This window comes from Gossypium hirsutum, chromosome A03 (assembly GCF_007990345.1).
Source record: "Gossypium hirsutum isolate 1008001.06 chromosome A03, Gossypium_hirsutum_v2.1, whole genome shotgun sequence".
NCBI lineage: Eukaryota > Viridiplantae > Streptophyta > Magnoliopsida > Malvales > Malvaceae > Gossypium > Gossypium hirsutum.
The window spans coordinates 95,622,422-95,694,510 of record NC_053426.1 but is presented as its reverse complement, the minus strand read 5'-3'; the positions used below and the strand labels follow the sequence as shown (position 1 = coordinate 95,694,510).

At 35.0% G+C, this 72,089-nt stretch overlaps 1 protein-coding gene and 1 pseudogene across 1 annotated transcript; one reads left to right on the top strand and one right to left on the bottom strand.

Moving 5' to 3' along the window:
• Nucleotides 1-16,495: 16,495 nt before the first annotated feature.
• On the bottom strand, nt 16,496-18,441 carry LOC107888205 (cytochrome P450 86B1). Its single transcript, XM_016812317.2, has one exon. The coding sequence runs from the start codon at nt 18,247-18,249 to the stop codon at nt 16,675-16,677; it is 1,575 nt and encodes a 524-aa protein (XP_016667806.1). The 5' UTR covers nt 18,250-18,441; the 3' UTR covers nt 16,496-16,674.
• A 10,991-nt stretch (nt 18,442-29,432) lies between these two features.
• LOC121218297 (uncharacterized) lies at nt 29,433-33,354 on the top strand (annotated as a pseudogene).
• Nucleotides 33,355-72,089: the final 38,735 nt, after the last annotated feature.

Genomic DNA, 72,089 nt, shown 5'->3' with positions numbered 1-72,089 from the left:
CATAAATGGTTATACCCGCACGTTTAGTGCCGAGATCAACAACTCAGTACATCTTACCTCTTTTCTTTTCATTCAACAATTTCATCATCACATACGTACATGCATATATATATATGTATATTTATTCATTCCATTCAGCATCAATACATAAACATTATGACCATTTGAAATAATACCAACTACATGCTTAATGACTTACCTTGTGTTGGATAAGACGGTTCCAACTCGACTACTCAGTGATCTTTTCTTTGCCTTTATCGGATCTAGTTCCCTTTTGCTCTTGAGCTTAAGTTCAACAAAATTTAAAATAGTCATTAATCGACTATTCAAGTATTACTTTCAGAATAATATATATATTGATTTGACCTTCACACACATAGATTATAGTAAGCTTTATAATAGTCAATAAATAACTCATTGGCAAATTTTCATTAATGTTTACAACAAAATCACATATTCACTACGAGCTGTTTTCCTGAGCAGTAGTCGCTAAATTGTTTATAACTGGAGCTACAAAACTCCAAATCACTAGCCGTTAATTTTCCCTGAATATAGACTCGTATATCTTCCATCCATAAAATTTTCAGAATTTTTGGCTTGGCCAATCAATACCATATTTTTCTTAAAGTTTCCCCTGTTTCACTGTTTGACTATTCTGACCACTCTTCACTACGAATCAAATTTCTCATTTTACAGAATTCAAAATGTGTTGTATTTGATCTCATTTGAAACTAGACTCATTAAGGAGTCTAAGCATATAAATTTTATCTTATAATCATTTTTGTACAATTTATAATGATTTCCTAAAAACAGAACAGGGAATCTAGTAGTCATTTTGACTCAGCCCCACAATACTTCAAATATCTCAAGATCGGTAACTCTTTTGTTTTTATAGTTTCTTTTGTAAGAAAATAGACTCTTCAAGCTTTAATGGCATAATTCACTCAGCTTCTAATTCAACTCCTACAAATTATGGCGATTTTCCAAAATCACCTTACTGCTGCTGTCCCCAAACAGATTATTACCAAATCAAATACTAACATTAGCATTTCACCTTAATAGCTAGGTTACCAAGCCTTAATTTAACATATTAATCTTTAACATATCTTTCACTTTTCATCAACAACTATCAAAAAGCTCAAGCACTCATCAATGGCAAAACACAAAATCATCATCAATCCACAAAATTGAACCATGGGTTTTTAGAACTCAAGTCAACTACTAAAACATGCATGCATCTCAAGAACAACATCAAACATACCTTAGTCTAGCAAACCACCATAGCCGATTTTCTCAAGCTCTTCCCCTTCCTTTCTTTCCTCTATTCGGCCAAAGGTGTTCAAGAATGAACACATTTTTTTTTGTTTTCTTTCCTCAACTCACGGCAACAAGGAGGGGTATGGATGAGACCATTTTTTTTTCATCACCCTTCCTTTTCATTGTTTAATTACCATGCTCTTTATTTTATTTTTCTTAGCATACATCACTAGCATAACATGTTGGTGACATGTTTCCACCCATAGCATGGCCAGCCACTATGCTTTAATTTGGCTAATTTGACATGCAAGGACAAACACTTTCCCACATATATTAATGGGCCACTTGAACACTTGCCTAGCATATTTCTAAATTGTCTCACATAAGTCCCTACTAATAAATTCCACATACACTGACCAAATTAAAGTATGGAACTATCACACAAGCATTTACGCACATCATAAACACAGAATATAATCTTTAATTATTTATAAGACTCGGTTTTGTGGTCCCGAAACCACTTCCCGACTAGGGTCAATTTTGGGCTGTCACAAGAAGTTCAGGGAAGATACTAATAAATCGAAGACGACTGCAGGAATTTCTATTAGAGAGCGACCATCAAAGGACTCTCGAGCTACTTCGGTTGCTAGTGTGGGTAACAATCGCCAAGAAAAACCTGAATGTCCACAATGTGGAAGACGACACGTAGGTGAATGTTGGGGTAAGTCTACTAACAAGGCCTGTTACAGATGCGGTTCGAAGGATCACTTCATTAGAGATTGCACGGAACTTGATGAGAAAAATAAGATGCAAGGTGCAAGACCTAGTGGAACAACGACCAGAGGTAGACCACCGAGAATTTCAGGAGGTAGGGGTGGTAGTCAGAGAGGGACTTCTGATACGGCTGTTCGATCTGAGACTCTTGCTCCTGTCAGAGCTTATGCCATCCGCACACGAGAGGAGGCATCCTCTCCTGATGTTATCACTGGTACTTTCACTCTCTTTGATACTGATGTGATTGCATTGATTGACCCTGGCTCTACTCATTCATATGTATATGAGACTTTAGCATCCAGTAAGACTCTACCTGTTGAGTCTACTGAGTTCGTAATTCGAGTGTCAAATCCTTTGGGTCGATATGTACTTGTTGACAAAGTGTGTAAGAAATGCCCTCTAATAATCTGAGATTTCTGTTTTCTGGCCGATTTGATGCTTTTACCATTTGATGAATTTGATGTTATTCTTGGTATGGATTGGTTGACCGTACATGATGCAGTGGTAAAAGAAAGACCATTGATTTGAGGTGTGCAAATAATGAGATAGTCCGAGTTGAGTCTACTGACTTAAAGGGAGTGTCAGCAATAATATCCTCGATGATCGTTCAGAGATATGTGAGAAAGGGGTGTGAAGCATATCTTGCATACGTATTTGATAGCAAAGAGGCGGAAAGGAAACTTGAATCAGTACCAGTGGTTTGTGAGTATTCGGATGTTTTTCCTGAGGAGTTACCGGGATTACCACCTGTTCGAGAGATAGAATTTGGCATCGAACTTGTACCTGGTACCACACCAATCTCGATAGCTCCGTATCGTATGGCACCAACAGAATTGAAAGAATTGAAAATGCAGTTACAAGAGTTGATGGATAGAGGCTTTGCTCGACCGAGTTTCTCACCTTGGGGTGCACCAGTATTATTCGTGAAAAAGAAAGATGGAACCATGAGAATGTGCATCGACTATCGTCAATTGAACCAAGCAACAATAAAGAATAAATATCCATTACCACGTATTGATGATTTGTTTGACCAGCTAAAGGGAGCATCAGTATTTTCAAAGATAGATTTGAGATCGGGTTATTATCAATTGTGAGTTCGAGACTCGGACATACCTAAAACTGCTTTTAAAATAAGATACGGTCACTACGAGTTCTTGGTGATGCCGTTTGGATTCACTAACGCCCCTGCGGTATTTATGGACTTAATGAATCAAATTTTCAGACAATATCTGGATTGGTTTGTAGTTGTGTTTATAGATGACATCTTGATTTATTCACGAGATGAAACTGAACATGCTGAGCATTTGAGATTGGTATTACAAATGTTACGAGACAAGCAGTTATACGCAAAATTCAGTAAATGCGAATTTTGGTTGAGAGAGGTTAGCTTTTTGGGGCACGTGGTATTCCCATCGGGTATTAGAGTTGATCCGAACAAAATTTCAGCCATACTCAATTGGAAGCCTCCAAGGAATGTTACTGAAGTTAGGAGCTTTTTGGGACTTGCTGGTTATTACCGATGGTTTGTAAAGGGTTTTCCGATAATAGCTACACCGCTGACAAAACTACTTCAAAAAGATGTTGAGTTTGAATGGTCAGAAAAATGTTAGGAAAGTTTCGATCGATTAAAAACCTGTTTAACTGAAGCTCCAGTGCTAGTACAGCCGGAATCCGGTAAAGAGTTTGTTATTTACAGTGATGCATCCTTGCTTGGGCTAGGTTGTGTGTTGATGCAAGAAGGTCGAGTTGTGGCTTACGCGTCAAGACAATTAAAGTCGCATGAGAAAAACTATCCGACCCATGATCTTGAATTAGCGGCCATAGTATTCGCCTTGAAAATATGGCAACACTACTTGTTTGGAGAGATGTGTCATATTTATTCGGACCAAAAAAGTCTTAAATATTTGATGACTCAAAGAGATTTGAATCTGCGACAAAGACGTTGGCTTGAGTTGTTGAAAGATTATGAACTCGTCATTGATTATCACCCGGGAAAGGCTAACGTGGTTGCCGATGCTTTAAGTCGTAAAGCGCTGTTTGCTTTGAGAGTGATGAATGTTCACCTGTCCATTTCATCCGATAATGTGCTAGTAGCAGAATTAAAGGCCAAACCATTATTAATTTATCAAATACTTGAATCCCAGAAAGTTGACGCTGAATTGGCTGCTAAACGAGTTGAATGTGCTTCAAATGTGGACTCAGAGTTTCAGATTGACGATAATGATTGTTTGATGTTCAAAAGTCGATTATGTGTTCCAAGAAATTCAGAACTTATTTCAATGATTTTGAGCGAGGCTCATAGTAGTCGAATGTCAGTTCACCCGGGGAGTACAAAAATGTACAACGATCTGAAACGTCAATTTTGGTGGCCTGGCATGAAACGAGACATTTTTGACTTTGTTTCAAGGTGTTTGATATGTCAACAAGTGAAAGCAGAACATCAAGTGCCGTCAGGATTTCTTTAGCCGATCATGATACCTGAATGGAAATGGGATCGAGTAACGATAGACTTTGTAACTGGCTTACCGTTGACATAGAGTAAGAAAGACTCAATCTGGGTTATTGTTGATAGATTGACGAAGACTGCTCATTTTATCCCTGTTCGTACGAATTTCTCGCTCGATAAATTGGCAGAATTATATGTCTCCCAAATTGTCCGATTGCATGGAGTACCTATTTCTATTGTGTCGGATAGAGATCCGATATTTACATCGTGATTTTGGAAGAAATTGCAAGAAGCATTGGGTACCAAGTTGCATTTTAGCACCGCTTTTCATCCCCAAACTGATGGTCAATCTGAGCGGGTAATTCAGATACTCGAAGATATGTTGAGATGTTGTATCTTAGAGTTTTGTGGTTCATGGGAAAGGTATTTGCCTTTGATTGAATTCGCTTACAACAATAGTTTTCAATCAAGCATTAAGACGGCACCTTACGAGGCTTTGTATGGTCGTAAATGCCGTACACCCTTGTTTTGGACTGAACTTAGTGAAAGTAAAATTTTTGGGGTTAATTTAATTAAAGATGCTGAGCAGAAAGTAAAAGTAATCCGTGAAAGTCTGAAAGCAGCATTGGATCGTCAGAAGTCATATGCGGATTTAAAAAGAAAAGACATTGAATATCAGGTTGGAGACAAAGTGTTTCTTAAAGTGTCACCTTGGAAAAAGGTGCTCAGATTTGGCCGTAAGGGCAAATTGAGTCCGAGATTCATCGGGCCGTATGAAATATCCGAATGAGTTGGACCAGTCGCATACCGATTAATTTTACCCCCTGAACTTGAAAAGATTCACAACGTCTTTCATGTCTCGATGCTTCGACGATATAGGTCCGACCCATCGCACATAATTACTTCATCTTAGATCAAGATTCAATCTGATTTGAGTTACGAAGAAGAACCGGTTCACATTTTAACACGTGAAGTAAAAGAATTGCGAAATAAGAAAATCCCATTAGTGAAGGTATTGTGGCATAAACACAAGGTCGAAGAAGCTACTTGGGAACTTGAGGACTCTATGAAGGATCGATATCCTAATTTGTTTGCTGGTAAGTTTTTCGGGGACGAAAATGCCTTATGTGGGGGAGAGTTGTGACAGTCCTAATTAGACCCTAGTTGGAAAGTGGTTTTGGGACCACAAAAACCGAGTTTTATAAATAATTAAAAGTTATATTCTATGTTCATGATGTGAGTAAATGCATGTGTGAAAGTTTCAAGCATTAATTTGGTCATTTTTAAGTGAATTTATTAAAATGGACTTATATGAAACATTTTAGAAATGTGATAGGTTAATTTTTATAATGGTCTATTAGTTCATGTATTAAAAAGAGTGGTTTTGCATGTCAATTTACCCATAATATATATAGTGGCCGGCCAAGAGATGATGATGCTCCACAAATTCTAATTTAATATAATTTTTAAGTTAACAAATGATTTAAATAATTCTAATAAAATGAAAAAAAGAAGAAGAAATGATAGGGATGAATAATAGAAGAAAGAGAAGAGAGAGAGGGTGTTCATCTTCTTCTTCTTCTCTCAAAGCCGAAACAAAGATGAAGGAATAAGGGGAAATTTACCCCAAAGCAATTCGGCATTTTTCTTTAGCTAGTAAGAGGTAAGTTTTGAATTGTTGATTTGGTTTTATGATATGTTAAGTTAATAATTGGATGCACTCTTGGTAATGTCAAGAAAGTTGAAACTTTTATGGTGGTTTAGGCATCATGCCGTGAATCTAAGTGTTAGAATTAGAGGTTATTTTCATGTTGTATGGAATAAAAGGGGGATGATAGTATGGAATGAAGATTTTTGAATAAGAAGTTTAGTAGCACCTTGTACACTCGGTTATATTGAGTCTAATTGGAATGTTAATTTCTTTCTCTATGATTATTTTCCTTGTATGTTAAATGGTTTTTTGATAGGGCCGAATGAATTATGAAGGTCATAATTAGAATGTATGAAGTTTAAGGTGCGAATTTTAGTCTTGGTGATATGGATAATTCGGTTGAAATATCGAGTATGGGAGTTTCCATTTTAGGTTAAGATAAAAAAACGATTAATAGGCATTAAAAGGTTAAATGTATGAAATTTGAAGTATAAGAACTTATAGGTAATTACATAGGTAATGTTAAATTTAATTTGGTATATTCGGCCATATAGGTGTATATGTTTGTGATATTATTTTTAACTCTCTATAATCGATTAAAGGAGTAATATTGGCTTATAAGGTTGAGTTGATTCATGATTTTGTATATTAGAATTAAATTAACCGAGATTAAGTTATCTTAGTAGTGGTAGTACATTCGGCCTTGAAGCACTAATCAAACATTAGTTAAGGTTTTAATGTTTTGAACAAGGATAGTTGTGAAATGAAGTGAAAATCATTAAATTATACATAAGTATCCAGCAAGGTAATTAAACTACTAAATGTATTTATTCTAGATCGAGAAATCAAAGTGGGAGAATCAAACAAGGGCAAAGCAAAGACAATTGAGTAGTCGATTGGGAATCATTTTCATCCAATATAAGGTAAGTCCTTAAGCATTTTTGTAAGGTTGATTAGTTTGTATATAAATAATACTAGTGAATCATAAAAGAATTCCTTTTTATAAGTATTCTTTTGGAGTGATTTTACTATTTATTTATGTGACCATATGCGCTATTTGAATTAAGTAAATTGCCTTATCATAATGAGTTAACATATGGCACTATGTGTGCAGAATTAAATGGCACTATGTGTGCCGATTTGGATGTTGAAACATGAGAGGAAATCCAATGCACTGAGTGTGCGGTTTACTATGGCACTATGTGTGCGAGTGTGACGAGCACTATGTGTGCAAATTCGGTTGATAATATAAAATGTGCATGAAAGAACGAAGTGGTAGAACTAGTAACTAAAATATCGAACTTGAGACATGTGCTGAGTAGGTATAAATTTATCTAGTGCATCATGGTTCCATGCTTTGAGGAATCGGGTCTAAATCAATTGGGTTGTTTTGGTATTTGATTTGATTGTAGGACTTGGCATGAGATTGAACCGAAATTCTATGAAATTATAGCATAGTTCGGTATGGTTGGAGTAATTGATCTTGCATTATTTGTTTTCTCTTATGATCTTTTATTAATTGACGGTAGTGTAATGCTTATGACTTATTGAGTTATATACTCATTTGGTGTGTTTACTTGTTACTTATTTAGGTTTCTTTGACCCATTTTGTGTGCTCGGGACCATCGTCGAAGTCATCACACCAGCTTGCAACTCTTTGGTACCTTCTTCTTAGTTGGTCTAAGAGAACATTTCGGCATGTATAGGCTATTATGTTTTGTTTGAACTTTGATATGTATACTTTTAGCCATGCGAATATGGCTTAAATGTTAAGTTTGGATTTGGTGTTATGTATGTCAAATTACTAGTTAATCCATGGAAACCATGAAATAGGTAAAATTTACCATAAAATAGATTCAGACAGTAGTAGTGATGTGAATTTTAAAAATCACTAAAAATAGTAAAAATGGAATTAAATAATTAATAAATTATGTAATCGAAGTTTGATGAGTTTGTTTTCATATGGAAGAAGCGAAACAACTATATGAGCTATATTGTTTGAGATGTTTAAATTTTTGTGAAATAGGGCCAGAGCGATATCTGGATCCCCTGTTCTGACTTTGAAAATTCACCATAAATTTTACAAAGATAATTAGAAGTCATTATTTATGTGTACAGATTCTTTATTGAGTCTAGTTTTATTAGAGACAAACGGCATAGGCATTGAAGCCCTGTACAGGGAGATATCTGATTTGTAATGCACAGAGGTCAGAGTAGTCGAACCCTGAAACAAGGGAGAATTTAACTAATAAACTGTACAACTTGGACCAACCAAAAATTTAAAAAAAATTTTACTAGATAGATATGTGAGTCTAGTTTCAGGAAAAATTTACGGAATTTGATTTCGAGTTTCGGAACTCAAGTTATGATTTTTAAAGCAACTGCGACGCAGTTAGCCAGCTTGTCTAGAAAATTTAAAATGAATTGTATGAGCTGTTTAAGTAATGAATTAAGCCCGTTAACACCTCGTGTTCGACTCCGGCAACGGTCTCGGGTACGGGGTGTTACAGGAACAATTAAAGTTAAGATGTTTGATGGAGTTGTCAGAACATTTAGTGACGTACGACATGTTCCAGAATTGAAAAGAAATTTAATTTATTTGAGTACTCTTGATTCAAAATGGTATAGAAACATAGCTGAAGATAGAGTTTTAAATATTTCCAAAGGTTCCCTTGTTGTGATGAAAAGGCAAAGAAAGACTATCAAGTTATATGTTTTGCAGAGTTCTACTATTACTGGTGATGCAGCTGTCGCGCCTTTTTCCTTTTCAGATGATGATATTTCTAAACTTTGGCATATGCACCTAGGGCATATGAGTGAGAATGGCATGTCAGAATTGAGCAAAAGAGGACTTCTTGATGGGCAAGGAATTTAAAAATTGAAGTTATATGAGCACTGTGTTTTTGGGAAGCAAAAGAGAGTTCGATTCACCAGAGGAATCCATAACACGAAAGGAACGTTGGAGTATATTCATTCTGATCTGTGGGGGGCATCCAGAGTGCCTTCGAGAGGTGGAGCTAATTATATACTAACTTTTATTGATGATTTTTCCAGAAAAGTTTACGTGTTCTTCCTAAAGCAGAAAAGTGATGTGTTTTCCGCATTTAAGACTTGGAAAATTGTAATTGAAAAATAGACAGGAAAATAAATAAAATACCTCCACACAGACAATGGCTTAGAGTTCTGTTCTAATGAGTTTAATAGACTGTGCAAGCTAGAAGGGATCATGAGACACTTGATAGTTCGTCATACTCCATAGCAAAACGATGTTGCAGAACGAATAAATAGAACGATCATAGAGAAGGTTCGATGTATTTTGTCAAATGCCAACTTACTAAAGTCGTTTTGGGCAGAAGCAGCCTCTACTGCATGTTTTTTGATCAACCGATCTCCATCTGTTGCCATTGAGAAAAAGACTCCACAAGAGGTATGATCTGGTAATCCTGCTAATTATTCTAACTTAAAGATCTTTGGGTGTCCTATGTATGCTCATGTTGATAATGGAAAATTCGAATCGAGATCCATTAAATGTTTTTTTCTTGGTTATAAAGTCGGTGTAAAAGGGTATAAGTTATGGTGTCCTGAAAATAGAAAAGTTGTGACTAGCAGAGATGCCGTTTTTGATGAAACTGCTATGCTACCTAACTTATCTCATAAAGACTCTTCCAATAAAGAAAATCAAAAGTAGGTGGAGCATCAGATTAATACAGAGTCGACTTCTCAAGCTAGTACAAAAACTGAGAATAGAGTTACTTCTTCACCATAATACTTTATTGCCAAAAATAGAACTAGAAGAGAAATTAAACCTCCAAAGAAGTATGCCGAGTGTAACAGCCTTAACCCGTATTTGTCACCGGCCTAGGGTTACGAGACATTACCAATCATACAAATTACTTATACGAATATTTATTAATATAAATGTCTATACCGACTTCATTAATAAATCGGGAACATTTCATACGATAGTATAAACTTTACACACAATTATCCCTATCAAAGTTCGAAACATTTTGAACAACTAAAATAAATGAGGCAAGATAAATTGTACTTAAACTGGTAAATTACCTAAATTATGTTCGATCATTTTATGTATCCATATTAAATAATTGGTGCGGCTTTTATTCCTAAATTTTTATCAACTTTGCATGTATTTTATAATTACACAAACTAAAGTCAAACATTTAGGAATATACAAAGAAAATCCGTTCCATTCTATAGCTATTCGGCTATCACAAGCTAAATTGCATAATTTCGTAGCTTTACAAAAAAAAATTCAACGAATCAATATAATCATGCATGTTTGCAACCCAATCATAATACAAACATCTATAAATATATATAACAAGACATACAAGGATCCATCCGTATGTCATGATCAAATACTCAGTCACATATATCCATTTATAATATCCAACTAACTTAAATTTTTAACTACCTAATACTAAAGTTGATTTAACCCATACGACAACCTTATAAATACACATAATATGCATGCAAACATATTAATTTATCTAAATGACATTCTCATATATATATAATCCCACACAAAATATCAAAACCAAACCAATAAAATAAGGTACACATAAAATATATGTGTCTTACCCGCAGTAGAGACCTTACTTAACATAAGGTATATAACTTTTAAACACATCAATTGTCCACAAAATATCTATACACTAGTTATCATCAATCAAACTTAGTGAACATTCAATCCCATTTGCATAAACCGAATAGGAACATGGCAATATCCATATTTCAGCACACGCGATACCTAACACAAGTTCATGCAAACATGTCACAAATTATAAGGCAGAGTGGGCAAAGATCGAGCTTAACAAAGATAATTTTTAAGGATAATTGCTTAGTCATTTTCGCATGGCTTTATATACAACCCCCAAATTAACATTTCCAAAACATACTTTAGCTTATACATGCCATAATTTTTAATTCAACTTATAAAAGTACCCAAAGTAGTGGATAGTGAGATGAACCTCGTAGACGATCCTCAAGCTTGTAACTTGATTTTCCAAAATCTATAAAATAGAAACAAATATTCACATGATAAGCTATTTCAGTTTAATAAGTTATAAGCGAATAAATAACTCAATGATATTAACAAAATTAGCAAAACTAATCAAAATATTTTATCATTATACATTTAAATTCAATCATTTATAGGTACATTCATATGCAGTATTTTTAAGCATATATAATTATTTCCTTTTATAATTCCATTTAACCGAATGTATAAATAGTCAAAACCAACATAGTATCATTTAACCACCAAAGCTGAATATTCCTATTACACTTAGTTCCCCTACACAAAATGCAAAACTCTTATATTTAATAAAATTTTACTAGATAAGTTAACCATATATCTGCATATATACATTATCACTCATACATATATACACAAGAGCTATTCATAGTATATTTACTACTCATTCACAAGTCAACTATACACATTTATATAAGCTCAAAGATCCGGTTATATGATCATGTACATAATTTACTTTCATAGCCGAATATTCATAGGCACATATAAATGCAATTAAAGAATCATTTCCATAATAAATACACCATTCGTTCAAGGCCGAAAACACATATTTGAACCAAGGAAGTTTATCCTTTATATCATACATAACGCATTTTATCAATAAGTCACATACTTACCTTATCATTAATAACCAATAAACTAAATCATACCTGTCCCTTTTTGCTCATCCAACACATCCGATTATGTTTACCTTTGCCTATTGAACCACTCGGAATTGGGTAGGACACTCGGATAATTCACACATATATCATACAATGCTAATGTCCCAGACGTGGTCTTACATGTAGCCACATATCGGTGCCACTATCCCAAACAGGGTCTTACTCGTAAACATATCGAAATCACAAATTGATTCCATAGACTTACTCACACTCATATATCGGAATCCTATGTCATGACATATGTATCCTAGCTATTCCTAAGGTTCATTTGGGGATTTCAGACGCCGTAACTCGGTCGAATCGAACTCGGAAGTGTAATAGCCACATTCAATCACATTAGGCCATAATATATTTAGTTTCTAACATTTCAAAACAGCAAGTAAATATAACATTAAGTTACCAATAAACATGTCTATTTTCTTATAAACTTACCTCGGACGTCGTAAAACGGGACAAGGCTGCTAGTCGACAACTTTCGTTTTTCCCCAATCCAAATCTGATTTCTTTGGTTCTTGATCTAAACATATTCAAATTAAGCTCATTCAAACATATTTTCATTCAATTTAGTCCAAAAACATATAAATTGGGAAATTACCATTTTACCCCTAACATTTTCAATTTTTTACAATTTAGTCCCTATTACACAAAACACAAAATACATCAAATTTCTCCACACCCAAGCTAGGCCGAATATTACCGATGTCTATACAAGCCCTTATAATTCATTAATTTCACATTTTAGTCCCCCAAATTATTATTTTTGCAATTAAGTCCTAATTACTCAAAATCATCAAAAACTCCAATACAAAATATGTTAATCTAAAACACATCTTTCATTTTTCATCATCAAACAGTAAAAATCACAAATTATCAACAATGGCACAACTCAAAATATCCATCGAAATAAAAAATTCAAGTATGGGTTTTGTAGTACTTGAAGCAACGATCTCAAAAACGTAAAAATTATCAAAAACTGACAAAGAACGAACCTTGATTTTTGCTTGGAAGATGGCCGAACCTAGTCTTGTGTTCTTTCTTTTTCTTTTTGTTTATAATCGGTGCAAGAGAGAATGAAAAACATAGTTTATTTTATGATATTATATCATATATATGCTTTAATAATTAACTTACTTTTATAACCTTAATAATTTAATATTAAAAACCACATATTATAAGTCTTTAACTGTCCCACTAATATCTTTATAGGTTATTTACAACATAAATCCCTCATCCTTAAAAGCCATTAACAATTCGGCCCTTTATAAATTAAACTACCAAATTTTCAATTTACGTGATTTAAGTCCTTTTATTTAATCGGACACCTAAATGACGAAATTAATTCACGAAAATTTTACAGATATAAATTCACACAAAATAAACACAAAATAATTTTAAAATATTTTTTAGCTCGGATTCGTGGTCCTGAAACCGCCGTTCCAGTTAGGATCTAAATCGGGTTGTTACACCGAGGCTGATCTAGTTGCTTATGCTTTAAATGTGGTTGAAGATATAGATGAAAACCGAGAGCCATCTAATTATTCTGAGGCAATTAGATGTGAAGACTCAGAAAAGTGGATGTTTGCTATGCAAGAAGAGATGGAATCACTCTACAAAAACAAAACATGGGATCTTGTAAAACTTCCTAAAGGTAAAAAGGCTGTTCGTTGTAAATGAGTGTTTAAAAAGAAAAAAGGGACTCCAAGAGTTGAAGAACCTAGATATAAAGCAAGGCTTGCTACAAAGGGTTATAGTCAAATTCCAGGAGTGGACTTCACAGATGTGTTCTCCCCAGTTGTGAAGCATAGTTTGATTCGAGCTTTGCTTGGTATTGTGGCCATGCTTGATTTGGAGCTTGAGCAGTTAGATGTAAAAACTATAATTTTTCATGGAGAACTTAAGGAGGACATTTACATGTAGCAACCAGAGGGTTTTGCAATCTCAAAAAAAGAGGACTATGTTTGCTTGCTGAAAAAGTCTCTTTACGGTTTGAAACAGTCACCAAGACAGTGGTACAAGAGGTTTGATTCCTTTATGACTTCTCATGATTTCAAAAGAAATTGTTTTGACAGTTGTGTTTACTTTAAGAAAAACAGTAATGGTTCTTTCGTGTATCTACTTCTTTATGTTGATGACATGTTGATAGCAGCAAAAGATAAATGAGAGATAAGAAAGGTCAAAGCCCAACCAAGTGAAGAATTTGAGATGAAAGATTTGGGACCATCAAAGAAGATACTTGGTATGGAGATTCTCAGAGATAGAAAAGTAAGTAAATTGTACCTAAGTCAGAAGGGGTACATTGAGAAAGTTCTTTGTAGGTTTGATATGCAGAGTGCTAAGCCTGTTAGTACTCCTTTAGCAGCCTATTTCAGACTTTCATCAGCTTTGTCTCCACAATCAGATGATGAGATTGAGGACATGTCACATGTTCCATAATCTAGTGCAATGGGATCTTTCATGTATGCTATGATTTGTTCATGTCCAGATTTATCATATGCAGCCAGTGCAGTTAGCAGATACATTGGCGAATCCCAGTAAAGAACACTGGAAAGCAGTTCAGTGGATTTTAAGATACTTACGAGGTACTACTGATGTCTGCTTATAGTTTGGAAGAACTAGAGATGGAGCCATTGGGTATGTTGATGCTGATTTTGCTGGAGACCATGATAGAAGAAGATCTCTCACAGGTTATGTCTTTATAATCAGAGGTTGTGCAATCAGTTGCAAAACCACTTTGCAAACTACAGTCGCTTTGTCTAAAACTGAAGCTAAGTACATGGCGATTATTGGGGCTTGTAAAGAAGCTATTTGGTTGAAAGGACTCTTTAGTGAACTCAATGAAGACCTTCAAATCAGTATAGTATTTTGTGACAGTCAGAGTGCAATCTTCCTTACAAAAGATCAAATGTTTCATGAGAGAACAAAACACATTGATGTTCGGTATCATTTTGTTTGTGATATTATTGCTCATGGTGATATTGTTGTGAGCAAAATTAGTACTCATGAAAATCCTGCGGATATGATGACTAAGTCACTTCCTATAACCAAGTTTGAGCATTGTTTAGACTTGGTTGGTGTTCATTGTTGAAGTTAAACCCTTAAGGGGTTTTATGGAAGAGGTGGAGAACTTGTTCGTTGAGAGTTCGTGATGAAGAACTTGTTCATTAAGAATTCGTGTCAAGGTGGAGACTGTTAGAATTAAATGACCCAAATCCTTATTTAAATATAATACAGTGGTAAAATAAAATAAAAGTAAAATCCATATAGAGCTACACTTCTTTTATTTTATTTTAGAATAAGGTTTTTTAAACCTTATTAAACTCTATCTATTTTTATATTGATTAAAATAAGGTGTTTCAATCTTACTAGAATATGACTTTACAAGCCTATAAATCGACGTAGTCTATTCCTCTTGTAATAATTCAAATTCGACAAAGTGAATTCCCTTCTCCTCTACCCGTGATTTTTCCCAAAAGGGTTTCCACTTAAAATCTGTGTATTCTTTATTTTATTTTATTTTTATTTTCACATATATTATAACATATTATGTATTTATAGAAAAATATTAGGTATGGAGATTATATCTGCAGGCTTGAACTTTAGCCATTAGAGTGCTAAATAAAGAGTTTAACCATGCTGTATTATGCTATTAGTGTTTCTTTTTAACTATTAGTGCTAAACAAATATTCATTTGAATACGTATCAATGTATATATATACATGAAATTCTAATTGTTTTATATATTTAAATAAATCATATCTCATACTCACATTCAAAATCTAGTATATAAGTATTAGGTTCGAATACTTTATCAAAATAAAAGTATCAGGTAATGCGGACCACTTGGTATTACCTATATATTGTTGTCATGATGATTTATTTGGCCTTCCAATTTTATAAAAAAAAGAAGAAGTCATTTTAGTCATTCATTTAATGTTTAGTCCTTTTTTGTTTTTAAACTTGCGTTTTTTTGTCAAGTCACCCTAAACTGATTGGAAAAATTAATGCTTTTTAACTTTCTTGACATTGCATAAACATGAATTGTCATGTGGATGACACATTAGTATTTAATTAATTTTTTAAAATTAAAAAAATTAAATAAAAACTATAACAACTATTTTAAAAATTAAAAATCGTTAAAAAATATAAAAAATATATTTTTAAAAAAATTTAAAAAATTAATTAAATGATGATGTGTCATCTATATAAAAATTTATAATTGTTAACTTTTCCATCTATTTTGGACTGGATTAACAAAAAATATAAATTCAAAGAATAATAAAAGAGACAACAAATTAAATAGAGAGTTAAAATAATTTTTTTAATAAAGTTGGAAGGTAAAAGAAGTCATTATCCTTATATTGTTTTTTGGTATTGAATGGTAGTATCAACTATTAAGATCTTAAAGACTTGGCCTAAGCAGTACATTATGACACATAATATGGAGATATCCAGAGGGAGTTCTTCAGAGTCTGGGGTTTGTTAAGGTTTTGGTGGATTTATAGGATTGTGGATTCTTTTGATTTGATTAGGTTGTGTAGTTAGGTTTTTTTCCAAAAAGAAAACTATAATATAACTTTTAAAAATTACAATAGGAAAGGATATAACAAAGAACAATACTGTAAATCCAAAAACTGACCAAGGAGCTAAAAGATCCAAACAGTTAATCACATTAATAGAGGTTTATCGTTTAATTCAACCAAGCACACAAAAGGTAAAAATAAATACGAGAATGAGTAAACAAAAAACAAATCAAATCTGCATATTCCTCACATACCTCTCAATTATTCTGCGTTATATTTTCACTCCAACTTTTATAATATAGGCAGCACTAAGCATTGTTTACCAACCTAGGCTTTAGCGTCACCATTAAACCATTTTTCATGTAGAGTGTGGTGGTCAGCTTTGGTACAACACTGTGACCTTCAACAACCTTAACCGAATACCTTAATAGTACTGAAGCAGCCACCATTTTCATCTGAGTGTAAGAAAAATTCTTCCCAAGACATAGCATCGGACCGGCATTAAAAACGGGGTATTTGAATTGGTTTGCACTCACGAACTTCCCATCTTTGATCCACCTCTCTGGCTTGAACTCCAAGCAATCTTTGCCCCATATAGATTCCATACGAGCCATTGAGAATAGGAAGTTGAAGACTCGAGCACTCTTTTTTACCCTTGTTCCATCAGGGAGCACATCGTCTTCTAGAACTTGTTTCATTTCAATCGGCACTGATGGGTAGAGCCGTAGGGATTCAGATAATGCTGCTTGGAGATAAACCATCTTTTTCAATCCGTCTTCTGTGAAAACTGTGATGTTATCTTGTGTTCTACACTGGGGATGATATAAAATTTCGTAGATTTCGGCCAGGATTTTGTTTTCCACTTGTGGGTTTTTGTGTATAAGCCAGAAAAACCAGGCTAATGCAACTGAAGTTGTGTCTCGACCTGCTAAGATGAAACTTACACAGAAATCTCTCAAGAAATTACCTGGAAAATGCCTGTTTTGGCCTTGTTTATTTTCACTCTCAATAAGCCTCAACAAGAAATCAGATTGATTGCTTAAGTTCCCAAGTATGTTCCTTCGATCTCTCACTTTCTTATCTGCAAAATCGTGGACAACTTTTATTGCTTCCTTGAGCCGTCTCTCATTTCCAAGTCCGAAGAACTTCAACGCCTTCCATACAAAAGGTGGCATCAAGAATCTTAATAAGGTGAGTTCGGTGGCCTCTTCGAATGCTTTCGCAAAGGGAACTTCGGGCAAATCAAGGGCCAAACACCCAGGATTAACGCCAAGAGCTACTGTGCAAATGTTATCGAATGTAAGCCGAAGAAGCACTTCTTGTAGATCAAAACACTGCCCTGAAATACTAAGCTTTTGCAATAAAATCAATAGCTTTTTGTGCACTAAATCTTGCATGGTTTTAAAGGAGTGCTCCATAAAACGACTCGAATGCATCTCATGCTTCGCAAGTTGCCTTTTCTCCATCCATGATTCATTATCGGCGTTGAAAATCCCACCCCCCAGCAGGTCGCTAAATCTCTCTCTGTAGTAATTCCCTTTAGGGAAATTCTGGAAATTTGTCTTGAGCATATATTCAATGTTGGAAGGGTCAGTTGTGACGATCCCATACGCACCTCCCATCCACATTCCCCTGTAATGAAATGTTCCCCCAGCTTTTATCAAAACTCTGGTGCCCCAATTATGTGCGTCACTCAGGTGGAAGACAATTGATGGTATTATTCCAAACACTGTCCACATCATCGGACCCTTTCTTGTAAGTCTCTCATACAAACAACTGAAAATGAATAGCCCCAACAACGCAATCGACACGTCCCAAAATGTCAGACGAGAAATATCCCACTTAATTACTGAAAAGGAAACCATTTCCGCCATTGCTCTCATGTCCTAAGTTTAGAACAAGCTTTTGTAATTGTAAAGCCAGTTAAAAAGATGTGGACGAATTAATGTCAGTACCAGCTAACTTGACTTTGATGAGGTAGAGTTTAGGTAGGTATTGACGAATTGAAGACAAAATTACTCACAATGGAGTTGTCTGATTGGTTTCGTGTTCACTTAGTGTACTTCAAAAATGAAGTTGAGAATGATAGTGTGTTTTCCCTTAAAACAGAAAAGTTTTCCTCACACTAACAGTGTATGAATAAATAATTATAAAAGAAAAGAAAGTAAAGCGAAGAAAGAAATGTTAAACAAAAGAAACGATATATGCGCATTTTAGTTGGGAGAGAAATTATTATATAGACTATTCCTACCGTATCAACAATGATCCCATCTAATTATCTTAGGTTATATGAGCAATTTTTTCCACAGTAGTCAATCTACTCTCATGACACAAAATCTCCATTGTTTTAGAATATTTCTTGTTGGTGCATGGGATAAAAATAAATTTATGATAAATTAACTGAATGTTTCATGACGTGTAACCATGTCACTTTCTTTAAGATTCTATTGGTTCTTCGCCTATATTTTGAAGAGCAAAAAAGTTACTAGCAAATAAACATCGATGATGCAATGAAACCCAATTATTGTTGGCATTTTGCACTAACAATGGTGAAAATAGTCTATTGAACATTGAGCTGAGCATAGCAGGAGAATCAAATTTTATAATGAACTTTTGTACTGATTCTTTATAGAAAAATCTTTGAATATTAGAAGATTGAGGAGAATAGAGAAATTTCTGTTTATGAGTTTTTGGTATGTCTTTGTACTTCTTAGTATGTCATATAAATAAAATTCCTCTCCTATTTATAACAATTCTCATGTACCTTAATAGAAACACAAATATCCAAATGGATAGACACATCTTTTAACAATAAATATAATTATTTATGTCTACTTGAATAATCACGACTCTTTGTTAATGATCAAGTGACATAGCTTTTAGTAACAAACATAACTCATCACTATGTGTAGTGAAAACTTTTGGTTAACAACAAAGTGAAATAAATTTTGGATTACTTGTAACTTGTCAATTACAACTATTGAAACATTAGAAATATTTTGAAAATGTTTCAACAATCTCCTTGTTATTGTCAAAATATCTAGCTTTTGGTAATCTTGAAAATCAATTGCATAAATGAAGGTATCTTACGATTGAGCATTCATATAACGAAAATATGTTAAAGATAATTGAAATATCATGGTAGGCTATGCTTTGAACCAGCTATTCAATTTGTTTAATCAAATACTGACCATCGCCCAACATGCGAACGTTGGGGCTGAAAAATACTGCATCTAAAGATATGAAATAGGCGGTGTCTGCAAGTATACGGGTCAGGGTGTAATATAGTTTTACAATAGAATATGGGAGTACTCCGAGGATTGTACCCAAAGCAGGCTAAGTTAAATTAGTAGATAATCTCTACACTAACAATTCTAAATAGTACTCAATTAAAATTATGTTACGATAATTCATAAATAAAAATATGCCAAATGAAAATATGCAAAACTAGAAACTAAAAGAAACAATTGTAAATCACTAAAATAAGCAAATAGAAGATTAACTCTTTTCCATGTTTATAATTAACTTCCTATTTAGGGTTTTAATCATTTAGCTAGTAATTAACCTAGTTATTACCTTCTGGCCTCTAACTAAATTAACAAATCGACAAGAACTACTTATCTTCTGACCTCATAATTCAAACCAGGATAAGTTAAGAGATGCTCAATAGACAATTCTTCCGACCTCATAGTTCAAACTAGGACAAGTTGAGAGATGCTCAATAGACTATTCTTCTGACCTCATCTACTTAAATTACTTCTTAGACCTCATCTACTTAAATAACTTCTTAGGGTCGTCAAGCCTAGGGTTTAATTTCACTCAACCCAATCTAACTAATTCTAAAATAAACCCTAATCTTCAGTTAATTAATCCCAGATCCACTCGTTAATCTTAATAATGCAGAAATATCTAATTTAAATTCAGACAATAAAGTAAATATCAAAACACAAAAGAGAGAAAGGAAAAATTAGATCCAGAGATATCAATTGCACACATGAACAGAAAATCCCCTAACATATGTTGAGTGGTTTGCAATACAAAATAGAAGACACGAACAATTGAAGAAAATAAAATAAAACTAAAATTGAAATTAAAATTAATTCAATTTGAACAGAGAAATCCTTAAAGTAATACCATAATCTAAAAACTAAACTCAAACTAAGGAAAATATCCCTTTTATCAGGTCTTGAGCAATAGCATATAAGAGTTATGTTAGATGAATCATTTAAACCTAATACAATTGACTAATCATAGTTGATTGAAGCTATATGGATGAAAACACCCTTAGTAAATTAGGTGGCCTCGTCACAACGGTGTCGGGACATCCTTAGGTTGGTGTTGCGACATCAAGGGCAGAATACTCCTTTCCATGTCGAGGTTCGGTGTCGCAACATCGCGTGGTTGGTGTCGTGACATCAAAGGTGGAATGATCCTTAGGCGGTTTGGAGTTGGTGTTTTGACATCCAAGTTGGGTTTTGCAACACCGAGGGCTGTCTAATGACTTATTGGCACGACTTGATATCTTGCACTCTTAATCAACATGTTAGTATTCCCTTAAGCCTGGATTGGCCTAAAAAGTCATAAAACCATCAAAATTACTCATTTTATTAACTAAGTACTAAAACAGAAAATTAACTAAAATAACACTAACTTGCTAGAAAATAATCTCGCTAAGTGCTAAAAAGGATTTAATTTGCCGCAACAAATTGTGGCAGATCAAACACATCTCACACAACAATTTCAACACTAGTCAATACACAATATTCAGGGACACTATTATTGTCATGTGTCTCTAACCTCTTTTCACGTGTTGTTAGAGCCAAGCCTTGAACTTTTAGAAGTGACTACACTTCACTTACATAGGTGGATCCCATCAAGAGTGTTCCCGATGGACTCATTACATTTTCCTGAAAACTTGATTTAGTTTCACTAACTATCACATTTTACAATACCTTTTCATTTGAAACACTAATTGGATTCTTCCCACTTGAACCAATACAAATATAACATGCATCAAACTTCATCTATAATTTCCCTAATAAAGTATCAACCCCAACATCATCATTATTAAGTCTTCTATTGAATCTTGTCCCTAACAACCTCGGAAATAAAAAAAAAAGACGACTACTTACTCCCTAAAAGCTTCTTAGTCTTTTTTCCCAATCCAATTTTTGTTTTATTTTCGCATTACAAACCATTTTAGCCCCCTTATTCTTTGTTGGATCTGATGCCATGAATGTAGTATATTCATTTGTAAACATGTAATTTTGTAGATTTTATGGATTCCAACTAAGTATGGGAACTTGTAGACTTATTGGAAGAGATAAAACCCAGAAGGTGTAAGTGGATCTACAAGTGGAAAAGAAATGTGGATATTTTTGGAAAAATTACAATTTGAAAACGATTTTCTCGCATGACAGAAAACTAAAAATTTGAAAATTGACTTGGTTTGTGATATTTCTAGCAATAAAACCTAATCACACTCAAACCTATGTTTTTGGCTTAGCGGACCTTCTTTGTTCCCAACTTTCAACCAAATGATCTTCTCTGCTATTCTCGCACCACAACCTTCTTTGAATGCGGGCTCGATCGAAACACAAAACTAGAAAAAAATTCTCTCTTTTATTTCGGGAGAAAACAAAAATTTTCTCTTCTTAATAGAAATTGATAGAATTGTTATTCTAGAAAAATATATTTAATAGTTAAGAATAAATTCTCTCTATTTTTGGACAGAGTAATAATCTCTCAAAGTTTTGTTTTATGCCCTGACGGTGCTATTTGTTTATAAAAAGAGAAGGTAGAACCCTTGTTGAGTTGTAGCAGTTTATTTCAAATAGAAAAACAACTTCCTACTAGAAGTAGTGTGGATGACACACCCTAGTATTCCCAATAGATTTGTCGCCCCTTTCATGTTATATGAGGGGTTTTGAGCCTTTCTCACATCGGGTCCCATTACGAGTACGTGTTGGGTCTTTTGACCCAATACTTTGTAATGTGATCTAGCTCGATCCAAATTTTCTATTTCCAAAATAAACTTTAATATTCTATATTGAAAAAATTCATCCCTATTTTTCCCTCAATAAATTTTGAAAATTTTACTCCTGGTAAAATTTCAAGAAAATATGTTCTGTATTTCACAACTCAACATGTTGACCGTGACCAAATGGTTTATTTTCATTTCTGGGCTTCAAGGGACCTAAAAAACATAAACTTTTTCTTCTGATCATTTTTAAGTTATCCATACAGAATTGCAAATGAATCATTTCCATTTTGGAAACCTATATTCATTTCTAAATGATTCTATTTTTCTATTTTGGGAAAAACCATAACCATTCCTGAATGTTTCCCATTTATCATTTCATATCCATTTCGTTCATTTCTATTCAAACACACAATTCATTTATGGTTTTAATGACCTAGCGGAGGGATTAATTAGACATATGTACTTAGAGCTCAAATGATTTATAATTAAGTTTTGACTTTTCGTCTATTAATTATAAACTCATTTAGTCACGAAGTCATTTCACTATAGTATCGTGACTAAGCTCTTCCTAACGACATGCTATTACGAAATTAACTACTGAATACTTGTCCAATGACCTTGTTATAAGTGTGTTACCCTCATAGCCTATCCTTGATCTCTTTGGAATAATATCCGTTCTCCCAATATGATCCTATTTTGTCTCATGGTAACCATTACATCTTCCTTCATGAAAAGTCAATTATTATCGAATAATAATTAAGTCATTCATCACAAAGATGAAAAAACCACGACCATGTTTACTTTTCATCAACCACGTAATGCCAATGAAAGGATATCATTTACCTATTTCTGGTGTAAACTCAAAACCCGTATCCGTCACCAAACTAGGGTTAAAGGCGTTACCAAAAAAATTAGAACATTTTACGAACAATTCATATACAGCATTATCAATCATATTCAAACATTACCATAGAGTCCCTTATGTAGGTCATCGAGACCTTAAACATGCATTAAAAAGGGGTCGGGACTAAACTGAGCTAATACAAAACTTTTCAAAACTTAAACATTTTTTAAAGTTGTATAGATCACACGCCTCTATAAGCAGGCCGTGTGCCTCACACGACATTAGGCATGTTCGTGTGTCTAGGCTGTGGTAAAACAGGGCATATATACTGACTTGTCCACACAGCCACAAGACACGCCCGTGTGCCAAGTCGTGTGAAAATTAGGGAGGCTACTGACTTGGGTCACGCATGTCTAGCCCGTGCTCGAAACTGACTTGGCCACACGGTCTAGCACACGCCCGTGTGTGCGATTGTGTGGTCTACCTAGGCTCATTTTGAAATGGCCATTAAGCAACATGGCTGAGACACACGCTCGTATCCCTGCCCGTATGGGCAAAAATAGGCCATTTGTGATAAACCATAATTTATACATATTTTTACCCCATGGCTAACGCATTTATGGATGGTTTCTCCTTAGATTTGGTGAATTCGATGCTCCTAATCCTTTAATTTCATGTTTTATACTTAGGAGAGCATAGGAGAGTAAAAAGAGTGAGAAACGGGCCGAAAACAAAGAAAATGGACCCACATGGGAAAACAACACGGCCTGGACTTCCTCACACGGGCGTGTCCCTACCAAACCCAAGTTTAGTCCAATTCGGAAAAAGGCCAATTTTGAGGGCTCTTAGACATTTCAAAGCCTATTTAAACACTTAAGGAGGCACTTAGGAGGGGGGATGGAGAGTAGGAAGCAAGGAATTACAAAAGGAAAGCCGATTGATCAATCTCAAGAGCCGGATTCATCATCAAGACTGGAGATCTCCCTTCAAGTTCCTTCAGGAGTTTTGGGTTTTCTTGTGTTTTGTTATCTTTATGCTTTTGAGATGTCTTCTTTCATAAGTATGAACTAAACCCCTAAATACCGAAGGGGAATGAAACCTAAGACAGATCTTGTTATTATTATCTAAATTGCATGATAAATATTTGACTTATTCTTAATTATGTGTTCTTAATTCTTGTTTTGATATTCCAGGATATTGATTCAAGTTAAGCTTTTATTTAGAGGAGGAATAGACCCTGTCAAAGAGTAAATTTTTCATAATTAAGCGGAGTTGATTACACGCCTAGAGATAGGGTGAAACGTAAAGGGAATCCATAGATCGAGTTAATGCAATTCTAGGGTGTTAATTAGAAAGAGATTTCAATTATTCAATCTGGGGTTAGACGTTATTAGTCTCGAGAGAGATAATATTATAACTTAGGTCTACGGATCAAGTCAAATGATGAAATCGTTTGATTCAAAGTCAAATAACAAGTGAAGTCTAGGTGAATTTGTCCTTAGGTATTGTCTCAATCAATCAAATTTTCCAAAAAGTATTTTCCCAAGTTTTTTTTTCTGTGCATTCTTAGTTAGTAATTAGTTTAGACAAACAAACCTCTTAAATCTTAGGCTAGATAATAAAAAGGAAGTAAATACTAGTACTCATAGTTCCTTTGGGTTCGACAATCCGGTCTTGCTGATCTATACTACTGTTCGATAGGTACACTTGCCTTAATCGTGATAATAAGTTAGTCTCAAGAACGTTTCATTTATAAATCTTTACAACCTGTTACGAATATCATGCATCAATTTGCAATGCCAAATTGCCACCCATTAAGGGTCCTCCCTACAAGCATCAAATAGACATCTAAAGCATCATATTTTCAACCAATTTCAAATCCTTCAACCAATTTCAAATCCAAATCATACATCATTCATATCATATATTCATCAACCTATTTCATTCATAATTCACAAATCAAAACATAACATTCATAAGCCAAAGATATACCAAAACATATGATCTGTAACATCAATTTACCTCATTCATTCTCATGCTAAATTCTTACCAAAATCACAATCAAACATACACCAAAAACTTACCAAATTGAAATTTTCTTTTGGCCATCCAAAAACACTTCATAACAGCAACATTACATCACTTATCATATACCAAATTCAAACCATAAGTTTAACCATAATCTAGCCATATCACATGGCATGATATACACATTTCAAAACATATTCACATACTTCTAGCCTATACATACCATACTTCAATATATACATTTGAAAGGTACCAAAATATAGTTCAATAGTGTGGTGATAATCCTCGATGATCCCCGAGCTCTCAATAGCTTCGATATCTATAAAACAGTTGAAAACACACACGAAGTAAGCTTTCAAAAGCTTAGTAAGCCATATACAAATAAACTTAACAATATAAACATATAAGCATCATAATATGCATATACTCCTTAACCAAATGCTATCATAAAACACATAGCTCAAATACATTTCACATATTTCCCATTCATTTGTACATAATGCATATTTTCTCATACTTTTGTCAAATATAATCACTTGATCACAAAGATACATATACTTACCTTTCAACATCAAATATGATATACAATTTCAAATGTACTTGAATTGGATAGACATTTCATATAATCATTCATTTCTCAGAATGCCCGTTGAACCGTTCAGAATCATAAGGATATGCAAATAGCTCAGAAAGCTCGTACAATGCCAACGTCCTCGATGTGGTCTTACATGTAATCAAATATTGATGCCACTGTCCTAGATAGGGTCTTACACGAAATCAAATACGATGTCGATGTCTTAGAAATGTTCTTACACGTAAATCATAAGTCAATTCAATGTCCCAAACATGGTCTTACACAAAAACACATATCGGATCCTAAGTCATGACATATGTATCCTGACTATTCCTATGGCTCATACGGGGCTTTTCGGACGTTGTCACATAATAGGAGATTTCTCGGATAACACTTATTGCGCTCGAATAGTCATTCATCACAATTCAATACTATATAAGTAATAATAATTCAATTCAAACACATTTATTTGTATATTGACTTACCTCGCATCGAAAAGAACGGAAACGAACAACTATTCATTGACTTTCATTTTCCCTCGATCTAATTCCGTTTTCTTTGGTTCTTGATCTAAACACATTCAAATTTAACCCTTTTATTCACCAAATCATTCAATTTAATCCAAAAACACATATTTAGGGCATTTTACAAATTAGCCCTCACATTTTTACATTTTGACCCTTTAGTTCTTAATTCACAAAATCACAAAATACACAAATTTCTATATGTCCATGTTAAGCCGAATTCTTATAGCTGATAAACCCTAATTTATACATATTTCTATCCCATGCTTAGCACATTTTATGGATGATTTTTCCTTAAAATTGTTGAATTCGATGCTCTTAATTCCTTAATTTCATATTTTATACTTAGGTGAGCATAGGAGAGTGAAAAGAACGAGAAACGGGCCAAAAACGGAGAAAATGGGCCAACGTACGAAATCAACACGGCCTGGACCTCCTCACACAGGCAGATCACATGGCCGTGTCAATTTAGCAGAATCGAAGCACGACTCACACGGGTGGACCACAAGCCCATGCCTATTTAACAGGCTTGGCCAAGGCCTGAAGTAATCGCACACGGGCGTGTCACACGGGCGTGTCACACGGGCGTGTCCCTGTCGAGCCCAAATTGAGTCCAACTTGGAAAAGGCCAATTTTGAGGGTTCTTAGTCATTCTAAAGCCTATAAATACACCCTAGAGGAGGAGGGGAAGGGGACACACGGATAAAGAAGCAGGAAACTGCTCAAGGAAAGCCGATTGATCCATCTCAGAAGCCGGATTCATCATCAAGACTGAAGATCTCCCCTCAATTTCCCTTCAGGAGTTTTGGGTTTTTCTTTATGTTTTGTATTCATTATTCTTCTGAGATGTTTAGCTTTTTAGTTATGAACTAAAACCCCTAAATACCTAAGGGTAATGAAACCTAAGACAGATCTTGTTATTATTATCTGAATTGTATGATAAATATTTGACTTGTTCTTAATTATGTGTTCTTAATTCTTGTCCTGATATTCCAGGATATTGATTCAAGTTAAGCTCTTATTCAGAGGAGGAATAGACCCTGTCTAAGAGTACATTTATCATAATTAAGCAAAGTTGATTGCGCGCCTAGAGATAGGGTGACAAGATTTTGCCGGATTAGGGTGAAACCTAATAAGGGGATCGATAGATCGAGTTAATGCAACCCTAGGGAGTTAATTAGAAAGAGATTTCAATTATTCAACCTAGGGTTAGATGTTGTTAGTCTCGAGAGGGATAATAATATAACTTAGGGATTTCTACGGATCAAGTCAAATGAATAAATCGTCCGATTCATAGTCAAATAACAAGTGAAGTCTAGGTGGATTTTTCTTTAGGTATTGTCTTAATTCAATCGTTTTTCCAAAAGTAATTCCCCAATTCTATTTTTTGTGAATTCTTAGTTTAGTTAATTAGTTAGTTAAAACAAACCCCATTATTCTTATGCTAGATAATAAAAAGACAGTCATTACTAGTACTTTTAGTTCCTTTGGGTTCGACAATCTGGTCTTGCTAAAGCTATACTACTGATCGATAGGTACACTTGCCTTCATCGTGATAATAGTTAGTTTCAAGAACGATTCATTACAAATATTTAAAACCTGTCACGAATATCATGTATCAAGTTTTTGGCGTCGTTGCTGGGGAACTAAGATATTAGGAACACTCGATTTTTATTACTTTAGCCAAATAATTTTTCTGCAATTTAAATTTTACTCTAATTTTTATTACTAATTCTTATTTTTCCCTTTTTCTGGCAGGTTTTTGTAGTTTATGACTAGAAGAAACTTGTCAAGAATATTACTTTTTGATAGTGAGATCGATCGCACAGTTCGCAGAAACCAAAGAGAAATAAGACGAAGCTTAAGATACACAGAGAATGAGCAAGATGACGATTTCAAACCACAACCGTGGAGATGGCTGAAAACCAAGAAAATCAGTTACCTCCTGCAATTGCTATTAATCAAAATCCTGCTCCGCGTACTATGTATGATTATGCTAAACCTAATTTAACAAGAACTGAGTCAAGTATAGTTAGACTTGCTATTGCTGCAAATAATTTCAAACTGAAACCTAACCCAATTCAAATGATACAACAATTTGTTCAGTTTGATGGTTTGCAGGACGATGATCCCAATGCTCACTTGGAAAATTTCCTAGAATTTTGTGATACCTTTAAAATTAATGACGTTTCTGATGATGCCATTCGCCTTCGGTTGTTTCTTTTTTTGTTAAGGAATAAGGCTAAACAATGGTTGAACTCGTTACCACGAGGGTCAATCACTACATAGAAACAAATACCCGAAAAGTTTTTATTAAAATATTTTTCACCAGCTAAAACAGCCAAATTACGTAATGATATCTCTTCTTTTGTACAGATGGATTTAAAAACACTCTACGATGCATGGAAGAGATACAAGAACCTTTTGAGAAGGTGCCCTTACCATGGGTTACCGCTTTGGCTACAGGTTCAAACGTTTCATAATGGCCTGAATCCTTCAACTCGACAGAAGATTGATGTAGCTGCTGGAGGAACTATCAATAATAAGACACTTGAGGCGGCTTACAAATTTATTGAGGAGATGTCACTGAATAACTATCAGTGGCAAGTTTTGAGAACAAATCCGACGAAAGCAGCTAGTGTTTTCAACCTCGACGCAGTTACTATGCTATCTAACCAAGTAGAGCTCTTAAATAAAAAGATTGTCGATTTGTGTGGTTCTACTCAGGTACATCTAGTGATGAGGTGCGATTCGAATGGAGAAGGAGCATGCACAGAATATCAACCCTTCAACCCTAGCATCGAGGAGGAATAAGTCCAATATATGGGTAACAATAACTCTAGATCCCAAAATAACCCATATAGTAATACTTATAATGCAAGTTATAGGAACCATCCCAATTTTTCATGGGGCGGTCAAGGAGATCAGAAACCATTACCCCCTCCAGGCTTTCAGCAACCACTATACCAGCAGGAGAAAAATTCGAACCTCGAGGAGATGCTAACCAAATTCATCTCGGTGTCAGAGACTTGTTTTTAGAATATCGAGACGACATTAAAAAATAACAAGCATCGATCCAAGGGCTTGAAACTCAAATTGGACAGCTAGCTAAGATGATTTCAAAAAGAGCACCAGGAAATCTACCTAATAACATCGAACCCAATCCAGAAGCACATGTGAAAGAAGTTACACTAAGGAGTGGGAAAGTGTTAGCTGAATCGGAAAAGAAGCCAGAAAAAGAAGTTGACAGAAGCAAAGGAGAGGAGGTAAAACCCGAAAGCAATGACAATCCAATGTCGAAGGAATATAAACCTCCAATTCCATACCCAGAAAAGTTGAAGAAAGACCGCATGGATGCACAATTTGGTAAATTCCTTGAACTTTTTAAACAACTACATATTAACTTACCTTTTGTTGAAGCTATATGGTAGATACCTACATACGCAAAATTTTTAAAGGAGCTCCTAACAAACAAAAGGAAGTTTGAAGACTTATCTATAGTGGAACTTAACGAGGAATGCTCGGCTATACTCCAAAAAAAACTGCCAACCAAACTAAAAGATCTAGGAAGTTTTACTATACCCTGCTTAATTGGTAGTTTTAACGTTGAAAAGGCACTAGCTGATTTAGGTGCTAGCATTAATTTGATGCCATATAAAATGTTTAAACAATTTGGTCTTGGGGAACTTAAACACACTAGAATGAGTATTCAACTAGCTGATAGATCTATTAAATATCCTAGGGGTATTATAGAGGACATACTTGTAAAAGTAGATAAATTTATATTCCCTGTTAACTTCGTTGTGCTTGATATGGATGAAAATGTTGAAGTGCCTTTAATCTTAGGGCGTCCATTTTTAGCCACTGCTAGGGCTGTTATTGATGTAGGTGATGGTAAAATGGTACTTAGAGTAGGTGACGAAGAAATCATTTTTAAAATTTAATGCCATGAGATTTTTTAGGGAACAAGATGACTCATGTTATTTTATTGACTCTATTGATCATGTTGCTCAAGGTAAAATAAAAGCTAAACTAAACTTCAATGAATCTCCCCAAAGACAAGCAGAATATGAGGACATTAAAGGGAACGATGATTTTAAGCAAAAACCCTCTATTGAAGAGCCTCCCAAACTGGAACTTAAACAATTACCAAATCACTTGGAATATGCATTCCTTGGAAATAATTCTACATTACCAGTTATTATTGTGTCTAACTTGCAACCTAAGGAGAAAGAGGAATTAATCCAAGTATTAAAAGAACATAAAAAGGCCATAGCTTGGAAAATTTCTAACATTAAAGGGATCAGCCCTTGTTTTTCCACCCACAAAAAATTAATGGAAGATGAATGTAAACCATGTGTGCAGGCTTAAAGACGACTGAACCCCAGCATGAAGGAAGTTGTTAAAGCCGAGGTAATTAAACTTCTAGATGCTGAAATTATTTATCCTATTTCTGACAGTTCTTGGGTAAGTCCAGTGTAGGTTGTTTCTAAGAAAGGAGGCATGACTGTGGTAGCCAATGAGAAGAATGAACTAATTCCAACTAGGACAGTCACAGGTTGGAGAGTTTGCACTGACTATAGGAAGCTAAATGATGCCATGAGAAAAGATCACTTCCCCTTGCCATTCATTGACCAAATGTTGGAAAGACTATTAGGGCACATGTACTACTACTTCTTAGACAGACTATCTGGCTATTTTCAAATCCCAATAGCTCCTGAAGATCAGAAAAAAACGACATTCACATGTCCATACGGTACATTTGCTTATCGAAGAATGCCCTTTGGATTATGTAATGCTCCTGCTACGTTCTAGCGCTGCATGATGACCATCTTTGACGAACTCGTAGAAGATATCATGGAGATATTTATGGATGATTTCTCAATATTCGATAACTCTTTCCACCTTTTCCTTAAAAATTTAAAATGAGTTCTAATAAGACGTGAGGAAACGAACCTTGTACTTAATTGGGAAAAATGTCACTTTATGGTTCAAGAAGGTATTGTGCTAGGACATAAAATTTCTAGTAAAGGGATTGAGGTTGATAAATCTAAAGTTGAAATCATTGAAAAATTACCTCCTCCTAGTTCGGTTAAGGCTATTAGAAGTGTTTTAGGACATGCTGGGTTTTATAGAAGATTTATTAAAGATTTTTCTAAAATAGCTAAGCCTTTGACCAAATTACTAGAAAAAGAAATGCTCTTTAATTTTGATCAGGAATGTTTAGAAGCATTTAATACTCTAAAGGATAAATTGATTAATGCTCCAATTATAATAGCACCTGATTGGAATTTACCTTTTGAACTAATGTGTGATGCGAGTGACTTTCCAGTAGGTGCAGTTTTGGGATAGAGAAGGGACAAGCACTTTCAACCTATTTATTATGCTAGCAAAACTTTAACAGCCGTACAGGAGAACTACACCACCACGGAGAAAGAATTGTTAGCTATGGTTTTTGCATTCGATAAATTTAGGCCATATCTAATATTGTCTAAAGTTGTCATTTATACTGACCATTCTGCCCTTCGCTACCTATTAACTAAGATTGATGCAAAACCTCGACTCATTCGATGGATTTTGTTATTATAGGAATTCAACTTGGAAATTCAAGATAAGAAATGAGCAGAAAATCTCGCAGCTGATCATTTATCCAGGCTTGAAATTTCAAGTACTAAAGAGCTAGATGAAGTGGAAATAAATTATTCATTCCCCAAAGAACAATTTTTTGCTATTTCTAACTCGGAGGTACCTTGGTTTGCAGACAACGCGAATTTTTTAGCCGCTAACGTTATCCCAAAAGGGTTGACACATCAGCAAAAGAAACGATTCTTTATTGATGTGAAAAACTACTTTTAGGAAGATCCTTTTCTTTTCCGTATATGTGCAGATCACATCATTCGGCGATGCGTTACAAGAATAGAAGCATTAAAAATCTTTGAACATTGCCACTCAGGGCTAGCTGGAGGGCATTACGGTGGAAATAAGACCGCACATAAAATACTTGAATCAGGTTTTTATTGGCCCAGCTTATTCAAAGATGCCAACAGGTATGTTATTTCTTGTGACAAATGCCAACGGACAGGTAATATCTTTAACCATGATGAAATGCCTCAGACATATATGCTTTCATGTGAAATATTTGATGTTTGGGGTATCGACTTCATAGGTCCATTCCCTAGTTCATTTGGAAATAAATACATCTTAGTAGCTGTCGATTATATGTCTAAATGGGTTGAAGCCCAAGCTCTGCCTGCAAATGATGCTAGAGTAGTGGTACATTTCCTTAAAAAACTTTTCTCTTAATTTGGAACACCTAGATTAATCATCAGCAATAGGGGGACTCATTTCTATAACGCCCAATTTGAAAAGACCCTCAAGAAATATGAAGTTTACCACCGAACAGCTACCCCTTACCACCCTCAAACTAGTGGCCAAGTCGAAGTGGAAAATCGAGAACTTAAACGTATCTTAGAAAAGATGGTAGGATTAAACAGGAAAGATTGGGCTATGAAAGTAGATGACGCATTATAGGCTTATAGAATTGCTTTTAAAACCCCTATAGGAACATCACCATACAAACTCGTTTATGGAAAAAGTTGTCATCTACCATTTGAGTTAGTACACAAAGCATTCTGGGCTATAAAATTTCTAAACTTTGATCCCAAACTTGCAGGTGAAAACAGGTTGATGCAGTTAAACGAGTTAGATGAATGGCGAACCTATGCATATGAAAATTCAAGACTATACAAGGAAACAACGAAGCAACGCTATGATGCTCGGTTAAAACAAAATAAACAATTTAAAGTTGGAGATCTTGTACTATTATATAACTCGAGACTCAAATTGTTCCTTGGGAAGCTTAAATCTCAATGGTCAGGTCCGTTCTTAGTCAAAACAGTTTTCCCATACAACACCGTAGAAATAAGTCACCCATCGCAAGGTACTTTCAAAGTAAATGGACATCGCCTCAAACCTTACAACGGTGAGAAATTTAAAGATGACAGAGAGGAGCTACGGCTCCACGAATCTCCTTAAGTATACTTACACAGTAAATTCTAGCTTAGACTTTAAATAAGCGCTTCTCGAGAGGCAACCCGAGCACTAACAATATTACTTTCTTTAAATTTTAGATTTAAAATCTAACATACTAACCAAATCATTGAACACAGGCTTTTCAGAACCACACGGCCAGGCACACGGGCGTGCCGTAGGCCGTGCACATACCATGGGATGCAACACGACCGTGCGATACGATCATGTGAAAACAGGGCAAAAATTTCTTCCCCAACACAGGATGCGATAAGTAGCCACGGTCGTGCGACATGGCCGTGGGCGAAACTGCCAAAATAACACGGGCGTGCAACACGCTCGTGTTTTGAAACCGTGGGTAAACCTGTCAATTTAACATAGGTGTATGCTTGCATACTCAGGCGTGGGAGAAGCGAACGGAGACCAACACGATCGTGTAACATGGTCGTGTACACCAATGCGCCTAATTTCAAAAATTATGAAACGCACGGGCTGAGCTTAGAGCACACGGGTGTGCCCCACGACCGTGTGCCCCAATTTCTCTATAAACACCTATCATTTATTTTATTTTATTTTTATCTCTATATTTTGAAATTATTTTTTATTCCTTTTAATACTATTTTATCTCGAGTTTTTACAATTTTTATTCTTCAGCTATTTCATTACGAGTAACTATGCTTCAGTATACCATTTAAAGAGTTCCTGATTTTATCACAGTTAGAAAGAGGTCCAAAGCTCATCCTCGCATAGGAACTAAAAACTCCAACGGGAAAGGTTCTCCACGACTGCCATGTCCTTCTCGACCACGACCGTCATGTCCTTCTCGATCACGACCATAGCCAACTTGAGATATAATGTTCTTTTCGCGCAGGAATTATGGACTAATGAACCTCTACCACCACCGGAGTATCCTCCTCCACCCTCACGCTGATTATTCTCAAAAACACCAGTTCAAAGAAATTCATTCATCACTCAGGAAGTTTCACTTCTCTCCCTATCTTTTTTTATATTCTTTTCTATATATCTATCTTTGTACATTGAGGGCAATGTACATCTTAAATGTGGGGGGTATTCATTTCACTATCAGAAAAATCCCTGAATGATTGCCTTGTTCTCTTGAAAAGCTCTCATATGATGTTTAGGATAAATTTTGATTGATTTATGATTTTTACTGATATATCTTAAATTAGAACATAGGCATTCATGCATTAATTATTTAAACTTTAAGACATTAAATAATTCAGCATGATAAGTTGATTTTTAAAAATTTAAAATTTTAAGTTGTTTCCCCAAGTTTAGGTATTATTTTGAATTGAAATCCACAAGTTTAAACATCAAAAAGCCATAATTTTTGTGAGATCTTGAACCTTTAGAGCATCTATTATTTCTTTCATGCTCACTTTCATTATGAGTGCGTCAGTATTGAATTGTTATTCTAGAACTTGCTTGATTATGCATGTCAAGACCACACCATTTGATTTGATATGTCAAAATGAGAAAGGCACTTAGGTTTAACCCCCTCACTCCATAAAAGCCTACCTTCACAGTTAACCCTTAGTGAACCCCCTTAAGCCTAACAACCCATTCATTAATTTACCCTCAATATTAACCCATAACTCATTATTGTTGAAATGCCCTAAATTAATTTGATCTCTATTTTTGTCGAGATTTGAGTTGGAATAGTTGCTTAGCTATGTTTTATTCTATTTTGAAATTTGACTTGTTCTGAAAAAAAAATACATGTATACATATTAGTAGTAGTGATCTTCTGAGCTAAAAAAGTTAAATTTCGTATTTTGAGAAAAAGCTTTGTTGTATGCAATTGATGACTGGTCATTTTTCTAGTTAGGCAATTTTTCAACTCAATCTCGATTCTAACCCTTTCTTTTAGTTTGTGACCACACCCTCTAACTAAAGCCACGTTATAACCCTCTAAAGACCTTTTGATTGATGTTTCATATCAATTTATAGTGGTGGAGATTTGATTTTCATGCAAGCTTATGGTAATGACTCTTCATTATTGACTATTGAGTGCTTCATTTATTATCCTTAAACACCTCAAGTGATTTGAGTGAATCTTTAGTGATGATGTGAAACTCTGTGATATTTTAAATCAAAGGTAATTACTTAGACGAGGGGAAACACCTATGTTTTCATGATAAAATACTCAACTTGGAATGTTTGAAACTTTGATTTTTTTCAGTTGAATTTTCAATGTATGAATACCTATGAATTATTTTGAGATATTATTGATAGAAATTATAAGTTCAGAAGAATTTATTTTGATTATGAGTTGAGGATTTTGCTTGAGGACAAGCAAATGCTTAAGTGTGGGGGTATTTGATAAATTGTAATTTATACATATTTCTACCCCATGCTTAGCACATTTTATGGATGATTTTTCCTTAAAATTGGTGAATTCGATACTCCTAAGTCCTTAACTTCATATTTTATACTTAGGTGAGCATAGGAGAGTGAAAGGAACGAGAAACGGGCCAAAAACGGAGAAAATGGGCCAACGTACGAAATCAAAACGGCCTAGACCTCCTCACACGGGCAGACCACACTGTCGTGTCAATTTGGCAGAATTGAAGCACGACTCACACGGGTGGACCACACGTTCGTGCCAATTTAACAGGCTTGACCACAGCCTGAAGTAATCACACATGGACGTGTCCCTGTCGAGCCCAAATTGTGTCCAATTTGGAAAAGGCAAATTTTGAGGGTTCTGAGGCATTATAAAGCCTATAAATACACCCTAGAGGAGGAGGAAAAGGGGACACATGGAGATGGAAGCAAGGAACTGCTCAAGGAAAGCCGATTGATCCATCTCAGAAGCCGAATTCATCATCAAGACTGAAGATCTCCCCTCAATTTCCCTTCAGGAGTTTTTAGTTTTTCTTTATGTTTTGTATTCATTATTCTTCTGAGATGTTTACCTTTTTAGTTATGAACTAAAACCCCTAAATACCTAAGGGTAATGAAACCTAAGACAGATCTTGTTATTATTATCTGAATTGTATGATAAATATTTGACTTGTTCTTAATTATGTGTTCTTAATTCTTGTCCTGATATTCCAGGATATTGATTCAAGTTAAGCTCTTATTCAGAGGAGGAATAGACCCTGTCTAAGAGTACATTTATCATAATTAAGCAAAGTTGATTGCGCGCCTAGAGATAGGGTGACAAGATTTTGCCGGATTAGGGTGAAACCTAATAAGGGGATCCATAGATCGAGTTAATGCAACCCTAGGGAGTTAATTAGAAAGAGATTTCAATTATTCAACCTAGGGTTAGATGTTGTTAGTCTCGAGAGGGATAATAATATAACTTAGGGATTTCTACGGATCAAGTCAAATGAATAAATCGTCCGATTCATAGTCAAATAACAAGTGAAGTCTAGGTGGATTTTTCTTTAGGTATTGTCTTAATTCAATCGTTTTTCCAAAAGTAATTCCCTAATTCTATTTTTTGTGAATTCTTAGTTTAGTTAATTAGTTAGTTAAAACAAACCCCATTATTCTTATGCTAGATAATAAAAAGACAGTCATTACTAGTACTTTTAGTTCCTTTGGGTTCGACAATCTGGTCTTGCTAAAGCTATACTACTGATCGATAGGTACACTTGCCTTCATCGTGATAATAGTTAGTTTCAAGAACGATTCATTACAAATATTTAAAACCTGTCACGAATATCATGTATCAATAGCTTATACAAGCCCGCATATTTCATTTATTTCACATTTTAATCCCTCAAAATCTCATTTTCACAATTTAGTACAAATTACTCAAATTCATAAAAAATTCAATGACAAAACATGATAATCCAACATTAAGCTTTCATTTTTCATCAACTATCATCACAAATCTCATAAAATCAACAATGGCATAACTCAAAATCATCATCAAATTTAGAAATTGAGGTATAAGCTTAATAGAATACAGAGCAACGATCACAAAAACGTAGAAATTATCAAAAACGGATCAAAACAGATACCTCAACAAGCAAAATCTTAGCTGAACCCTCAAAGCTTTTGTTCTTTCTTTTTCTTTGGTGATTTTCGGCAAAGATGAGTAAAATGAAACAAAATTCATATTTTGTTTAATTAACTATCATTAACTTAACAAATTACTTAAGTAACCTTTTTATTTTCATTTCAAATCCATTAACTCATGACCAAATATGTCCATTCATAAATTCAATGGTCAATTACCAACATAAGGACCTCATAATTAATAAGCCATATCAAATATGCACTTTTAACAATTAGCAAACCACTTTTACATTTTATGCGATTAAGTCCTTTTATCAAATTAAGCACAAACGACCAAATTTTCGTACGGAATTTTCACACATACTAATTAACATATAATAAGCACGGAAAATAATACTAAAATATTTTTATGACTCAAATTTGTGGTCTCAAAACCACTATTCCAACTAGGGTCTAAACCGAATTGTTACAACTCTCCCCCTTAGGGATTTTCGTCCTCAAAAATCTTACCGTTGAAGAGATTCGAATATTTCCGTCTCATAACATCTTCTGGCTCCTATGTAGCCTCTTCAACACCATGTCGATGCCACATTACTTTTACTAATGGAATTTTGTTATTTATCAATTCTTTAATCTCACGAGCTAAGATATGAATCGACTCTTCTTCATAGGTCATATCGGACTGAATCTCAATCTTAGACAGAGAAAACACATGTGATGGATCAGATTTATATCGTCGAAGCATCGATACATGGAATACATTATGAATCTTTTCTAGCTCAGGTGGCAACAACAATCTATAAGCAACCGGACCGATATGCTCGATAACCTCATACGGCCCAATGAACCTCGGACTTAATTTGCTTTTTCTGCCAAATTGGAGTACTTTCTTCTACAGGCATACTTTCAAAAACACTTTGTTGCCAATCTCAAATTCAATATCTTTTCGTTTCAAATCTGCGCAAGATTTCTGACAATTAGAAGCTGCTATCAAACTATCTCGAATCATTTTTACTTTCTGTTCGGTCTCTTTTATCAAATCGACCCCGTATATCTTACTCTCACTAAGCTCAGTCCAATACAAAAGTGTACGACATTTACAACCATATAAGGCTTCGTACGGTGCCATTTTAACACTCGATTGAAAACTATTACTGTATGCGAATTCAATCAATGGCAAATATTGTTCCCACGAACCTTTAAACTCAGGAATGCAACATCTCAACATATCTTCGAGTATCTGAATAATCCATTCGGATTGAACATCCGTCTGCGGGTGAAAAGTAATACTGAAATGCAATTTTGTACCTAAAGCCTCTTGCAGTTTCTTCCAAAATCGTGAAGTGAATTTTGGATATCTATCTGACACAATAGACAAAGGTACCCCGTGTAATCTCACAATATTAGAAATGTACAACTCAGCTAATTTATCAAGTGAGTAATCAGATCGTACCGAAATAAAATGAGCTGATTTCATCAATCGATCAACCACAACCCAGATAGCATCTTTCTTTAATGGTGATAGGGGCAAACCCAAAACAAAATTTATCATCACTCCATCCTATTTCCATTCGGGAATCATAATTGGTTGTAGCAAACTAGATGGAACCTAATGTTCAGCTTTAACTTGCTGATAGATGAAACATTTCGAAATAAAGTTGGAGATATCTCTTTTCATTCCAGACCACAAGTAATGTTGTTTCAAATCATTATACATTTTCATACTACCTAGATGTACAGATAAACGACTGTTGTGAGCTTCGTTCAAAATCACCTGGATTAACTCTAAATTTCTTGAAACACAAATTTGATCTTGGAATCTTAGACAATCATCATTATAAACTTGAAATTTAGAATCAGAATTCAGATCACACTGAGCTCATTTTGCTAATATCTCATTATCAACTTTCTGAGCTTCGTAAATCTATTGTAAGAACAAATGTCTCACTTTCAATTCAGCTAAAACCGAACCATCATCAGATATACACAACTGAGCATTCATAGAACGTAATACAAATAATGATTTTTAGCTCCAAGCATCGACAACAACATTTCCTTTTTCTGGATGATAATCAATAACAAGCTTGTAGTCTTTTAGTAACTCTAGCCATCTTCTTTGCCGTAGATTCAAATCTTTCTGATTCATCATATATTTCAAACTCTTATGATAAAAATAAATGTGACATTTCTCACTGAACAGATAGTGGCTCCAAATTTTCAAAGCAAACACAATTGCAACTAATTCCAGATCGTGTGTTGGATAGTTCTTTTCTTGCGGCTTTAACTGTCTCGAAGCATAAGCAATGACTTTGCCTTCCTGCATCAAAACACATCCCAGACCGTTTAACGAAGCATCACTGTAGATCACAAATTCTTTACCCGATTCGGGTTGTACTAACACTAGAGCTTCAGCCAATAGGATTTTCAACTAATCAAAGCTTTTCTGATACTTTTTAGACCATTCAAATTTCTCATCTTTCTGAAGCAGTTTCATAAATAAAGTTGTAATCATAGAAAAGCCTTTTACGAACTGTCTATAATAATTGGCAAGTCCCAAAAAACTGTGGACTTCAGAAACATTTCTCGGAGGCTTCCAATCCAAAATAGCTAAAATTTTGCTCGGATCAACTCAGATACCTGATGCTAACACAATATGGCCTAGAAAACCAACTTCGTGCAACCATAACTCAAATTTGCTAAACTTCGCATACAATTGCTTATCACAAAAAGTCTGTAGTACTATTCTCAGATGCTCGGCATGCTCGGATTCATCACGTGAATAAATCAATATGTCATCAATGAATACGACAACAAATCGATCTAAATACGGTCTAAAAATTTTGTTCATCAAATCCATAAAGATAGCAAGTCGATTAGTTAATCCGAAAGGCATAACTAAAAACTCATAGTGGTCATATCTTATTCTAAATGTAGTTTTTTGAATTTCTGAGTCTTTTACTCACAACTGATAATAGCCTAATCTCAAATCTATCTTCGAAAACACAGTAGCTCCTTTCAATTGATCAAAAAATCATCAATTTGAGGTAGAGGGTATTTATTCTTGATAGTCACTTTGTTCAACTGACGATAATCAATGCACATTCTCATCGCACTGTCTTTCTTTTTCACAAACAGAATTGGTGCACCCCAAGGTGAGAAACTTAGTTTAGCAACCCTCTATCGGTAAACTCTTGCAACTGAGACTTTAATTCTTTTAGTTTGGTCGGAGCCATTCTATACAGAGCTATTGAAATCGAAGTAGTTCCAAGCACTAATTTAATACCAAATTCAACTTCTCGAATCGGAGGTAATCCCGGAAGTTCTTCAGGAAACACATCAAGAAATTCACAGACAACAGGCATTGATTCAACTTTCTTTTATGTTACCTTTGAATCGATCACATAGGCAAAGTAGGCTTCACAACCTTTTCTCACAATACTCAAAGCTTTCATTGAGAAAATCACAGCCGTAAATCCATTCAAGTCATTAGATTCAATTTGAACTATTTCATCATTCTTGCATCTCAAATCAATAGTTTTCCATTTGCAATTCACAATAGCATCGTGTAAAGTTTGCCAATCCATACCCAGAATTATATCAAACTCATAGAAAGGTAATAACATCAAATCAGCCAGAAAAAAATGTCTCGAAATATTAACGGACAATTCTTGCAAACTTTGTCAACCAAAACACATCTGCCTAGGGGGTTCGATACTCTAATCATAAATTCAATAGACTCTACAGGCAAAGTCTTACTCGATACTAAATTCATGCATATATACAAATGCTTTGATCTAGGATCTATCAAAGCAATCATAGAAGTATCATAAAGTGTAAAAGTACCAATTATCACATCAAGAGATGAAGCTTCCTCACGTGCTCGAATGGTATAGGCTCTGGCAGGTGCTATTCGGATCGTACAGTAGTGTCTTTAGTCCCTCTTTGACTACCACTCACATTTCCCGTAATTCTGAGAGGTCTGCCACAAGTTGAGGTGTTACCCGGTCTCAGATTTTGAGCTATCTCCTATTCAACAGACTAGGGACAATCTCGAATAAAGTGATCTAAAGATCCACATTTGAAACAAGCCTGATCATACAGTCTACAATTGCCGGGGTGTCTGTTACCACAATGTTTACACTCAAGTCAATCAGATCAAACATTTCCAACACTAGCAACAAAAGTAGCTGGAGATTTGAAGCTCGAATGTGATCTTGCACGATCTCTACTCGAATGCCCCACATTAACCTATGAACGGCTAAAATCATCTCGGAATTTCTTTGACGTAGACTGAAATGGTTTACTTGCAAATCTCTTTCTCACATCTCTAGCTTCAGAATCGGCTCTTCTTTTCTCTTTCCCAAGTTCTTCAGCTTTACATACTCGTTCAACAAGCATGACTAACTCTTTTATTTCTAGAATTCCAACTAACAATTTGATGTCTTCATTCAAGCCATCCTTGAATCTTTTAAACATAATTGCTTCGGTCAAAACACATTCTTATGCATACTGGCTCAGTCTCACAAGTTCTCACTCATATTCTATAATAGACATATGACCTTGTTTCAATTTAAGAAACTCTTTATGTTTCTGGTCGATAAATCTCTGACTGATATATTTCTTTCGAAATTCAGTTTGGAAGAAATTCCAGGTGACTTGCTCTCTCAGAACCATTGATATCAAAATATTCCACCAATGATACGATGTATCTCTCAGAAGCAAAACAACACATTTGAGACATTCATCCGGAGTCAATAACAATTATCGAATACTCTTATCGTATTCTCTAGCCAAAACTCAGCTCTCTCAGCATCATCATTTGTAGTAGCATGGAACTCTTCAGCCCCATATTTTCTAATCTTATCAACCAGTGGCTTGCTTAATTGAATCGGATTCGCTTGTGGCATGACAGGAATTTGCGGAGGATTATGCGGGGTCAGGGGTTGTTGAATAGCCAGATTAGTTCAAATATATTGGGTGAACCAATCATTCATCATCTGATAGAAGGCTTGTCTCGCCTCTCCATCATGGCTACTCATAGCCGATCTAGAGTTGGACGACACTGTCTCTTGCTCGGGAGTAGGTGCATTACTTTCAACATCATCAGCTACGGCTCACTCGGGATCCATTTTCTATATAAAAACAAATTTTCATTGTCAGGATTCATCATACTATCGCAGTTCATAAATATAGCATGTATAGTTAGACTCACATACGCTACATTAGTCCTAGAATCGACTAAACCTGACTCTAATACCAACCAAATGTAACACCCCTAACCCGTATCCATTGATGAACTAGGGTTAAAGGCATTACCAGACAAATCGAAACATTTTACGAACAATTCATATACATCATTATCAATCATAGTCAAACATTATCATAGAGTCCCTTATATAGGTCATCGAGGCCTTTAACATGCATTAAAAAGGGGTCGGGACTAAACCGAGCTAATACAAAATTTTTCAAAACTTCAACATTTTTCAAAGTTGTACAGATCACATGCCCGTATGAGCAGGCCGTGTTCCTCACACGTCATTACACAAGCCCCTATGTCTAGGCCACGGCAAAGTATGGCATACATATTGACTTGTCCACACGGCCACAAGACACGCCCGTGTGCCAGGCCGTGTGAAAATTAGGGAGGCTACTGACTTGGGTCACACGGCCAGTCACAGGCCTGTGTGTCTAGCCCGTGCTCGAAATTAACTTGGCCACATGGTCTAGCACATGCCCGTGTGTGTGACCGTGTGGCCTGCCTAGGCTCATTTCGAAATGTCCATTAAGCAACACGGTTGAGACACACACCCATGTCCTTACCCGTGTTGGCAAAAATAGGCCATTTGCAAGGCCAAATTGCCACCCATTAAGGGTCCTCTCTACAAGCATCAAATAGGCATCTAAAGCATCACATTTTCAACCAATTTTAAACCCAAATCATACATCATTCATATCATATATTTATCAACCTATTTCATTCATAATTCACAAATCAAAACATAACATTCATAAGCTAAGGATATACCAAAACATATAATTTCTAACATCAATTTACCTCATTCATTCTCATGCCAAATTCTTACCAAAACCACAATCAAACATATACCGAAAACTTACCAAATTGACCATTTCTTTTGGCCAACCAAAAACACTTCATAATAGCAACATTACATCACATATCATATACCAAATTCAAACCATAAGTTTAACCATAATCTAGCCATATCACATGGCATGATAAACACATTACAAAACATATTCACATACTTGTAGCCTATACATGTCATACTTCAATATATACATTTGAAAAGGTACCAAAATATAGTTCGATAGTGTGGTGATAATCCTCAATGATCCCCGAGCTCTCAGTAGCTTTGATATCTATAAAACATTTGAAAACACACACAAAGTAAGCTTTCAAAAGCTTAATAAACCATATACAAATCAACTTAACAATATAAACATATAAGCATCATAATATGCATATACTACTTTACCAAATGCTATCACAAAACACATAGCTCAAATACATTTCACATATTCCCCATTCATTTGTACATAATGCATATTTTCTTATACTTTTGTCATATATAATCACTTGATCACAAAGATACATATACTTACCTTTCAACATCAAATATGATATACAATTTCAAACATACCTGAATCGAATACACATTTCAAATAATCATTCATTTCTTGGAATGCCCATTGAACCGTTCGGAATCATAAGGATACGCAGATAGCTTAGAAAGCTCGTACAATGCCAATGTCCCAGATGTGTTCTTACATGTAATCAAATACCGATGCCACTGTCCCAGATAGGGTCTTACACGAAATCAAATATGATGTCGACGTCCTAGACATGGTCTTACATATAAATCATGAGTCGATGCCAACGTCCCAGATGTGGTCTTACACAAAAACACATATCGGATCCTATGTCATGACATATGTATCCTAACTATTCTTGTGGCTCATACGGGGCTTTTCGGAAGTTGTCACATAATCAGAGATTTCTCGGATAGCACTTATTAAGCTCGAATAGTCGTTCATCACAATTCAATACCATATAAGCAATAATAATTCAATTCAAACACATTTATTTGTATATTGACTTACCTTGTACGAAAATGAACGGAAACAAGTAACTATTCAATGACTTTCGTTTTCCCTCGATCGAATTCCGTTTTCTTTGGTTCTTGATCTAAATACATTCAAATTTAACCCTTTTATTCACCAAATCATTCAATTCAATCCAAAAAGACATATTTAAGGCATTTTATAAATTAGCCCTCACATTTTCACATTTTGACACTTTAGTCCTTAATTCACAAAATAAAAAAAATACAAAATTTCTATATATCCATGTTAAGCCAAATTCTTATAGCTCATACAAGCCTGCATATTTCATTTATTTCACATTTTAATCCCTCAAACTCTCATTTTTGCAATTTAGTCTAAATTATTCAAATTCATAAAAAATTCAATGACAAAACATGTTAATCCAACATTAAGATTTCATTTTTCATCAACTATCATCACAAAGCTCATAAATTCAAAAATGGCATAACTCAAAATCATCACCAAATTCAGAAATTAAGGCATGGGCTTGATAGAATATAGAGCAATGATAACAAAAACGTCGAAAGTATCAAAAACGGATCAAAACACATACCTCAATCAAGCAAAATCTTAGTAGAACCCTAAAAGATTTTTTTATTTCTTTTTCTTTGGTGTTTTTCGGCAAAGATGAGTAAAATGAAACAAAATTCATATTTTGTATAATTAACTATCATTAATTTAAGAAATTACTTAAGTAACCTTTTTATTTTCATTTCAAATCCACTAACTCATGACCAAATATGTCCATTTATAAATTCAATGGTCAATTATCTACATAAGGACCTCATAATTAATAAGCCATATCGAATAGGCACTTTAACAATTAGCAAACCAGTTTTACATTTTATGCGATTAAGTCCTTTTATTAAATTAAGCACACAAACGATCAAATTTTCGTATGGAATTTTCACACATACTAATTAACATATAATAAGCACAAAAAATAATATTAAAATATTTTTCTGACTCAGATTTTTGGTCTCGAAACCACTATTCTGACTAGGGTCTAAACTAGACTGTTACATCTGGGGCCATGAATTCCACTGTTATGAATGACTTTACGTATTGCAGAAGTTGTACACCCAACGCACCAAATTTTGGCTCCATATCTTTTTGAACTCAAGCTTTCATTTACATCAAAGTGTATGAGTCACGCATACATAATCCTCCATCCATCGAGATTTAGGTATTACACACTATGAATGTCACAAATGAATAAGTCCATAAATGGATTCATGATCTATTCTATTTTTGTCTAGTCTAATGTACTGTCAGTCTAATTAATCACATCTATGTCTCTATTTTCTGGGAGTCATCCACTTCGATGCCCAAGTTAAGACATCTCCCCAATTAGACTTGATTGACGACATATTAGTCTTTCAATTGGTTTTCTCATTTCCGATTAGACTAAGGACATGTTTAGGTTTGTCTACTAATACAAGTTGTCTTTTTGCATTAAGATCTGACAATGTAATACTGCTTAATATTAGTTGAACATTAGACATTTAGTGAGCAATATTTGCTTCAATTTTGCTTTACCTGCAAAAACTATGTAAGGACAATATACAGAGTATTAATGTAATTAATGAATAGTTTTACTAACAAATCCGTTCAAAAAATTACAAGTTGACTAAGATAAAAATACTACACTTAAGCTGTGACACCCCTAACCCGTATCCGTCGCCATAACAGAATTACGGAGCATTACCAGAACATTCAGAAACATTTACAAATAACTTATGTAAATTACTAATCATTTATCGAGATCATTCATAATGTCCTTTGATTTGGCCCTCGAGGTCCAATACGAGCATTAGAATCGAATTGGGACTTAATCGGGAACTTTAAGAATTTTTCGTGACTTTTCAAAATTTTTCTAAGGTGCAGGGCTCACACGCCTGTGTGGTCCAAGGGACACACCCGTGTGACCCTGGCACACACCCGTGTTGGAGGCTGTGTTTGACCCCGTGTAACTCTCTGACTTGCACACATGGCCATGCCACACGGCTATGTGCTGGGCTATATGATTAATTAATTTAATTCGAAATTAGGTGCAAGTGTCACACGGCCAAGACACATGCCCGTGTTCTAGGCCGTGTGGCACACACGGTCTAGACACACACTCGTGTTTCTTCCTGTATGGACAAAATGAAGCCATTTCTAGCTTCAATTCTAACCTAAAATTTCACCCAAGACTTGCACTTGAAACTCACAACCAATACCAACCATTCCAAGTATTTAAAATAGGCAAATTCATCATTTAACGAGGCATACCATTACATGTATAAGTGGTTATAAACTTACCTTGGATTAACTTAGGCAATAGCAACCTTTGATAACATATTCATAACATAACACATGTGTATATGTATATCATAATAATCTACTTAGTCATACCAAAATGAACCATTAATAGCCATTCCAATGGCTAGGTTACAAAATAACATTTTAAGCCACAATTGGCCAAGTAGTCCTTTACATGCCATTATACCAAAATGATTTTACTAAGTATACCCAAAATGACTAGTTGATAGTGTGACGATGCTCCAGTGATCTCCAACCCTTGCAAGCTTCTGAGCACTATAAAATAACGAAAAAATAAAATGGAGTAAGCATTACATGCTTAGTAAGTTCGCATAACGGAAACTAAACTTATCAATCCCGTTTATTAAATCTAAGCATACAATAATAAGTTTTCCATCCATTGGGTTAAATTGCCCAAACACATGTATCCAATCAAACATGTTAGTCACCAAAATCTTCATATCAATCAAGTAATGTGACAGCCCAAAATTGACCCTAGTCGGGAAGTGGTTTCGGGACCGCTAAACTGAGTACCGAAAGGTTTGAATGTGATGTTTATTGTCTAGAATATGTAATCATGAATGTGTGAAAATTTCAAGCTTCGATTTAGTCGATTGCATGTGAATTTAGTCAATAGGACTTATATGAGAAAATTTTAAAATGTGATAGGTCAATGCATGAGGACCTATTAGTGCATGTGGAAGAAAAAGGGGACTTGCATGTCAAATTCCCCCTCCCTAATATGTAGTGGCCGGCCATGCTATGGGTGGAAACATGTCACCAACATGTTGTGTTAGTGATGTATGGTAAGGAAAATAAAATAATAAGCATGATAATTAAATAATGAAAGGAAGGGTGATGAAAAAAAAAAGAAAAAAAAATAATGGTCTCATGCATACACCCCATTGCCGTGAGCTAAAGGAAGGAAAAGAAAGGTTTTGTTCATCCTTTTTCAACCTCTTTTGACCGAAAATCCTAAGGAAGAGGATTAGGAGGAAGTTTGGCCATGCATGTAACTAGATTGAGGTATGTTTAATGTTATTCTTTGAGATTCATGTATATTTTAAGTTGTAAGTTCAAAATCTACCTAGCCATGGTTCAAACTTTGTTAAATGATGAAGATGACATTCGGCCATGAATGTTACGTTCTTGGTTGGTGTTTTGATGTCTTTGGTGATGAGGTAAGGAGATGGTTGACTTTGGGTGTTTAATAAAAGGGTTTGGATGTGAGAGTGTGTGAGAAGTAGAAATGAGGAGTCTTAGCAACTCCATGAAGGTTCGGCCATGGTAGTTTGAGGATTAGAGATTTTATTTCTTGTTAAAAATTTGATGAATCCTAGTGTGTGAAGTGCTTGAACCAACTAAGGATTAATAGATGCATGGGTACAAAGTAGGAAGAATCGGCTACTATGGTTGACACCAATGCCGAATGTAAAGATGTTATAGTAAATAATGTATGTGATTTGAGTTGATAATGTGAAAAAGGATAATTAGATGTATTATAAATGATATAAAGATTTTAGAAATTATTTTGGTTAGGTGTGTGTATGATTAAGTATATTCGGCAATATACTTAAAGTGAGTACTTGATATTATATGGGAGTATGTATATTCGGCCACATGAGTAAATATATATATGATGTTAAATTTGATTATGTATAATGGGCATTAAGATGTGGAACTTAAGAAATGTAGTCATATGTGGAATTACATGATGTTATAGTTGACATTGTACACACATACATCCATTCGGCCATCAACATGAGTAATTAGTGAGGATGGTTGCCGAATATACAAACATACATAAGCATGTGTAATTGAATTATGAATGTTTAACAAGATGGTTAAACTAGTGAATTATTGATTAAGCTCAAGGAGCTAAAGGAGGAGAATCAAGCAAAGGCAAAGAAAAGATCACTGAGTAGCCGAGTTGGAACCGTCTTACCCAACACAAGGTAAGTCATTAAGCATGTAGTTGGTATTATTTCAAATGGTCATAATGTTTATGTATTGATGCTGAATGGAATGAATAAATATACATATATATATATATGCATGTACGTATGTGATGATGAAATTGTTGAATGAAAAGAAAAGAGGTAAGATGTACTGAGTTGTTGATCTCGGCACTAAACGTGCGGGTATAACCATTTATGACCATGAGATTGGCGCTAAGTGCGCGGGATTAAATTGTACAGCACTAAGTGTGCGATTTGACTATGTTGCACTAAGTGTGCGAAATGAATATGATGCACTAAGTGTGCGAATTGACCATGCGGCACTAAGTGTGCGAGTTTGACTATGTAGCACTAAGTGTGCGATTTGATTACGTAGCACTAAGTGTGCGAGTTGATTATATAGCACTGAGTGTGCGGACTCAATATACATTCGTGAATCATTATAGACACTATGTGTGCGACACTATTGAGTCGATCGCGGACAGCGGATCGGGTAAGTGTCTTGAGTACATGGCTAATAGGTGATATGCTTATACTTGGTGTTGAGCTCGGTAAGTTTGAACCTATGTGACAAATATACTTGAAGTCACGTGCATAAAATTTATCATAGGATGGGTGAAAGGCCGTTTAGTCGTTTGATTGTAACGAAAATAAATTGATTTATGAAAATGCTTCAATGTCCTATTGATGAGTATATGGAATGTGAATGCATGAATTGATATGAAACTGAATCGATAGGTTGGAGGAACTATGGTATGGTTCGGTATGGATGGAGTAAATTGTCTCGTTCCATTTTGTTTCCTCTTGTGATAATGTTATTGATGGATGGTAGTGCATTGCTTATGACTTACTGAGTTATAAACTCACTCGGTGTTTCCTTGTCACCCATTATAGGTTGCTTGGACTCATCTATTTTTGCGGGGTCAGGCCGTCATCGAAGTCATCACACCGGATAGCAAGTTTTGGTACTTTCTTCTTAGTTGGCTTAGAAGAACATTTTGGCATGTATAAGCTATTACGTTGTGTTTGAACTTTGGCATGTAAACTTTAAGCCATGCGAAAATGGCACGAATGTTCGATTGAGTTGGATCAAGGGTAGGCATGAAATGGACCTAGTTACTTTCGTAACAGATGCTGGCAGCAGCAGTGTCATGAGATTGAAAAATCACTAAAAATAGTAGGAGTGGAATTAATTGATGAATAAATTATGTAATCGAAGCTCGATGAGTCTGTTTTCATGAGGAAGTAACGAAAAGATCATATGGGCAGTATATTAAGAGATAATCAGATTTTTGTGGGACAGGGCCAGAACGGTTTCTGGATTCCCTGCTCCGACTTTGGAAATTCATTATAAATTAACCAGAGATAATTATGGGTCGTACCATATATGTACAGATTCCTCTCTGAGTCTAGTTTTCATAGAAACAAACGTCATCAGTATTGAATCCCCGTACAGGGAGATATCCAAGTCGTAATGGGAAAAGGTCAGTGTAGTCTACCCCTGCAACATGGGAGACTTTGACTAATAAACTGTACTAATTGGCCTGACCAAAAATTCTAGAAAAAAATACATAGATGGGCACATGAGTCTAGTTTCTGGTAAAAATTACGAAACTGATTTTCGAGTTACGAAACTCAAGATATGATTTTTAAAACGACTAGTACACAGATTGGGCAGTGTCTGGAAAATAAACTTTATAAGGGGTTAAAGTCAGTTAACACCTCGTGTTCGACTCCGGTGTCGGTTTCGGGTTCGGGGTGTTACAAGTAACATAGATGAGCTCATCAAGCAATATTCTTTCAAGTCATTATCATTTCATCTCAAGCTTTCCATGCCATGTCAAGAGTTTTATGTCCGTTGAATCATTGAATTCCGATGGATGCTCAAGTAGTACACTCGAAGTGTATGATTCAATAATTCGTCAATTTCTTATTCGAGGGTACCCATTAGGGAACTTAACCAAGAAGCACTCTCTCAAGCCACATATCATATAATAGAATTACTATTCCAGTCTAAATCCTTTATATAATGTAAGCTCAGAAGAACTCGATTAGGATTACCAGTCCAAGCTAAACCCTAATCATAACGTATGCTCGAGAGGTTTTATATCAGGATTACCCGTCTGGGCTAAATCTTTTCTATAACAAGGTCAATGGGATTACTTTTCTAAGCTAAATCTCATCCACAACAAATGCAGGACCTTAGTAATTTTGGGAAAGCGCATATAATCATCAAAATTCACATTCAATTGGGACTTAACCCTTTACCACCATTTCAAGCATGTATCAATTTTCCATCATAGCATACAATTAAATCACATCAACATAAATCACATTACATACAAACACAACATTCAGTTAACATAATTACTTGCCTGATTAAGTTCCACGAACTTACCTCGACACTTGTTCGCGTAAAGTCTACTAACCCGAGACCTTTTCTTTTCCTCGATCTAACCTTGAATTAGTGTTTTCTGGATCTATATAAATGAATTTAACCATCAATTTCACACATTCATATTTAAATGGACTCAATTTACGTCCTAGGAAAAATTACCATTTTGCCCTTAACTTTTCCATAAATTCTGATTTTGTCCCTACGCCCGGAAAATGAAACTTGTGCAAATTACTCCCTATTCCAAGTCTAAAAAACCCCATTACAAATTTTCCAACACATGTATTCATAAAATTTTAGAATTTTTCATCAAATTTTACAACTTTTCATTTTAGCCCCTAAATCATGTTTTCATCAAAAATCACTTTGTAAAAGATATTTATCTATCAATAATCTTTCATTTTCTACCATAAATTTCTAATTTCTAGCATATACATCCATGATTCATTTTCATACCCTGATAACTTTTCAAATTTATCCCTTAAATAGAGAGACTAATCTATCTCAGTTTCAAAAATACCAAAATTACTAAAAACGGGACAAGAGACTTACCCAATTAGGCCTTGAAAGTTTTTTTTCTCTCTCCTAGGGTTTCCATGTGTTTTTGGTTGAAGATGACATAAAATTTGAAGATATTTTCTTTTATCATCTTTTAATTAATTAAGTATTTTGCTATTTCCAATTCAGTCCTTGCCTTTTTTTTTATATTTCCATGGATGAGTCACCAAGAAAAATCTACATACTTTTCTTAATGGTATAATTACCATATAAGGACCTCTAGTTTTGAATTCCATAGCTATTTGATCCTTATAGCTACTAGAATTCAACTTTCGCATTTTATGAGATTCATTTCTTATAATTAAACACTTAATCGATAAAATTTTCCTATCAACATTTTCACACGACATGCCGATTATAATATGGACCATATAATGAAATAAAAATAAAAATTATTTTTGGGTCAGATTTGTGGTCCCGAAACCACTGTTCTGATTTCACTGAAAATGGGCTGTTACATAAGGCATCAGATCCAATAGTCTCCCACTTGCCCTAGTGAAGTAGATGAGTAATGTTTCGCATTCTTGTGCCCCTCCTTATGTTTCCCAAAGATATTTCAAGCCAGTAGAGTCTTGGCAAAACAAATCCCCAGGGTTTGTCCTCATATGTGATATTTGACTACATCCACTATTCCATCAAACATTATCGTCTCCCTTTTGATACTTTGTATTAATGTGTTTTGTCCTTCTATGTGTTTTTAGCCTTAGCTATATTCACACGTTTATAGTGCCATAGATTTTCCATACCTCATACTTGGCCCTCTATAGTGGAGTCAATAGTGCAACCCTACTTGACACTTATTCACACTATGGACCCACCGTTTAGGACAAAAACATAGCTTGATATCAATATCCTCAAATCCTGACAGGTTTGGAAATTAAAATTAGTATATTCGATAAGAGTAAGATCTCCTCTAGAATGCACAAGCATATAATCCCTCATTATCTATAAATACTTAAGTATATGCTTAACTGCTTATCATTTCATTGGTCCTAGATTTGCCTAATATTGATTTAGCAACCCACTACAAAACAATTATTTGGGTGTGTGCATAACATAGCATACATGTGACTTCCTACTATTGAATCCTAAGGAACATTTTCCATGTCTTTTTCTTTCACTATCTTAGGATAGTTCGCTAAAAAGAGATATGAAATCACATAAGGATGATTTCCCTTCTTCGAATCGATCATTACATAATGATCCAATCTATTGTGTATGTATGAAGCCTAAGAGAGTGATATCACTTTGTTCTTTTGATCCCTTAGGATTCGAATGCCCATAACAAAATTAGCTTTTCCCAATTCCAAGTAAATAACTCTCTCAACCTTATTATAATTTTGTTAAAGTCAAGGCAACTTTACCAAAAAAGAATCTATGAGAAAATATATTTAATTTTCATATTCAATAGATTCAAAATGACAAATTAATTTAATTCTATATTTGAACTTCAATTAATTAATTAATTATTTTAAAAGCTTGAATTAATTCTGAAGTTATTTCTATACTCATTGACAAAACATATTCATTGTGAATGTGACTCATGTCTTTAGCTTCATCATTTCTATCCATTTTTGTTCATTTGCTTTTACGTACAATTCATTTCTATTTTCAACGAGCTAGTGGAGGGACTAATTGGATATATGTAATTAGGACTTAAATAATTTTTAACAAAGTTTTAGCTAAATAATTTTTAACAAGGTTTTAGCTTTTCGCCTATTAATTATAAAATTTTTTAGTCATGAAGCCATTCAATTACAACATCATGATTGAGCTATCCCTAGTTACATATCATTACAAAAGCTACTCAATCAATGCTCGTCTAATGACCTTGTCATCAGTGTGTTACCCACATAGGTTATCCTTAATCTATTTGGGATAAATTTGTTCTCCCAATATGATCATATTTTATCTCATTGTAACTTTACATCTTCCTTCATGAAAATTCAATTAGTATAAAATAGTAATTAAATCATTTATCAAAAAGATAAAGGACCCATGACCAAGTTTACTTTCATCTATCAAGTAATTTCAATGAGAGGATATCACTTACCCATTAATTGGGCTATGAATTTCACTATTGTGAATGATGCTACATACTGAAAATTCATCTACCCAACGTACTAGCTTTTAGTTCCTTATATTTTTGAACTCAGGCTTTGTAACACCCTGAATTTCGGCCTAGAAGTTTTGGGCCTTAAGTATGGAAGCGTTTGAAGGCATCTTATAATATTTTGTTGTGCATGTAAATTTCGTTAATGAAGGCTTGTTTTAGTGGTTAAGTGTGCTGAGAAGTGTTGGAGAAGTCCTGGGTTCAAACCTGGACTCTAGCAAAATTTTGGTTTAAGGTGAATCAAACCCTGGGTGTAGTAGGTAGGCCTTAAGAATATTGTTGGGGAAATTGTGCCACAAAAGCCTTGTGGTCTAGTGGCAAAGTAGCACCACATAGGAGGCAGGAAGGTTGCGTCATAGAGGTGGCAAGGAGGTCCAGGGTTCGAAACTCATGGCAATCAAAGAGCATTTATTTTGCTAACAGGGGGCGGCAAGAGTTGGTGTTGAATTTAAACTCTGATGATGGAGGGATCCCACATCGAGAAGCTAACATAAGAGTCGATGCGAAGCTGGCTTTAAATAGAGAGAACCATGAGGAGAGTAAAGGTACCTTTCTTGGCTGCTCCCTTTCGCTTTATGGCGTGCTCTTTTGGGTTGGGCGTCGGCTAAGAGTGCTCGGAGCGCGGATTAACTCCAGTCTCCTATCAGGTGTGTATTTCTCACTACTCTAGCTGTAGGATGGCTACTTCGAGCCGCGATGGGCCGAAAGGGGCCATGTGGGCCCAATGGGCCTACGGGCCCAATTGGATAAGTTGTTTGATTGTGTAGTAAATATTAGACTAGGCTAGGTGAATCTCATATCTGTGGCTAGATTTGGGCTAAAAGTGCCACACGAGCGTGTGGGCCCATTTGGGCTAAGAAAGGGCTTTATGCCCATTCGTATTGTTATCCCTGTTTAAAATACTTTAGTTTACCAAATTACCAAAATACCCTTGGTTTGTAAAAGTACTAAAATACCCTCGGTTTATAAAATCACCAAAATACCCCTGGTTTGTAAAATTACCAAAATACCCTTGGTTTACAAAATTACCAAAGTACCCCTAGTTTATAAAATTACCAAAATACCCCTAATTTGTAAAATTACCAAAATACCCCTGGTTTGTAAAATTATCAAAATACCCCTAGTTTGTAAAATTACCAAAATACCCCTGATTTGTGAAATTACTGAAATACCCTCGGCCTGTAAAATTATTGAAATACCCTCGACTTGTAAAATTACCAAAGTACCTTTGATTTACAAAATTACCGTTTTACCCTCAATTTACAAAATTATCGAAATACCCTTGTAGGGTAGAAATGCCGAAATACCCTTGTAGGGTAGAAATACCGAAATACCCCTGTAGGGTAGAAATACTGAAATACCGCTGTAGGGTAGAATTACTAAATACCCCTGTAGGGTAGAATTACCGAAATACCCTTGTGGGGTAGAAATACCGAAATACCCCTGTAGGGTAGAATTACTGAAATACTCCTATAAGGTAGAATTTCCGAGATACCCTTGTGGGGTAAAATTACCATTTTACCCCTAGGGTGTTAAATGACTGTTTTGCCTTTGTGGGCAAGTGACTGACTTGGACTGTGTGGTTGACGGATTTGATTGTGAATATATGTTGGTGATATGAATGACTTAACTGTGATTGTTTGATTCAAATATGGACATGATATTCTGATTCTGTATGTTGTATGCCATGACATGTATATCTATTGCATGGGATATGGGTTATATTGATGGAGGAAGCATTCTGGCAACCTCGCTGCAATCTGGTGGCCTCGCTACATATATCTGTTCTGGTGACTTCGTCACAATATCTGGCAGCCTCGCTGCAATTTGGTGGCTTCGCCACATATATATATCTGTTTTGGTGGCCTAGCCACAATATCTGTATCTGGTGACTTCGTCACAATATCTGGCAGCCTCGCTGCAATTTCTATGGTGTGTAGCGGTTGGCTGGGTCGAGTAGTCTCCCTACATGGTGTAAGGTTGGTACGGGGGTGTATACGGCTGGATTGGGTTGGGATTGCATTCACATTCTAATTTTGATTCCGTTACTTGATACTGATTCTGATTCTAATTCTGTCACCTCATTCTGATTCTGATTCTGATTCTGATTCTGTCACCGAATTCTGATTCTGATTCTCATTTTGATTCTAGTTCTGATAATGTTTCGTGTTCTGTAATGGGCTAAGGCCCATATGATACTGTCTGTTAAAATGGGCTAAGGCCCAATTGATATTGAAACCGTAAGTAGGGCTGAGGCCAAACTTTTAATTCTTTTATATGACTGACTGTTCCTTTTATATAGTAGGGGATTTCACACTGAGTTTTAGTAAACTCACCCCGTTTATTAACCTTTCAGGTAATTTCCAGCCTTAGACGGATCGGAGCTGCGAGGGGCTCGGAGGAAGTCACACACACTGTTTATGTTACAGTATTGATTATTACTTTTAAATGTTTATGTGGGTTGTAGTAAAGCCGTTCTAATTTTTTGAATTTCAAATTTAGAATTTAGTTATTGTTCTTATAATTGCTAGTATTACGACATGGTTTTCCAAAGCAACTACTGTTGTTCAAAACATCACGTATCTACAATTGTTTTTAAAATTAAGCTTCCGTAACTGCCAAGATTTTTACAAGGTTGTTAAGAATGTTATTCAGTTGAGGTTTTCTAACAAGGTTTAAAAAGGGTATAAGCTTTTAATTATTAAGAAGGGTTTTTAATGGAAACATGGTTTTCGAAAAACACTTCAATGTGGCACACCAGATTCGAGCCAAACTTTCGGGCCGGGTTTGAGGTGTTACATTTAGTGGTATCAGAGCCAAGTTGCAACAACTCGGCTGTGGATTGGGTTTTCAAAGGTTGAATTTTAAAAAAATTATTTTCAACCACGTGGTCTGTTTGAAGTATTTCTCCTAAAAAGTGTGGCACACTGAGTCTCAGGTGTCGAATCCGTAAGTCTTCTGAATACTTTTGTCTTTTTAGAAATTGAAATACTGCAGATTCCTTAGATATTGGTCTGAATTTAAATTTGGTATTTATTTTATGTGGATGTGATGTTTGGATATAGAAATTGTATATATGTGTGATAAGTATGTGTCTGCTTCAGTGAATAAGTGTTGTATGTATGAGATGTTTCAAGTTCTAATTGAAGTGTGATAGTGATAGTAGGATCAGAGTGCGCAGCGGTAGCGTAGTGGGGTAGATGTTGTATGACTACCCTGTTAGATGGAAATTTCGGGGACGAAATTTCTTTAAGGGAGGTAGAGTTGTAACACCCTGAATTTGGGCCTAGAAGTTTTGGGCCTTAAGTATGGAAGTGTTTGAAGGCATCTTATAATATTTTGTTGTGCATGTAAAATTCGTTAATGGAGGCTTGTTTTAGTGGTTAAGTGTGCTGAGAAGTGTTGGAGAAGTCCTGGGTTCAAACCTGGACTCTAGCAAAAATTTTGGTTTAAGGTGAATCAAACCCTGGGTGTAGTAGGCAGGCCTTAAGAATATTGTTGGGGAAATTGTGCCACAAAAAGCCTTGTGGTCTAGTGGCAAAGTAGCGCCACATAAGAGGCAGGAAGGTTGCGTCATAGAGGTGGAAAGGAGGTCTAGGGTTCGAAACTCATGGCAATCAAAGAGCATTTATTTTGTTAAAAGGGGGCGGCAAGAGTTGGTGTTAAATTTAAACTCTGATGATGGAGGGATCCCACATCGGGAAGCTAACATAAGAGTGGATGCGAAGCTGGCTTTAAATAGAGAGAACCATGAGGAGAGTAAAGGTACCTTTCTTGGCTGATCCCTTTCGCTTTATGGCGTGCTCGTTTGGGTTGGGCGTCGGCTAAGAGTGCTCGGAGCGCGGATTAACTCCAGTCTCCTATCAGGTGTGCATTTCTCACTACTCTAGCTGTAGGATGGCTACTTCGAGCTGCAATAGGCCGAAAGAGGCCATGTGGGCCCAATGGGCCTACGAGCCCAATTGGATAAGTTGTTTGATTGTGTAGTAAATATTAGACTAGGCTAGGTGAATCTCATATCTGTGGCTAGATTTGGGCTAAAAGTGCCACACGAGCGTGTGGGCCCATTTGGGCTGAGAAAGGGCTTTAGGCCCATTCGTATTGTTATCCCTGCTTAGAATACTTTAGTTTACCAAATTACCAAAATACCCTTGGTTTGTAAAATTAATAAAATACCCTTGGTTTATAAAATCACCAAAATACCCCTAGTTTGTAAAATTACCAAAATACCCTTTGTTTACAAAATTACCAAAATACCCCTGGTTTATAAAATTACTAAAATACCCCTAATTTGTAAAATTACCAAAATACCCTTGGTTTGTAAAATTATTAAAATACCCCTGATTTGTGAAATTACTGAAATACCCTCGACCTGTAAAATTATTGAAATACCCTCGACTTGTAAAATTACCAAAGTACCCTTGATTTACAGAATTACCGTTTTACCATCAGTTTATAAAATTACCGAAATACCTTTGTAGGGTAGAAATGCCGAAATACCCTTGTAGGGTAGAAATACCGAAATGCCCCTGTAGGGTAGAAATACCGAAATACCCTTGTAGGGTAGAATTACTAAAATACCCCTGTAGGGTAGAATTATCGAAATACCCTTGTAGGGTAGAAATACCAAAATACCCCTGTAGGGTAGAATTATTGAAATACTCCTATAAGGTAGAATTACCGAGATACCCTTGTGCAGTAAAATTACCATTTTACCCCTAGGGTGACTATTTTGCCCTTGTGGGCAAGTGACTGACTTGGACTGTGTGGTTGACGGATTTGATTGTGAATAAATGTTGGTGATATGAATGACTTGACTGTGATTGTTTGATTCAAATATGGACATGATATTCTGATTCTGAATGTTGTATGCCATGACATGTATATCTATTGCATGGGATATGGGTTATATTGATGAAGGAAGCGTTTTGGCAGCCTCGCTGCAATCTAGTGGCCTCGCCACATATATCTGTTCTGGTGACTTCGTCACAATATCTGGCAGCCTCGCTGCAATCTGATGGCTTCGCCACATATATATATCTGTTTTGGTGGCCTAGCCACAATATCTGTATCTGGTGACTTCGTCACAATATCTGGCAGCTTCGCTGCAATTTCTATGGTGTGTAGTGGTTGGGTGGGTCGAGTAGTCTCCCTACATGGTGTAAGGTTGGTACGGGGGTGTATACGGCTGGATTGGGTTGGGATTGCATTCACATTCTGATTTTGATTCTGTTACCTGATACTGATTCTGATTCTAATTCTGTCACCTAATTCTGATTCTGATTCTGATTCTGATTCTGATTCTGTCACCGAATTTTGATTCTGATTCTTATTTTGATTCTAGTTCTGATAATGTTTCTTATTCTGTAATGGGCTAAGGCCCATATGGTACTGTCTGTAAAAATGGACTAAGGCCCAATTGATACTGAAACTGTAAGTAGGGCTGAGGCCAAACTTTTAATTCTTTTATATGACTGACTGTTCCTTTTATATAGTAGGGGATTTCACACTGAATTTTTGTAAACTCACCCCGTTTATTAACCTTTCAGGTAATTTCCAGCCTTAGACGGATCGGAGTTGCGAGGGACTCGGAGGAAGTCACACACACTGTTTACGTTACAGTTTTGATTATTACTTTTAAATGTTTTTATGTGGGTTGTAGTAAAGCCATTCTAATTTTCTGGATTTCAAATTTAGAATTTTATTTATTGTTCTTATAATTGCTAGTATTAGAACATGGTTTTCCAAAGCAACTACTGTTTTTCAAAACATCACGTATCTGCAATTGGTTTTAAAATTAAGTTTCCGTAGCTGCCAAGATTTTTACAAGGTTGTTAAGAATGTTATTCAGCTGAGGTTTTCTAATAAGGTTTAAAAAGGGTATAAGCTTTTAATTATTAAGAAGGGTTTTTAATGGAAACATGGTTTTCGAAAAACACTTCAATGTGACATGCCAGATTCGAGCCAAACTTTCGGGCCGAGTTTGGGGTGTTACAGGCTTTTACTTACATCAAACTATATGAGTCACGCATACATACTACATCATCCATTCAAGATCAAGGTATGTTAAACTGTGAATGTCACAAGTCAGTAAATCCATAAATAAATCTAGGTTATATTCTACTTAGGTCATGTCTGATGTATTGTCAGTCTAGTCAATCACATCTATGTCTCTATCTTGTAGGAGTCATCCACTCCGATGCCCAAGACAAATCATCTCCCTAATTAAGCTTGATAAACGCCATATTAGTCTTTCAATCAGTTTGATTATTTCTCATTAGACTAAGGACACATTTAGGTTCATCTACTAATACAAGTATTTTTTCTGTATTATGATTCGGCCATGTAATACTACTTAGCATTAGTTGAACATTAAATAACTAGTGAGTCAATATTTGCTTCCATTTTGCTTTGTGTAAAAAAAATTGAGGAAAATATACAGAGAGTATTAATGTAATGAATGAATATTATTAAACCAAATTGTTCAAAAAATATAAGTATAAAAAAATTAATATACTACACTTAGGGCATCAAATCTAACATATGCTTACACATTGTTATTTTTGCATGTAGATGATCTGTCGTAATTCATTGTAGCAGAATAAAGTGGCTTTCATACTTAAGGAGCTTGAATATGAGAAATCTTATTATGTTTTATTTAGTTTTTCTACTTTCATTTCAATTTAATAAAAATTATTATTAGAGCTAATTTTATGACCTTAACGGTTAAAGGAGGCCTAAGGAAATACTAACGTATTTGGTGAGTGTGCAGGACATTACTCGGAGACATAAGAACTCGAGGTTGGTCACCATGTTACAAAATCAGTGTTAAATGTTGCAACATAATGAACAGAAGGCCAAAATATTAAGTCTGCCTTTGGTGTCACGACATAGCTAATGGATGTCGCAGGACACCCCTGAGGCTGAGCTTGAGCAAAGCAAACTTCCTTCAGTTTTGTAACATAAGCAATGGATGTTGTGACATCATCTTTGTACGTGAAAACATTAACGAGCTAGGGTGTTTTAATCTGCACAATGATAACTAACATAAATATGTCAGCTGACCTAGGGCTAAGGACGGCAACCAACCCTAGCATTATAAATATGCTCATTAAACACTTGAGAATGGACTTATTTTGTAACTTAAGATTTTCTTTTCAGTTTAGTTTTTAGTTTTTAGTTCTTTTTAGACTTATGATTTATTTTTAGTTTGTTTTTGTTTGTTATTTTCAAAAAAATTAATTTGTGGGTTCAACCAAACATTTTATGGATTTCTATGCTTCAATCATTTAATACAATTAGGATTTCTTCTTTAAATTTTATTCTTGCTTTGATCTTCATGTTTACTTTATTTATCAATTTTACATTGCTTATAAAATCCATGAGAAACTAATCCTCTTATGGTGGATTAGTGAGTGGACGTGTGATTAATTAATTTCTATGTAGGATTTACTTAGCGAATCAGTTGTTTGGGATAGGAAGAACTTAAACCCTAGCCCTGACAACCCTAGGAATTCATTAAGGTAGGAATTAACCCAAAGTTGGTATGGTCGATCTATAAACCCCTTATTCTAGTCTGGTCTGCACTGTGAGGTTGAGAGATCAGTAGTTCTTATCAACTTGTTAGTTTAGTGGAAGATCGAGAGATCCTGCTAGAGTAACGACTAGTTGATTGAGTAGAAACCTGAAATAGGAATTAGTTATGACCAGCAAAGCAAGCTAATCACCCAGGCTTAGATTTGGTTAAGTTTATATCTTACTCTTTCATTTTCACTCTTTTATGCATGTTTATTTATTTTCTTATAAATATATTTCAATTTAACTTTGTTGCACTATGATTTATTTACAGTAGTAATTAGATCTATTTACGTTTAAGTTAAATGTTAATTTAGTACTCGCCTCCTTTGGGTACAATCCTCTGAGTACTTACCAACTCCGTTGTAAAAACTATATTACAACCTGACCTATATACTTGCGGACATGGCTTCAAATTTCATTTCTTTAGTTCTAGTATTCACACTCTATACGTTAGTACGTCCAGAGGCGGTCAATAGATTATCGACCTGTGGATCCTTGAAGCTTTATTTAATCTGGGACAACACACTATCATCAAGACTAACAAGAGTATGAAAATATTGTATTTATAGTTTGTATCAAGCAATAAGGTGTCTATAGTATAAATATGTTGGTTTCATATGTTAATTGGTGCTTGAGAAATTATCCTTTATTTATGTTTAAGCTTGGAGGCTCTACTTGATGTTTACTACTTATCTCTCTTTTGATCACTTGAGGGTATGTATGCCTCCTCTTCATTTAATGGTAATGAATATGAAGGTGTTTCATAATGGTTCTAAAGAAATCATGGATTCTTTTAAAGTGATCATGAAAAAGTTTTCTATGATTGGAATAAGTCGTAAATAGATGTTTCAATATTTTAAAGCATTTTTAAGTCTTTTAGTTTGCTTGCATGGTTATGATGTGTTTTGGACTGATTTTGGCGCGTTTTCAACTTGTTTTAAGGCCCCCTACCTTAAGAATCGAGACATGGCACATAAGCCTTAAGACTTGCATGTTCTAAAACTCAGTGTTTGCTCCAAGGGTCTAGGGCCTTGAAACTTGCACTTAAGTCTTAAGACTCACAAATAATGAAGCTAAATTTCTAAAGTGTTTCCTCTAACTCTCAATAGCTTTAGTATAAGTCTCGAGACTTATAGACTTTGCACCTGTACAACTTTATTTTTTATCATTTAGAGTCCCTGTTACCCTATTTTAGGTTTTGGTCAAGTTCAAACTTCTTATAAAGGTTCCAAAATGATTTTAAAAATATTCTTAAACTTAGGTTCTAGTAGCAACTCCTATTCATATTGAGTTTCAGAGCATGTACGGGGTGTTACATTTAATGGTATCAAAGTTTGAGTTTAGCCAGTTTTGTAACACATTTACCCGTATCTGAAACCGAGACAGGGTTCGAGGCATTACTGGACTTAAACATTCACAAACATTCAAAACCGGGCCATAAAATTTCATCCAGATTAAAACTTTTCAAACACATGTAAATCATCCCTTATACAGGCCTTCGTGGCATAAAACATACATCAGGGTGGTTTGGGACTAAATAGAGAGCTTTAGAAAGCTCCGGGAAAACTTTGAGAAATTTTCATGAAACAGGGTCACACGCCCGTGTGGACACAGGGGCACTCCTGTGTCCTCAAGCCGTGTAACTCTCTGTTTATGACGTCAGCAAAACAAATTTAAACACATGGCCAGGCCACATGTCCATGTGCTAGGCTGTGTCCTCCACACGGTTGAGACACATGGTCGTGTCTCTGCTCACTTAAGCTATTTTCCAAGCCCTTTTATTTCCATTAATACTTCACATACTTAAGTACATTATAGACACATATAATGTAGCATCAAATAAGTGATTAAACATCCTCCATTAAGACTCATTTGTACTATTCATATGTCATCATACATGTGTTTTGCTTACTCATTTTATACCAAGTCTAAACACACCAATTCATAAATAAATTGAACATGTCATTTTGATTATTACTTATACATTTATACCATGCTTGCCTATGTCATTCCACACCAATTTCATGTTCAAGCATTATTGACTTATTTCCATATCACACTTTTATTCTCTAATTATGACCACTTCATTTGGTCATAAGACATTCATCAAGCATACATACCGTAATACTAACCATTCTTATCAAACAAATATCATCACATGACCACATCACTAGACATCAATACATAACTAGGATAAATAGGCTTACAAGCCATAACCATCATAAGCCACATCTCATGGCTATATACAATGTACTAATATAAGCGAACATCTTGGCCAAAACATAAGAACACATATCAATAATTAAGTCCCTATACATGCCACTCACTTGAAGACATTAAGATTAATCAATTCTCCAGAGGAGGTAGCTTGATAGTGAGAGGTTGCCTCCGATGATCTCCAACCCCGAGCTAACCTGTCAACACTAAAGAAATGGAAAGGAGTGAGTAAGCTTAAAGCTTAGTAAGTCCATATGAAAATAATAAGCAAATTATCAACATGATTCCATGGAAATATAATCATAATTACACTTTTACTTATTTTCTTGTCATGCTGTTTTCTCAAATCATAGTTACTATTTTATTTATATCTGGAGCTACGGAACTTAAAATTAAGACCTATAAATTTTTCCTGAAACTAGACTCATATATCTTATTATCACAAAATTTCAAGAATTTTTAGTCTAGCCAATAAGTACAGTTTATTCTTTAAATTACCCCTATTCTGCTGTTTGACAGCTTCAACCTTTCTTTACTAAAAATCGATTATCTCATAGTACAGATTTTGATTAATGCTCTCGTATATTTTTCTTGAAAATAGACTCATTAAGGATTTAGTCGTATAAATCCTAACTCATAATAATTTTTTTACAATTTTTAGTAATTTTACAAATTTGAGATAGGGGAGCTGGAAATCACTCTGACTCTGTCTCACAAAAGTTTTAATATCTCATAATATGAAACTCTTTTCTTACTCCGTTTCTTCTATATGAAACTAGATTCAATAAGCTTTAATCTCATATATTATTTAGTCTCTAATTAAATTTTTACAATTTTTGGTGGATTTTCAAAGTCACACAACTACTAATGCCCAACACTATCTTAGTACAATATAATGGTAACTATCATAAGTTCATTTTCAACTAATTATGAACTTACCATTTCATAGATTTCATGTTCAATTTCAAAAAGACATAATAACATAACCATAAAGATTATTCATCATTCATACCTGTTTTGGCTTACTTATCATATGCACATATATACTTGCTCATCACAAATCGATCTTTACCAAGGCATTATTCATAAGTTTAGCATACGTGCTTGTACTCATTGTAGTATATCATATAACCATACCTCTTTAACATGCCCTCCTTGGGAGTTTTATCACATTTATTACATTACCCATTAAACACTAGGAATACTATTGGACACGTGGAAACTTGCACCTAAGTGCCACATATACATACGTAGCCAAAGCTACCTCATAACATGTATACATCCATAATGAACTCGAACGTCTCAACGAGTTTGGATGTTACATGAATCGCATCCATTATGAACTCGGACCTCTCAATGAGCTCGAATGCTCGCATCCATAATGAACTTGGACCTCTTAACAAGCTTGAATGCCACATAGATCACGAACTTGGACCACTCAACAAGTTCAGATTCTCACATATATCACGAACTCAGATTTCTAAATTCCTAGTGAAATGTCACTTGTATCCTAAACTATTCTTAAGGCTCAAAAGGGATTTTCCACACTTGCATATAGCATCCTTATCGTACTTGCTTGTTATGTCGTGAACAACGACCATAATATCATTCATGCTTACAGATTCACCATTCTCATATTCATGAAATAAACATGGTATTGCACATGATTACATTTAGGCATTTATCACAATATACAATCATCATATCAACAATATAAATATTCACCACATAATGTTAACACATCAATTTAAGTTCAACCATAAACAATGATATCATTGCATTATTATTGACATACGAACTTACCTCGAATGTGAGGACATCTATTTATTCTGATTTAGTCCATAATCTCATTCATTTGCAATCTATGCCCGAATCTCATTTTTCTTGATCTATAATATCACATTTAGCTTACTAATTAGTCACATTATTCATATGGGTCCAAAAATCATATTTTTACAAATTTGCATTTTGACCCTAAAACTTTCACATATTTGCACTTTTACCCCAAGGCTCGTAAAATGATTTTTATTCAATTTTCCCATTCTATAGGCCTAGCTGAACCATTTTCATAACTATAGAAAACTACAATTCTCATCATAACACATTTTTATACCATTTTTATAACTTTTACAAAACGGTCCTTTCAAACGTTTTTGTCGAAAATCAACACCCAAAACTTATTTTCCACCATTAGACATCAAAATAAAAGAATGTCACTCATGGGTAAATTTTTAAACATAAACCCTAGCTCAAAATAATGGTAGAAATGAGTAAATCATGTTACCGGGACTTCAAAAATGTAAAGAACATTAAAAACGGGGCTCGGGATCACTTACAAATGAGCTTGGAAGCTTGAATCGAACCCTAGCCATGGTTTCCATGCTAGTTTCGGCTGGATGGAGAAGATTATAGCCAATTTTGGCTTAGTTTCCCTTTTTAATTCTTTTAATTATTAGATTACCGAAATGCCTCTAACTTAAAAATATTTTATTACATCCATTTCATGTCTATTTTTGTCCAACAATTAACCAATGGTCTAATTACCATTTAAGGACCTCAAATTTAAAAACTCATAACAATTGGATACTTCTAACATATGGAACTCAAATTTTTCACTTTTTATAATTTAGTCCTTTTGACTAAATCGAGTGCTCAAACGTCAAAATTTTCGAACGAAAATTTTACGAATTCATTATATGAAATCATAGACCATAAAAATATAATAAAAATAAATTTTCTTACTTCAGATTTGTGGTCCCGAAACCACTGTTTTGACTAGGCTCTAATTCGGGATGTTACAAGTTCTATTGCATTGAGTCTAGAAGTACATACCACAATAGTCTGTGATAGTGTGATGTAATTCTTTTTTTTTTGCAACAGTCGAACTGTGTTATTGTCAAAAGCTAAACAGAACAGCAAACAAAATTCAGAATTTCAGCAACGTAAAAATCACAACCCAACATTACAACAACAAAAAACAACAGTACTAAAATCTCACTACCAAGCTTTAAACATATTCTCCCTATTAACGCCAGCAATCGCCAATGAACCAGCCATTTCATTGCTTTTTCTTTCATCCATAGAGAATACTACTTTTCTAGCCTTTAACAAGTCTCTATCGATGTTAGCAAACATTGCTTGAAGAGATCAAGGTCTTATTGCCTTGTTAACACACCAAGATAACACCAAATTTCAACAAATAAGGAATCATAAATTTTCCAATTTATAGTTATGAAAACATTCAGAGCTACCTTTACTGCACTGGCCTCATCCACATCCGCAACATAAGCAATCACTGAACCCAAAAATAACGCTCTTGCAATACCTTTCATATCTCGCAATACCCCACCACATCCCACTTTACCTTCTTTTGCCACCCCATACACATTAAACTTTATCCATCCAAGAGGAGGAGGTCTCCAAAATACGGCTGCGGATTTAAATTTACAATTATCAAAACAACACTTATTTGGACTAATTTTTATAGCTCTATGGAAAATAGTGTTGTTTGCATCCCCTTCTTTTAACCATGCCATTCTTGATTTTTGACGCCAAAAAGGTTCTTTGAATTTTATTGCTTCCCAAAGTTCAATATTCAACTTTTTTAACTCCTCTAATTCCGACTTTTACAATTTCCTATGTTCGCTTATCTCTTCAATCACGTTAATTTTATCTTTGCAATCAATAATTCTCTTCTCCAACATACTACCAGTTTCAATATTCCACTTTTTAAGAGCTCCATTCAATTTACGTAATTTACTAGCCATATTCCCTCCTAAACCCCTCATTTCCAACCATTCCATTTCGATTAAATTCCTTTAGACAAGCATTAACAAACTTGAAAGGCCTTGGACCCCAATCAAGAGATTCATTAACTTACAGGACTGGGATATGATCCGATAATGATCTATTAATGCCTTTCTATTGAAAATCCTTCAAAAGTACCAGCCACTATTCCTTTATTAAGAATCTTTCAAGTCTGCTATGTTTGCTATTCGGAGCAATCCAAGTGAATTTTTTCCCTACCAACAGCAAATCAACAAGTTTACATTTATCAATGAACTCTCCAAACTCCTTTGATCCCTTCTCAATGCCCGAACAATTAATTCTTTCACTTCTATTCTTCACCACGTTAGAATCCCCTCCTACAATCCAAGCTTTACTAAATACACTCCTCAATCCAATTATCTTTTCCCACAGCATTTTTTTTCCAAAAGGATGTTGGGGCATATACATTAATCAAAGCTGTCTCTTTCCCCTCTGGCACCCATTTTCCTTCAACTACAATTAATCTCTTCCCACAATGCTCAACTATGGCTGAAAAAATCCCCTTCTCCCATATCGATAACAGCCCTCCAGATCTATCAATTGCAGCAACAAAAATAAAATTGAAATTTTCATTCCCCTAAAATTTTCTAACTAAATCAACAGACACAAATTCTAGCTTAGTTTCTTGAAGAAAACAAACATTAATTCTATGCATTTTCACCAGTCTATTAACAGCTTCTATTTTGGCACCCGAATCGAGCCCTCTAACATTCCATGTTACTAAACACATATCTCCAATCTAAATGAAAAATGAATTTTAAATTGACAAAATTGAATTTTAACTAGAATCGTAAAACAGTAGCTCACTGCCTTTGAAACCCTCCTATTGCTTTCCTTCAATCGTAATTAGCTCTTCAATAATTAATTATTCATCACCTTGCACACTGAATCCCAGCCTTTTCCCAACCTCCCAAGTCTTCTTTGCTTCATTGAGAATAACTTTCCTTCTATTACTAATGTTAGAATCTGATAGCGAAAAATTTAATATTTTCTACAACCCTGGAATCCCTCTTTCCTTTCTATTTCTTTGCTCCTCTGTCCCTATTTTGTTTCTCCTTTAAAGTGAGCACTGAGACCTAGATCTCTCACATAGATTGGATTCTCTTGTTTAGTACCTTTTTGATTTTTTATTTTTTCTAAAACGATGAAAATCCCCTTCTAATTCAACTTCTGCAAAACGATCCCTTTGACTCTCTGAATCTGATAGGTGGGAAGAAACTTTGTTGAGTTTTGGGCTCTCAATATTATTTGGACTATTGATCTTTAGGCTATCAACAATACTTGGACCATGCAAAGCTAACTCATTAAAGCCCAAATCATTTCCACCCGTTGCTTTAGGATCACCCTCAAACTCTTGACCCATCCCCAATGCCAATACCAATCCCATGTTATTCAAATCTTCCATGCCTCTATCAGACATATCCCCACTTGCTACCCTTGATACAAGGACATTCAACACGTTACAAAAAGATTCTTCTTCCACATTAATTGCTTCTGTCAACAAACCCTATCTCCCATTATCATTTCCTACATTCTCGAGGCCGTTCTCAATAACTTCTTAATCCTATCATTTCGTCTTTCCTTCGGTGACATATCCATTTTCAAACTGTTTGCCGACTTCACTTTTGAAAAAGCTAATTCTTCTTCTCTCCCCTTATGATTCCCACTTCTTGTATGATTTTCATTTTATTTTTCCACCAATCCTCTTTCCTTAATACAGATTGGAAAAAACTTGTTGCCAACCTCCAACATAATCACTTCATCAAGCTTGTGCTCTTGCTTCATGAAAATCAATATATCCATCTTTTCAAAATTGTTCACCTTTGTTAAGTTATCACCCATCGTAAAAATCTCACCCCATAAATCATCTACCCTTTTGAATGTTTGGTAATTCCAATAATGAAGAGGAATCCCATCCACTTCAATCCAAGCTGCTTTTTCTGAGACTTTAAAATTATCCGACCAAGGTTTAAGATTGATGAAAAATTCTTTTAGATATGTCCAGTCTTTTTACTTTAAGATCTCCATCAGCTCATCGTCTTGAACCTCAATATGGAAATATCTACCCTTGATTCTCTTAACAATTAATTCTCTAAGGCCTAAATTAGCAATTCTATCAGATAAGCTATATGCATTGCAAAAAGACAGTGTCTCACCAATCAATCAATGTTGAAGCTTCCATAATTGTTCATTCTCGATATGTCCTACAACTTTAATCTTTTTCCTCTCTGTTCTAGCTATTTCAATAGCCCTATGCCTTCATTTATCATACTGTCATTCAAGTTTTCCTTTCCCACATCTGAAAGCTCCCTCCATCTCGACTGCATCACTCCCACTCGACTAAAATATTTTTTAGCTTGAACTTTTCTCCACACTCTCCTGTTGCCACTAAATCTAGCCATTTTCACACCAATCTTTTTTCCTAACAACACAAAACCATCAAGTCTTGAAATTGCCCTTTGAGCATCTTCCATATTAGTGAACCTCACAAAACCAAATCTTTTTCCCTCCATACTTCTCTTAATAACGCATCCAATACATTCATATGAAATCGGAACAACACCCATAAACCTCTCCAGTGCATGCTGTCAGGAATATTGTATACGAACGCCGTTCTCATTACCATTTTTGCTTAGTGTGATGCAATATAAATTGATTTGGATTCAATTTCCTTTATAGATCACCGATGTCAGTTAATTCCCAGGAAGTGGTTGACGAGGAGGTAAAAAGCAATGTTGTTCCTTAACCAAGGTGTCCCAAATCCCCTCAAGGACTTGAATGCGAGGCTAGAGATTCCTTCTTATATATAATAAATAATTCCCTGACCTTAAAAACCACCTCCTCTAGTTGTGGTACCCCCAGTTCCTCAACCACCACCTCTTACCAATGTGTCCGCTCAAGGACCCTCACTTGAGAAACTCATAAATTTGGGGTAAAATAATTTAAAGGCAAAAAAAAAAGGATCTAACTCGGGTTGAATATTGGTTAGAGAATTCTTAGAGAGTTGTCAAAGAACTTTATTACATATTGAATTATTACTTAAGGTGTGTAATCTCTTTTATTAAGTAAAAGGTGTATTAGTGGTGGGTCTCTTTAACGAACATGACCCCTTGAGGTCGTATGAACTAGGATTTCTTCCAAAGTGAGTTAAAAAAATATGCGAGCCATATTTACCTCAAGAAGTAGAAAAGAGATTTTATTAAGTTAAAATAAGAGAATATTACCGTGAAGGAATAAGAACAGGAGTTTCTTCAACTGAGTAAGTATGCTTGGGAACTTGCGAGCACTAAGGTAGACACGTACACCTATTTTGGATAAGGAGTCAATAAGGACATTAGGATGTTAGTTAGAGCTTTAGAATTGAGAGAATTTACTGCCTTGTCGAAGAGAATAAAAAAATGAAGGATATGAGGGTTGAGAAAAAAAAAGGCCAAGTCAAGAAGCAAATAGCAAGGAAAAAGAAGTATTGCTAGTTCGATGCCACCACCATCAACCAAAAGGGTTGAGGATTATAGAGGTTAATTTTCCAGCCCTTTACGATCTCTAAGGATAAGAGCATAGAGACATGATAGTCAGCGACCTCAAACTATTTTGGTAGCTAGTACTAGGGGTATGAAAAGTACAATTGCACTTGTTTGTGAACAATGTGAGAGGAGTCATATAGGCGAGTGTTGAAAATCAACAGGAGCCAATTTTAGATGTGGCCCATAGATCACTTCATGATGGATTGTTCAAAGAAGACTAAGAATCCTACTAAAAATTCTGTAAGACATGCTTCTACACCACATCGAGATAGAAATCAGGGGTGAACAACAATATGAGAAGTAATCAGAGGATTTCTAGGGATGTTTTCACCAGACTTGAGTCCTGAACAGCAGCTAGAGCCTATGTTATTATGGCTAGAAAGGAGTTGAAGCTTTTTATGTTATAACCAATATATTCTCTTTATTTGATTTATCTATACATGCATTAATTAACCCTAGGCCAACTCATTCATTCATTTGCATTGCATTGGTTAAGGAAACAAGACTTTCTATGGTAAGTTAGTGGAAGTTATGGGAGAAACACCTAAGGGTATATCCAACATGATCTCTACAATGGAAGCTCAACACTTAATTAAAAAAGGGTGTCAGGCATACTTAGCCTACATTTTGGGTACTCATATTTCTAAGCCTAAAATTGAGAAAGTTTCCACTTTTTGAGATTTTGCAAATGTGTATCTAGAAGAGTTTCTAGGAATACCACCCGACCGAGAGGATGAATTCGCTATAGAAGCACCAGACAATGCATCTATTTCAATTGCACCTTATCAAATAGCTCCGATTCAATTGAAGGAACTAAAGACACAGCTCTTAGAACTACTTGATGAAGGCTTTATTCAACTGAATATATAACCTCGAGGCACTCAAATTTTATTTGTTTAGAAAAAGGATGGAAATTTGAGATTGTGTATTGATTATCAACATCTTAACAAAGTTATGATGAACAATACATATTCACTTCCTAAGATGATGATTTGTTTGATCAATTCAAGGGAGCAAGTGTATTTTTAAAGATTGATCTTCACTCGAGATACTATCAGCTTAAACTTAAAGAATCAAATGTACCAACGATTGTCTTCAAGACTTAATATGACCACTATGAGCTTTTGGAAATACCATTTGGGCTT

What these genes read in the sequence shown, in the direction of transcription:
- LOC107888205 (XM_016812317.2), bottom strand. Translation starts at nt 18,249, where the DNA reads ATGAGAGCAATGGCGGAAATGGTTTCCTTTTCAGTAATTAAGTGGGAT.